The sequence below is a fragment of the Cynocephalus volans genome, chromosome 13 (genome assembly GCF_027409185.1).
Source record: "Cynocephalus volans isolate mCynVol1 chromosome 13, mCynVol1.pri, whole genome shotgun sequence".
Lineage (NCBI taxonomy): Eukaryota > Metazoa > Chordata > Mammalia > Dermoptera > Cynocephalidae > Cynocephalus > Cynocephalus volans.
The window spans coordinates 27713008-27785096 of NC_084472.1; the positions used below are offsets into that span (position 1 = coordinate 27713008).

Genomic DNA, 72089 nt, shown 5'->3' on the forward strand with positions numbered 1-72089 from the left:
AAGGCGAACTGATCTTGGCTATCAGCTGAGATTGGATTGGAGAAAAAAGCATTTGCAAGGTCCAATACATAACAATAAGTCCCCAGCTGAGTTTGCCAGCTGATCCATCAAGTCATGAACTGAAGGCCCAGCTGCATGCAAAGGAGGCACTACTTTGTTTAGTTCTCAATAATCTACAGTCATTCTCCAGGTACCATCAGGCTTTTTCACTGGCCATACCAGAGCATTAAATGGGCTCTGAGCAGGATGAATAATGCCAACTTTCTCTAATTCCAGTATAGTAGCACTTATCCAGTATAGTAGCACTTATCTCTACATGTCCTCCTGGTAGACAATACTGCTTTACATTAACTACATGTCTTGGCTTGGGAAACACCTGTGGGTCATGTTTAGCATATCCTCATAACACAGGCTTTACTGTCCGTATTCACAGCCAAAACTCTCCAACTGTTGTTTGCGGGTGCAAACCATAAAGTACATCCATACCCAAGATGTATTCAGCTACTGGGGATATATAAACAGTATACAAACGAGGGGGCAATCATCCTATGCCCAATGGCAGTGACACAGCTTTAACTTCAGTAGTGTGTCCTCCATAGCCATCTACACAAACTATGGCCCCTGGAAACTTATATGGATTGCCATATATCAGGCTACATTCTGCACCTGTATCCACCAATGCCAAAACACGCTGCATATTTGTCCTCGACCAATATATTGCCAATTTAACATGAGGCCTTTGGTCCTCTCCTGCCCCCAAAAGACAAGTACCTTGGCCTGCTCCGTAATCAAAACTGAACAGTTCATCTGCCTCCTCGGGAGCAACCAAAAAGTCCTTTAAATCCACTGAGCATACATTGCTACCTGTTTCCGGACATTTGGTGAAACGCTGTTCAGGGTGCAATTGCTGCCACAAGGCAAACAGAACTGCATTTGGCTGCTGGTCAGTTTTCTTTTTATCAACCCCTGCTGCAAGCAAGTCAAGCCACATCTGCTTACGGCTAGTCTTGCTTGGTCCCTTTGGGATAAAATCCCACGTATTTCTTGGGGGTTTGGTCTCAGCCACCTTTCGGACCCCTTTTGCTTGTCTGCTATCCTCTACTTCACCCAAGCTGGCTATCACGGTTGTTACCTCATATATAGGACGACCAATGCATGGGGCCAGTATGGCCATCCATGACCCAAAGGGCGTTGACAGGGCATTTTGCAGCACTATGTCTCTCATGCTGCCTGTAAAGTTTTCATCATCTGGGCCACAAGTCTTCACATTAAACATCAACTGCCGCATCCCTAGCTCTTGGATGATTTGGATCAGCTCAGCATACATTTGCTATTTACTGACAATCTTGGGCAGTTCTCCAGCATTTGCCCACATGGTTCGGGCAGCTGCATTCACCCAGTCCATCAAGGAATGATTACCTCATCTGGGTGCATATCTGCAGCTATTTTGCAGCCATTGTTTCAGGGACGGGTGTATAGTGATGGAAGCCAATTTCTCCACCTCCTCACCAGAGCTCATTACACTATCCACCTCTAGGTCCCATAACTGCAACAGCAAAGCAGCCAAGGTCTTCCCATGTTTCTGCCTTAACCGTCTCCCCAAGTCAACCAGTTCAACCTGGGTGTACAGGACATAGGTAGTGAACTGGGTCAACTGTAGATTGCCCACCAGTTGTCCGTCTGGTCCCATAGGGTATTCGTGCCTCAGTTTCATGTGTACAACAAGTCGTGCCTGGAGATGCATGGTTTCCCCCAACTCACCATTGGGTTGGTCGTCTTCCCTGGTGTGAGGGGCAGGAGTGGCCAGTCGCCGCACGTCATCCTCCAGGACATTTATCTGTGCTTCCAACGACTCTGCTTTCTGCCTTGAATCTGCCAGTAGCTACACATCATCTGCCAACAACTCTGCTTTCTACTTCAGCTCTCAATCAGTTTGCAGCAGAGTGAGCAAAAGCCAGGCTCCAATCAGCAGAAAAGCGGCCACCAGGCACCACACACTCAAAGACAGCCACATTTCTTCCCCCTCCCAAGGGGTTTTCTGTCACAGTACCTGGTCTATGCTGCCTTGCAATACAGTGTGCAGCAACCAGGTCCTGGTCAACAGAAAGGTGGCCATTGGGCACAGCATATTCACAAATAGCCACATTTCCTCCTTCTTCCAAGGGCTTTCGGCTCCTGTATCTGCTCAGAGTCCTGTCGCAGGTACACCAAATGTGGCATAATGCTGCCCAACTATACTGATTTGTCTGGCGTAATCCTTCCAACTACACCAATTTGTCTCACTACGACAAGGGCTACTGTCTGGAATCCTCGCAGTGCCAATTGTCTAGCTTTTAGTCCTGTTCATGATGCCAGTTGTAAAGCTAGGCGACCACACTAGTTGTCACTGCTCATTTACCTGCCAGTAATCCTGCACCAACTGGGCCGATGGTTGAGCTAGGGCTGAGTCTGGAGCCCACAGACCCCTCAAGCCCATTCACAGATTGGTTCACAAACCCTTCACATGCCAGGCTGGGTCACCAGACCCCTCCACGCCAGGCTGGGTCACCAGACCCCTTCACGCAGGTCTATAAGCTAGGCAACCAGCCACACAGTCCTTGGAAGCCGCAGGTCTGGAAAAAAATGGCTGTGCAGGGTGGGCGCCTGAGGCAGTCAAAACCAACCAAAGTGGTGCTGCCTTGCAGGCGCACGTACTCCACCCGCACACACTGTTTACGGAACCACCCTGAACTGGCTCTGAGGCGAGGGGAGCCTGACCAAATAGTTCCATATTCCCAACAGGTATCTTTGGAAAACTTTTTTTTTTTTTAAATATAATAAATGACCAAATGTTTTTTGTCTTGGTTTGGTTTTGCAGCTGGCCAGTGCAGGGATCTGAACCCTTGAGGATCTGAACTCTTTACCTTGGTGTTACCAAAACTGCACTCTAATCAACTGAGCTAACCAGCCAGCCTCCTAAAGTGACTGAATTATGATGGTGAGACCCATGATACCAAATTTTTGCCCATCTCTACCCCCTTCCCAACATGATCCCCAAAATGGATCATGTGCCCCTTATGTTGAGGTGACCACCTAATTGCTCTCTGGCCTCCTTAAAAGACAGAAAGAAAATGATACTTTTGCTACTGATTTAGCCATATGAAACTCATCTTATCACCCTTTTCAGGGTCTGAAACTGCTGTCTCAAAGTACCATCTCATTGTGCTTTGTATCAGTCAGTGCTGAAGAAATCTTGAAGAGCTTATGCACAAAACTTTTAAATTTTTATATTATTTTGAAACTTTGCTTCTTTGGGGTTGGAGTATACTGGCCACATATCTGGCTGAGAGCTCTCTACAATCTGTGAGCTGGCAGTGTGCTGATCTTTTAAAGTTTCCTTCCCTGCCCATTCTTCATTTTTTGGTGAGGTTTCTGTGAGGTCTGTTAGGAGTACATCCTGCAGCTTACTGTCTTAAAATATGTGATCTCTTTGGGGCCGATGGGAGAAAGAAAAACCAATAGTGCAACTGTTTTATACTGAATATTGACAACTGCCTTTTTGAAATAAAGAACCAGTCCCTCCAAAAAAAAAAAAGTTTTGAACTAATGCATTTAAGTGCCCTAAGAAAAGTACATTTAGGGCCGAGCCCGTGGCGCACTCAGGAGAGTGCGGCGCTGGGAGCGCGGCGACGCTCCCGCCACGGGTTCGGATCCTATATAGGAATGGCTGGTGCACTCACTGGCTGAGTGCCGGTCACGAAAAAGACAAAAAAAAAAAAAAAAAAAAAAGTACATTTACCATAATATTCAACTAATTTAGGGGGAAAAAGTTGTAAGTTAAATCTTTCACTTTCTATCAATACTTCATTTTAAAGCAGTGCTTAGTGCTTCACTGGTAATGGCCACATTTGTTTTGTGCACAGAGATTTATGAAATAGATTTACTGTCATATCAGCATAAAGTCAGGAAGCAGAGTTAGCTGTGAAATATCTGATTCTCAAGAAGTCTGTTCAACTCAGAGTCACGTTCTTGAATTTTTAAAGTGGAACTAATTCAAGAATGACATTTTATGGCATTGAATGGTGCATTTATTGACACCTTCTCTCAAAGCCTTGGGATAAATATCATAGAAAAAATACTACCTTGAAACTAACTTTGACAGCCTCCGGAGGAGGTTGAATAATCCAACAGAAATAAAATTTGCATTAGGTATTTCCCATTCTGGAAGCTACCGTTATTTTTATTACTAAACACAAACCAAAGTCTTGATAATGAGGCAAAAATACTTGTCTATAGAACTCAACTGCAAGAGCACCAGTTTTAGAGATGACTAATACATAGTTTTTCAGGATGGTTTGTAAAAGTGTTTTGATAAAGGCTGCCTTCTTTAATTAGTTTTCCCTGTGTGATAGGGAATGGGCATTATCACCAAGGTGTGCTAGCACCCATGTTTACCTCAAGAGAAAGGAGTGGAAATTAAGTCATACTTCCCTCTGGATTCACCTATGTCACAAGTTTATTGGGAATCGCTTTTGGTACTGAGCACTGTTCTAGGCACTGGAAGCAGAGTGGTAAGCTAAGCAGAAACTCTTCCTACATGCTTAGTCTTCAACTGACTTGACCACTATCACTTAAATAATACGATGAGAAAAGTCACTCAGCAGTTAAACCCTAACAAACAGAGGAGGATGTGTTTCTCTCAGCTCAAAGCGGGAGTGGTCCTTGGGGGCTGGAGAAGAAAGGGACGAATGAGGAGATGGCAATTGTACTGGACCTTTAAAATGGACAGGATTGGAATAGGGGAGAGGAGGGTGGGAGATACTGTGGGGGGTAGAAGAAAGCACTTTTGACCACAGAAGGAACTCTGCTATTTTAGCCAAATTTCTCTTTGTCGTCTCCAACCAACCCTTTATACTTACACAGGTTTTTCCACTACTTCAACATCAGTAGTTAACCTTTCTTAGAAGTTTCCTAGTCTAGCGCTGAGTGGCATCTTTGCAAGCGCATGCTCAGTTTCTGCTTTTCAAGAAGAGTTCAATTTAACATTTCACCTTGCAATGGTAATGTTATAATTTTAACTATCATTTATGGAACCTTTAACTGCTAGGCACTGCAGAAATGTTTTACATAGATTTTCTGATTTGATTCTCACAACATCCCTATGTGTTGGGCGCTATTAACCCCGTTTGCTAGATCTGAGGTGCAGAGGCTTGCCCAGGCCACGGAACGAGTTACTCCTGAACAGGACTTCTGATCGCTAATGGTGCTCCATCAGATCAGAGAATTTGCAAACCCCAGAGTTTCTCCCAGCCGAGTGCGGCCATCGAGAACTGTCCATTTTGACCTCAGATGATTCTTGTTTCTCTCCGAGCCGGATAAGCTGCAAACTTGTTGGAAGCAAAGAAGGGCCAAGGGGAAGAAGTGAGAAGCCTTTGCAGAGACAGCCACCTGAGTCCTGCTCCAGACCTCCGCTCCGGGAACGCGCGCCCACGCACCGCGGCCGTGGCTGCTGTGAGGACGCGGGTCCCCGCGTCACCAGTCTTTCTTCTCTGCCACACCTGCGCTCCCGGCCCAACGCACATTCGCAAAGAGCGGAACCTTGCGGCGGCGGTGGTCGGCGGGGACCCACGGCAGCCAGCCCGGATCGCGGCACTCCCGCAGTCTCTGCGCCATAGAGCGAGGTTCGCCCTTGGGCCGGGGCCGGCGGCTCGCGTGCGGAGCCCGAGCCCGAGCCCCGCCAGGTGGCCGGGAGGCTCTCTCCTCCAAGCCATTCTCCTGGGAGAGGAATCGGGAAGGAGAGAACTGCGGGGCGGGGCCTGCCACACGAAGTCCCCGACCCGGGGACGTCACGGGCCAGGTGCGTGTGCGACGGGCGCGGAAGTCCGCCGTGCGCCTCCCCTCTGCGCGCAATTCCCCACCTCCCAGCGAGGTGCCCGGGCGGGCCTCCGGCTCCATTTTCCGGCGGCGGCCACACCCGGAGCCGCGCCTGGGGGCCGGGCAGGAGCCAAGCGCGCGCTCGCGGGGACGCGGGGAGCCGGCGGCGCGGAGCGGTGCGAGCGGCCGGAGGCGAGGGCGCGATGGCGCGGAGCCCAGGACGCCCGTGCGCGCTGCTGCTGCTGCTCCTGGTAAGTGCCCGGCGCGGAGACGCGGGGCCCGCGGCACGGGAGGGCACCGGCGGGCGCCAGGCTCGCGCCCCGACCTGCCCGCTGCGCCCCGTGAGCTCCCCGCCCGCCTGGCGCTCCTTCCTGCTGCCCCGAGGTGGGAAAGGGCTGGGCAGGCTGCGGCGAGCTCGGACCTGGGGCCTCGGAAAAACGGCTGGGCTGGGGCGCGGGAGGGGGGTTGGAACCTGTCGAAAGTTCTCTTTCGCTTCCCGCGACACCCAGGCCCTGGCGTCCTCTTCTGGCTGTGATCTGTGGGTGGAGCGTACCCGGGGCGGGAGCACCTTTCCCGGGGATCGGGGGCTTTGTTTGGAATCTTCTGGGACGGGAAACATGGAGGCAGCAGGGAGCAACAGCCGCCTTCCTCCAGGGTCCTTGAAGTTCCCTGCGATTCCCCGGGTTCTCTAGCCGCCGATCCACGTCAGGGAACTGGGGGAACCAGGAAGACACCTGCATTCTCAGAGTGCAAAAAGGCTCAAAATCGTTTTTTCAAAAATGTACTTTACAAAGCTTAGTTTTTTGTTAAATTTGCTTAGCTATTAAGAAAATCACTCACGTAAAGATAGTTTTAACTTAAAGTTCACAAAGCCGATGTTTTAACACAGCTTTTTAGTACTAAGGAGAATACGCGTATGTAACAGTTTTAAGACTTTTATTTAAAAGGCTACAGGAAACCGCGGGTAGAGCCACCGTCAAATGGGGTCTTCAAGGCTACCCTCTAAAGAAAAGGGCTTCAACCGCGGGGAGACGCGTTCAGTCCCTAGAGCTCAGTTTCTTAGGCTTGGTTGCTGTCTATGCTCAAAGTGGCTTTTGAAGTGTTGTTTTTCTGTTTGTTTGTTTGTTAAAGGGATTGCACATATTAAGAAATGTATCTGGTTTATGCTGCAAGTATAGGTGTGGGCTCACCACAGAAACTTCACAAATACATCTCCAGGAAGATTAGATACCAAATCATACTCAGTTTTCTTGTATAATGATTACAGTTTAAAATGGAAGTACATTCACTATATTAAAAGTTATAACTTCCAAAATATGAACTTCCCCCTATCCCGGAGTTGTGGGGGAGGGAGAATGTGTGTGTGTATATGTGAATATGGATATAAAGATTAGAAACATATAAAGATATGTATAGATATATAGATATAGATAAAGCAAAACAGAGGAAAACATGACTGAACAAACCTACAGATGTCAGTGAACTCTCACAAGGGGATGATAATTAGGATTTCCAGACCTCTGGCACACGCACACGCAATTCATTTTATTTGTCCATTTCATTTTGCCTGTGTCATTGAGGTAATTTTCAACAAAAGTTTGTTTTTTTAATAAAACTTTTCTAAGATAATTTTGGACTTTGTTTTTGGCCTCAGGAACAGCAGAGCAACTCATCTCGATGCTTCCTGGCCAAAGAGAATGATACCAAGCTAACAGCACCCGGCTCACTTTGAGGGCTAAATATTAAATTCCTTCCATATAAGAAAAGAAATTGGGCCGGCCCCGTGGGTTCGGATCCTGTATAGGAATGGCCCTATGGCTTAGCGCTGTGCGGGCGACACCACACCAAGGGTTGCGATCCCCTTACCGGTCACAAAAAAAGAGAGAAATTACCTTTAATCTTCAAATGGTATCGCAAACAGGTCAATTCATACACTCACAGAGAAATATGTAAATAACTTAGGCATATTTTTCACTTTAGCAATTCGGTGTTTTTACTTTATTGGGCAATAAAAGTGACTATAGCCAACTGAACAGGAGTAGAATTCTTGGACTATTCTATGTATTTTCTATAATACTTTCATGATGCAAATTTGGGCATGTTTATTTTTGGTCAAAGAAGAATGGGCAGTTCAGCATTTTGCACCTAATGTACTTGAAGTTGAAGTGTAGTCTTTTAGTAAAAAATAGAAAGCAAGTCATCGGACAGAAGTAGTTCCTGAGGAAACAGGTCCTTCATAGGAAGGTACATAAATTGTAGTCTGTTGGGCCAGAGTTCACTTGTAAGCAACAGAATTTACTCTAGCTAGTTAAAGGAAAAAGAGATTTATTTCAGGGCATTCTGTAGACCATGTAAGTGTAGGAAGGATTGAAGAAACAAGCCAGCTTGAGCTGTCAGCAAGAATTTAAAGGCCACAGGGCAGAACCCAACCCCTTAGCGAGCTGCTGCCTCTCCTGTGATCAGGAACCAGGAACCACACTGCCACTCCCACAGTCTGGAAACTACTGTGATCAGGATGCTACTTTTGCTCCCAGCTCCAGATCCGTGCCCCACGTGCTAGGATGCATAGCAAAATGGATTCCTATACCTCGCCTCTAGGTGCCCACAAATCTAGTGATTGGACACTAGAGTCATAATAAGACTGCTGCAGAAAACCCACCTATATCCACATCTGTACTTACAGCAAAAACAACAGACACGTATCTTCTATTCTGCTTCTTTCTTTCAGATCTCATGTAAAATACTCATTGAACCCAAATCACATTCAGAACCAAACTTGCAAGGGAGTCTATGATATGTGGTCCTTAGCCTTCCTCCACAGTCCAGTGAGGCACACCAGAGTGTTACCCACACAGATATCTCTCTCAGTCACTTAGGCCAGTTCTATCAAAATGGAAAAAGACAATTTCCTGAATAAAATCAGAGAATCTTTTCTCTTCAAGGGTTCTTTATCTGAGATCCATCAACTCTCAAATGGTCCGTGGAATTCAGGGGGTGCCTAGCGATGGCAGGGAGGTAATTACATATATATTTTCACTAACCTCTAACTGAAATTTAGCATTTATTTAAATTATAAGTGTAAGAAAGACACTGCAATAGTCTTGGCGGTAACTGACTTTGTAAAATACAATTCACAATTTTTTAAATTAATTTATTTTAATTGACACATTGTAATTGTACGTACTTATGGGGTAAAATCTGGTATTTCGAAAAACCCTTCAGTTCCACACTTTTATTTTCTTTTGCTGGCCAGCACAGGGATTGAGCCCATGTCCTTCGTGTTATCACCACTATGTTCCAACCAACTGAGCTGACTGGCCAGCTCCACAAATATTTTCACATCACATTACAGTTACCTCAAAATACCATTTATTCTGAACATCAGTAATAGACTTTCTAGTAGATCTATTATTTAATGTGTTAATAAAGTGCATGATATTACTGCATCACAAACTGGTATTGTTTAAAACAATTCTGATGATTATTTCAGTATAATTGGATTCACTCATAATCCAATGTATTTTATTTTGTAAATTTAAAAACATTATTCTGAGAAGAGGTTCACAGTCTTCGCCAGACTGCTAAGGAGGTTCGTGAGGTGGGATTTTCTGATGGTCGCCTCAATTTTGCCTTTGACTAATTAAGCTTGCCCTTTAAAATCAAACTACATTTTAAGGGTTCAGTGACAGCAAATCGTAGTGTGAGCAGGTATATTTAGTAGTATACTAGTTTGCTAGGGCTGCTGTACAAAGTACAAAAAACTGGGTGGCTTAAAAAATTTTTATTGCCTCGCAGTTCTAGAGGCTGGAAGTCCAAAATCAGGGTGTCAGCAGGGCCATGCTACCTGGAAAGCTATAGGTTTCAACCTACAGAGGTAAGAAAGCTCCTTGAGTCTTCCTCGCATTTGGTGGCTTTTCAGCAGTCTTTGGCATTCCTTCTCTTGGACTCCAATCCTCAACCTTCACATGGTGCTCTCTTTTGTCTCTTCATATTGTTTTTCCTCTGTGCATGTCTGTGTTTGTGTCCAAATTTCTCTTCTAAGAACGCCTGTCGTATTGGATAAGGGCCCAGCCTAATGACCTCAACTTGGTTAAATCTGCAAAGACCCTATTCCCAAATAAGGTAGTTAACATATCTTCTTTGGGAACAGAGTTTAACCCATAGCAAGTAGGTTCAACTGTCTATAAGTTATTGATAACATCAGAGTCATGCTTAATGTTCTAATATGCAACCCATAAGAATATTCAATTATTATATCCAGAGATTTTTGGAACATATGATTTGTTTTTTGCTTTTGTTTCTAAAAATGAGAAGGTAGTGGGAAAATGGTAACCCTTAACAGATGTTTTCCTTAATTATAAACTTAAGGTGAAATACTTTGCAAAAAAGACGTGAGCGTTCATTGGTCTAAATTCTCCCTGATTATTAAAAATACCTGTTGAGCTAAATTAAAATTGCCAAGGCTGAGGTCCAGAAGTAGATATTGAAAGAAACTTCCCAGTATCAGACAGGTGTAAAAGTGAGAATTACTGGTCAAAATTTTGCAAAATAGTTTATTCATGAATAAAGTATACAAATATTTATATGGGAAAAGATTGCACATTGGATAGAGATTGGTAGTTTTGAAAACTGACAAATTGTGGTAATCAGAAACCTTAGTTGAAATCATAACTGAGCTTTAGGTCTTTTTAAGCATTTCTTAAGCACAGCTTTTTTTTTTCTGTCTTTCAATGTGCCACAAATTTCAACAGCTTTGATAACACTTTTCAAACACATAGTTCCTATAGGATGAAGGGTTGTCCTCTCAGTTTAGTTTATCTTAATGTATCAGAAGTATATCATATATGATATACACTTTTTTATTTCAAATTATTAACAAAATTTATTGAGCTTTCATCATATGCAAAGGTTGGTAATTAAGGTGAGGGAAGCTCGAACACCAGCTTTATACTGTAGTCTAATGATTAGATGAGAAATGCCCACAAGAAAAGACACTAACCACATTTGACCACTACTTAGTGCATCCCTGCTTTACACAAGGCAATGTGCTAGACACTGGGGGACTGTGAAAAAGCCAGGCATGGTCTGCCCTCTTGGTCCTTACGGTCTAGTAAGTGGTAATATATAGCAAGCAAATGGCTAACTTCCAAAAGAGTAGTGATAAGATAATGATAAACACACAGCACCGTGGAGCCTACTGAAGGAGCAACCAGCCCAGCACTGGGCGTCCCAGGAAAGACCTGAGAATAATTATAAATTAGTGAAATGACATCAAGAGAAGGAAGAAGAATGTTCTAAGTAGAGAAAGCTGAAAACAAGAGTACATAGTTGTTTGGAGGAACTAAAAAAACTTCATTGTTGCTTGAACTTAGAACAAGAGGCAGGAGAATGTGTGGTAAGATGAGTCTTCGACCTTCAAGCTAGCAGAAGCCAAAAAAGGCTCCTTGCCAAGTGAGTGTTTTCAGGGAGGCGTTCAGATCACTAAGTGAATGAAAAGGTGGTTTTTGGTTGAGATGGCCAGGAAAGGGTCAAGAAAGAAGAGATAGGGTTTGACTGACTAGGCACAGTTTTGCCTGGTTAAAAAAAAGAAAAAGAAAAAGGAAGGAGTCATTGAGGATTTTGTGTGCTGTGATTAACGACAGGCAGAAAAACCCAGAGACCATGTGTACACTGGAGGGAGGTACAGCCTGGCAGGAGCAGAAGGACAGTTTGGGAGCAAAGTGGGAGGCATTTTGCTTGTCACAGTGCCTGAGGATGCATTTAGTTCCCAACTCCAGGGATATTTAATCTCCTACAATCTGCAGAACCTTCAAGAAGAATTGGCCACTTGTATAGAATTTTCTTATCCAAAATGCTAGTAGCATCCACATTGAGAAACAGTGATAGAGATTCATCTTATCTGGATCCTCTTTTTAAAATGCAAATGTCTCTCAGGTTGATTAAGCTCTGATATATTCATCCACTCAACACATATTATTGAGCACCTACCCTGTTCACTGAGCACCTACCCAGCCAAACACTGTTCTAGGTCCTACATCAAAATCACACCTTAATGTGAATTGTTTTCATCGGTCAAGCAGTTGCGGCCTGGCTGATTGGAGGGCAGACCTGGATGGAGATGAACAGAGATGAGACAGTTCAAAGTTCTCCTGTTCAAAAATACCTCCATCCTACTGCCCTTTCAAGTTCACTACAATACAAATTTTTTTAAAAATTGAAATTAATTGTCATGGCCACTGCCTCATCTTAAGTGATTCCACTCTCCTTAGATCTCAAAAGTGCTAACTGAGAAATTGGGCAAGGGCTCTAGCTCAGTCATCGTCTTCTTCTACCACGATTAATCATCTCTTCCAGATACCTCCTTCGTTTACGTCCACTTCCTCAGTATTCCAGGGTTTCGGGTTTCTTTCACCTCTAGGAACCCACAGTGTATCTCAGCCGTTTTCTGACCGATAACAATGGAGGGATATTGCAGTACAGTCATCCCCTGAAGAAATATCAGATAGGTGTGGGAGGCGGGGAAGGGAGAGAGTGATAATGGCAGCAGCTAAGAGGGTGCTGCCCTTAGGACAGTGCATGGAAAAGTTGAGAAGCTCCCAGTGGCCTGGTTATGCACCCCCTGCATGCCATTGAGCTGCACTGCCCTGCTGTTGATTGTTTAGCATCTCTCCTTCCTACTCAAAGGATTTCCCAGGATGTGAGCTTAACATTTCTGCAGCCTGTTCTCTGGAAATTGCATCCTTCTAGCCACTCAGACCTATAACTTCAGCACCCTCTGACTCCTTCCCCCATCGTCTACCCGCAGGGCATTGCCAAGGACAAGTTTTGACCTGTGGAGACTCCTACCTCCATCCATCTATCAAGTTGCCATTACCCAGTTTGCTGGTCTCATTATGTCTTCCCTGGCTTATTATTTTATGACTTTAATCTGCTAACTGTGTCCTGCCTTTTATATCGCACAGTACTGCCAGAATATCTTTCAGAGGCACTAGTGTCATAGTATCCCTAACCAGAAACTGGCAATGACTCTCCACTCCTTATAAGATCAGTGAAGATCTTTAGCACACTTGTCCTTATTTTCTGCTTGACACTGTCACATAGTCTAGGTGCCAAACTGCACTACTTCTCTTTCTTTATTCTCCATGTTCTGGTGTATGCTGTCTCAGATCTGTGCATGTTCCTTCCTTCTGTTATCTGCACAGATTCTGTCCCGTCTTCAAGGCCAAGCCCATTGCCAGCCACCTCCTTCCCTAAACCTCTCCTGATTTCCCCAGCAGGAAGTAATTTCTGCCTTTTCTGAGCTCCCAGAAGTAGTTTTGTGGCTGTTGTGTACCCAGTTTAGGTTCCCCACTCATATTGTAGTAATTTGTGTACGCTTTATTTCTCCTACTAAACTCTAAGCTTCTTCAGAACAGGATCTTTTATGTTATTTATCTATAAACTAGCTAAATGTCTTGGACACAGAAGTATTCTTTAAAAACAAAAGAGCTTCTGTGTTTGGAAAATCTGTAATAATCATCTGAATTCCATTTGTGTAGGAGAAATATTTAATGCCCAGAGAGGTTAAACAGTAAATTTTCGTTTAACTTTAATACATTCAGCAATCATTAATTATGCTTCTACTGAATGCCCAATAGTCTTCTAGGTTCACATGAACTGTCCACCCCAATCATGGAGCTTACAGTGAGGAAATGAGGGACGTAGGGGAAAGAACTTGACACTTTGAACATCCATTGTGTGCTAGTCACTGGATTGAGTGAATATTAATAATGGACAAAGCTGGATAAGAACTCAAGGTCACCTGATACCAGATTCCTGTCTTGTCAATCCAGAGGCATCTCTGTGATTTCCCCTTACAGCAGTTTTCTACAGTTAGTTATCAATAAGGCCTGAACTTTTGGAACTAGATAATTCGGTTTCATTGCAAGTTAGAATCATTCTAGAAAACAAAAAAAAAAGAAATGTAAATTAAGATTTCCCTAATTTCACAAATATAGCCCTGCAAAAGTATCCCTGCAACTTTATGAAGTCCCTGATTTTCACTTTTTTCAATCTCGCCAATTCATTTATTTGAGGCCAATTGAAAATGCCTGTTTTCCACTTTGGACCTTGAAGTCGAATGTTGGTCAATTTTTGGTGGTTCCTGCAGTTTGCCTTTCTGACAGACCAGTGCCATCTGCTGGCGAGAAGGGACAATCTGAAGGGTTTGGTTTTCTCAAACTGAAAAAAAAAAGTTTTCATTTTATTTTATAGTGCAATTTTCAGGAATACATTGCAACAAAGAAGTGGAAATAGCCCACAGTTTTTGCCTATCAAGCTACATGAAATGTATTATATAGATTTACTCATATTTTGCCTGATTCCAAAAGCATTTGTGACAATTACAGAAAACACATACCAATAAAATGGTAACATTTCAAAAATGGTAACTTCTGAGGATCAGTGAAACAAACTACAAGAAGGATAAACCAGGGAAAACATTACTTAATGTAATCCTATTGTAGTTGATTAGTACTTGTAAAGTGAAAAATCTTTTTGTGATAAGAATAACTCACAGTTACTGAATTTCCTGATTTAGAATACATCTTTTCACACATTTCTCTGTAACTAAGGGCTCATTACCCAGTTTACAAATTATCCAGGCTCTCTGTTTCCCTTTCGCCTGCTAGTCTGTGCTTTTACACAATGGTTTTCAAAAGTGTAATCCTAGGACCAGCAGCATCAGCGTGTTTGAAATACAAATACTTGGACCCCACCCCAGACCTACTGAATCAGAAACTCGATGGTGGAGTCCAGCAATCTGTGTTTTATGATTCTGATGCAACTCAAATTTGAGGACCACTGTTCATATCTTATTAGGAAATAATTCGGAGTAGAAAAGCAGATTAAATATTAAAAAGCCTACTTTTAGCTATTTGTTAGCGACTCTGATTTTTGTTAATAGTTTAGGGGCCATGGAATTTGACACTGAATAAAATAGTGTTGACTTTTATGAGCCTTCAGTTTATTTGTCGATACCAAGGAAAAAAGAGGAGCTGTCCGTGATTACACAAACCTTTACTTGAAATAAGAATTCACAACATGTTTTAACAAATGAAGTTTAGCACAACATTGCTAAATCCAATTTTAAAAATCTTTGAGTTGGGTTGGCTGGTTAGCTCAGTTGGTTAGAGCAGTGTTGTAATACCACGGTCATGGGTTTGGATCCCCATACCAGCCAGCCACAAAAAAAGAAAAAATCTTCGAGTCAGTAAAATGATTCCAAAGAAAATGTCTTCCTCTTTGAAGCTAACTTCAGTATGACTCACCTAAAATTATATTTTTACATCGAGATTAGCCTGAACATCTAAAGAACAGGCGAAAGATTACGAAGATCATGCTTTATTACAGTCAGATGTAAAGTATTTACTATCCAAAGTTCAAACTCAGATTCAAAAATTAAAAAGTAAAGTTCAAAATATTGCTTTTCTTGATTTTTTTTTTTTAATTAGCAACTGTGAAAAATATAATTATATATTTAAATCAGCTGTTGAGTGAGGCTATCATACGAATATATAAATCTCTGGGTCATTTATAAGTCGTATTTTTAAGTTGATATTTTCTAAATAAGTTATGGTGTTGAGCCATTAAATAAGAAATTTTATAAAGACTACCTTCCCTCCACCCCCCCAAAAAAGAAGATTAAGAGGAAGAAAGTATGGTAGGTGAAATTCTAAAATAAATCTAGCCTACACCAGATTTATCAGAGCAACTCACCAAAATCATTGGCCTGCCCTGACTGTACTGGGTCAGTTAAACCCTTCTTTTTTTTTTTTTTTTTTTTTTTTGTCTTTTTTTGTGTGTGTGTGTGACTGGTAAGGGGATCACAACCCTTGGCTTGGTGTCGCCCGCACCTTCACTCAGCCAGTGAGCCCACCAGCCATTCCTATATAGGATCCAACCCCCTGCGGAAGCGCCGCTGCGCTCCCAGTGCCGCACTCTCCCGAGTGAGCCACGGGGTCGGTCCCAGTTAAACCCTTCTTAACGTGTAAGATTCTTTGACTACAAAGATCCTGCCAGAACCTTCTTTCTGGCTATACAGACTACTAAAGACCAGGCCTCCAGCTCTGCCAGTACAAACAGAAAAATCATGATGTGTGATCAGAAAAAATAAACAAATGGCCTCCGTCGCTTTTATTTTATCTCATTTTATTTCCTTTAGATTACTTCAGCCAAAGCTGAAAATGCTTTAAGAATAGATTGGGGATAAGTTGAGGACCTTCAGGGCAGTTTATGATTTGGCCTCCTCTATAGCAGAAGGGAGAAACAAAGAATTTAAAAATATTCTGCCAGGTCAGAAGGGTAGGTAAGAAAGGGATATACACAGGTGCGATATAATGATGTAGTGGACGTGAGGTGGACATGAGTTTACACAACAGCCGACACACACTAGATCATCTCTTTGAGTCCCGAAGATCATCCGTTGACCACACTACTCACCTCTATGAAGTTTTTTCTGGCTAAATGGACATAAGAAGCCACTATAACGCCTCGAAGTTGAAGCAGTATTTTAAACTACTTTGTATCCTCTACATCCCATCTGTAGTAAGATATCTGTTAGTCTGAGTATAGACATTTAAGGGGTCACCTCCCCACAGAATCATAGAATCACAGAAAACTTCAAGATCATCTTCCTTAGGGGAAGACTTCTGATAGAGAACCTGTGAGCCAGGAGCAGCTGTCATCCAGTGACTCAGGAGTCCTCCTGGAGTCTTGTCCAACTTGTCAAGTGACTTCAGAACAGGAAGTCTTTTCTAAAGGTGCTGACCTTGAGAACAAAGAAGACATTGATTGTATTTTGCAGTGATGTTGGACCTTCCCTTATGCCTCTGCCAAAAAAAATCTTTTTCTTGCTAGTTACCAGGGAGTCCAGTTTTTACAAGATGCACAGGATCCAACAACAGAAATAATATAATAATAATGATGTTTAGTAAATTGGAAAAGCTTTTGAAGGATTTTTCTGGTTCCTCTAAAAACACTGCTTCTTTGGATTACAGGGACTAGAGGCTTACTTTTCCTTTTCAGTCTTAAAGGCATATTGCACATGACATTTTTCTGTCACCACGTTCCTTGTGAGAAAAGAAGTCACAGATTTCATGTTCAAAAGAAACCATAATGGTTATCACGTCTAGCCATTCCTCTAATGCTTGAAACCCTTTTACAGCATACCCACAGGAGGTCACTCAAACTTACAGGTGGAGATGTTCAGAAGAAAGTGCAGAGAGTGGGAGGGGAGGACTGAGGGCATAGTGTCAGTGTATCCCATTCACATTGCCTGCAACATGCTAACATTTGGGAAATGTACATAATCTCCATGGTCCTCTGGAGAGGACCAACTTGTACAACCATCAGACCCTAGTTATTACAGCAGCTTCCAGTAGAGAAATGTGGCCAAGGTTTCTCAACCTCTGCACTTGGCCATTTGGAGCCAGACAATGCCTAGTTGTAGGGGCTGTCCTGTGCATTGTAGGGTATCCATCAACATCTCTGCTCTCCACCTATTAAATGCCAGAAGCATTCATCTCTCCCCCATCCAACCCTGTTTTGACAACCAAAAATGTCTCCAGATGTTACCGAATATCCCCAGTGGTGGGAGGAGTGGGGCAGGGCAAAACCATCCCCAGTGGAGAACCACAAGTCTAAATTAAGAATGTGTTCTGTGAGACACAGAGTCCAAGGAAACAGATCCAAATTACATTACTTTAGAGAAGACTACTTAAGATCTTAACTGTTTCTCCATCAAATAATCAAACAGTTCCTCGGGTGACAAAATGTTGGCGCAACTCTCTTGGTTTTTTTGTACAATGTGTGTGGAACAAATATTTTAATCCATCATGTTTTATTAAGTGTCTGTGAAAACAGGTTACAACAATAGTTGCTATAAAACTGTAGACAGCATAACTGTATTACCCAGATTCTAAGACACCCTCAACTGCAAGGTGCACATCAGTTTCTTTAGTGTAACATACATAGAGAAAAGTGCACATATCACAAGTGCACTGAACCTTCACAAACCGAAAACACCGTGTCACCAGCGGCAAGGTCAAGAAACAGATGGCCCCCTTGTGCTTCCGCCAGTCCCTACCCACCCCTGTAGGTGGCCATTGTCCTGACATTAGGAACGTAGAATAGCTTTGCCTGTTTTACCCTGGCTCCTTAGATACACACCAATTTACTAACAGCTTGTTGAGAGAGAAGAAAGAAATGTTACATTAAAGATGTCCAAAGCTTCTTACGTTCATCCTAGTTCCTTAACTGAGCCCACTGATCATTCCCAAAGTTTTCTCTCCAGCCAGAACGTCTTCTATGAGCTCCAGTAAAAGCTCTGCTATCCACTAGGCCGTTCACGCAGAACACATAAAACTGCTCCTGCCTCGCATCTTCCTCCTCCCTCGACGCCACCCCACTTACTGCTCCCTATTCTCTCTCATGTCACGAAACAGCCCCCGCTCACCCAGGTACTCCGGTCAGAATTCTAAGGGTCATGTTGACAGCTCTTCCTTCATTCCGTCCATCCACAGGTTCTGTTGCCTCTGCCTTCAGAATATACACCAAAGGTACCCACTTCCCATCCTCTTTACTGCAGCCTCCAGGGCTCAAGCTAGTGTAATCCACTGCCTGGACCGCTGCAGTGACTACTGCCTGGTCTCCATATGTATTTGTTCTTGTCCCTTATTGGCCAGTCTCCATACAGCAGCCACAAGGAGTTTTTTCAAACATCAATTGGTTTGTATCATTTCCATGCTTAAAAGCCTCCAGTGGCTTCCTCTTACACTTGAAATGAAGTCCGAAGTCTCCTTCATGACCAGGAACTGGCCTACCCCTCTGACATCATCATCTTCACCCGTTCACCCTCTCTAGCAGCACCAACCCCGATCACACCAACATCACTCCCTGATGGAGTTTGGATGTGTTGTCCCCTCCAAAACTCATGTGGAAATTTGATCTCCAATGTGGCAGTGTTGGAAACTGACTGAGTCACGGGGGCATGGGGGAGGATCCCTCACGGATGGATTAATGCTCTGCCCGGGGGGGAGGGGGGGGGGGATTAATGAGTGAGTTCTTGCTCGATTAGTTCCTGCGAGAGCTCATTGCTTAAAAAGACCCTGGCACCTTCTCCCTCTCTCTTGCTTTCTCTCATTTGCTTCTTCTCGCCATGTGATCTGCTTGTACCTGCCGGCTTTCTGCCACTTTTCCGCCATAAGTAGAAGCAGCCTGAGGCCTGTGCCAGATGCAGCTGTCCCAGAATCGTAAGCCAAATAAACCTCTTTTCCTTATAAATTACCCAGTCTCAGGTATTTCTGTCATAGCAACACAAAATGGACTAAAAGACTCCCACCGCGTGGCCTGGATGTTCCCTTTGCGGGCTTTGCCTGCCTTGTGTCCTGACTCCATTCTGGTCTCTGTGCACATGCAACCCCTGCTGAGAGTCCTCCTGCATGCCCAGATCACTCTCTACCATCCCATCCCATCCCTGCTTTAGTCTTTTTTATAGCTCGTATCACAACCTACTTTTGTCCATCTCCCCAACATGGAAGAATCTAACAGGAGGGTAAGAACATTCTGTTACTGACTATATTATAGGAGCTCAGAAAATTGAGGGTTTGAATAAATACTCATTTCAGGAATTTCAAGATGAGGAACGTGCAAGAATTAGACTTGAGGAAATGCCATCAGAAGCTGTACTTATTGAATGCCAGTCACTACAATAGTATTTCATGTATTATTTTTTTAATTTGCACAACCTTGGACAATGGGTATATTAGTTAGGTTGCCTTCAGACGAAAGTAACAAAACCCAACTACAAGTTTAAACAAAACAAAGATTTAGCATCTCATAAGAAAAGATCCAGAGATAGAGTGGCTTCAGGTTGGACCAATTATGTAACTTTTTTTGGTTTCAGTTTGGCTTCTCTACTATTTTAACTTTCCCCTCATGGTTTCAAGGTGACTATAACCTTTCCAAATGTCACATCTTTGCTAACAATCTCCAGAAGCACTTTAAAAAGTGGAGCTGTGCTTATCCTTTTCTTATCTGTGAGGAGAAATCTTGTCCAAGATCTCCTGATACCTCATTGGCCAAAATTCCCTTACACTTTTATGCCTAAACCAGCCACCATCAAAGTGACTGAGAATATCATGTGAAAGAGACTGAAATGTTAGGTAAAGCCCTGTTTTCCATGGGGTACCACCTAAGCCTTCATGAATTCATGTGACCAGAGATGCAGATGGGAAAAGGCACACAAGACTGAGAAAGCCCAAATCAAAGACGGATTCCAATGAATCAGTGTATAAGTAGAAGGTAGTAAAGTGAGGATGATAAATTTAGAGTTACTTCAGTTTGGAATTATATAGTAAGAGAGGGATATAGAGCAGTAGATTAAATGTTAGCAGAAGCAAGGGAGAGGTCTGTTTGTTTTAGGATAAGGAAGACCTAAATGTGTGTGGTTAGCCAATGGGAAGGAAATAAACATATTTGATTAGTCAGTGGAGAGGGAATATCAAGGGTGAGTGTAAAGATCAAGGTTGTTGAAAAGATAACTGGGGAGGAACAAGAAGAAGTGTTGAAAGCAGCACAGATGGTGGTTAACCTTGGAAAGGAGTCAGGTACCTCTTCCCTGGGGAGAGAAGGGAAGGAGAGATGGCTGAAGATACAGTCTCCAGCAAATAAAATGTGGGGTCATCTCACAAGAGTGAGTGGGTACAGAGGTGAATGGGTCACCTCCTGAAACCTGGAGTGCCTGTTTTAGGAATACAGTAAGAGTGAGACAAAAACAAGGTGACTTTAATTTATAGTCCGAGCACACTTTTGAGGATAAACGGGATGCTAAGGGATGGGATGCCTGTACAACAGGTGTCAACCTGTAATTTGCGCAGCAAATGTAAACATATGGTCACCCTAGAAAGGAGCCACCACTCCTGTGGAAGGAGTAGTTATTATAGGGCATGAATGGGTGAGGGATCCATTCAGCCATTGTGGCCTTCTCCAGCAATATTGCCAATAAAGGGTCAGAATCAATAATAGGTTTACAGAGTTGGGGGGAAGGTGAGGCAGAAATATAAGAGGGTCGAGAAAATGAAGGCTCCCTGGCTATCAATGACAACATCTTTAGAATGTCTGGCAATAGTCCACTGGCACTTTCTGGTAGAATTATCTTCAAGTTTAAATCTAAATAGTCACATTTGACTACCATATTACTAAGTGCTGGTTTAGTTAAGCCAAGAGAAAAGTGAAGCTAATAGGAGATTAGTGAACTATGAACTAAAGAAAGTGCAGCAAAATTCAAGAGCAGGAGAAGTTGTTGGGCAGATTTTAGAATAAACATAACTATTTGGAAAGTACAGTGCAGTGATGAAGTCCAAAGTGTGGCAGTGCCTGTGAAGAATCAAAGAGAAGAGTTGGTGGAACTGAGAAGTCACAATATGTGCAGTCGTGTGTGTGTGTGTGTGTGTGTGTGTGTGTGTGTGTGTGTGTGTGTGTGTGTGTGTGTGTGTGTGTGTCCCCCCCCACAGGGATGATGGAGTTTGTTAGCTGGGGAGGCACCTCACATACTAATGGCCTTGAGGAAAGGTAAGTGGGTCCTGAGAACATGAAATGAAAACCATAGGGTGGGGAGGAAAGGATCAGTGAATGGCTAAGATTCAGGAGGCAGATTATTTTTTCTGTTTTTTAAGATAGTTTTTTAGTGTAGATGAAGGACAGTGTAGATTCCTCCCTCTGTTCCTGGTCATTGGGGGAAAGCAAAGTGGAAACTTAAAATTCGTTTCCTTTTGACAAAGGTAGTAGTGGTGCTTTGACTATTTTTTTTTTTTTAATGTGTCTAAAATCCAAGGTGGTAGGTTATTCCCTAATAATGTTTTTAAACTGAAATGAGTGATATATTAAATCAAATAAATAATTTTATTTTACAGATCTGCTTTAACCTTGGAAATGGACTTCACTTAGAGGTAAGAAGCAAGGGAATTATTTCTGTCTTTTAAACTCAGAGGCTTAATTTCATGGCAGACAGTTTGGCTGTGCTTTACCAGATTAAAAATGCACGTTGCCTTAGACTGTGTTGTTCCCATTCCAACAAGGGCAGAGGAACATGTATCCAGGGATGTTCAAAGCAGCATGTTTTGACAATCTAAATATCTACCAGTAGGGGAATGATAAAATAACTTATGGTACAGGGAAGATTGCCCACGATGAGGTGATGAATGAAAAATCAAGGAGCAGAAAGAGTTGTCATAGTCCATTTAGTGTTGCTGTTAACAGAATACCTGAGGCTGGGTAATTTATTAAAAAAAAAAAAAAAAAAAAGAGGTGTATGGGCCGAGCCCGTGGCACACTCGGGAGAATGCGGTGCTGGGAGTGCGGCGACGCTCCCGCCACAGTTCGGATCCTATATGGGAATGGCCGGTGCACTCACTGGCTGAGTGCCGGTCACGAAAAAGACAAAAAAAAAAAGAGGTGTATTTGGCTTACAATTCTGTTAACTAGAAAGTCTAAGATCAGGCAGCCCATCTGGTGAGGGTCTCATCCTGCTTCAGCTCGTGGTGGAGAACTAAAGGGGAATGGATACCTGCAAAGAGACCATACAGGAAAAGGAACAACCCACTCGGACTCTGGCCATAACTAATCCAGTCCCATGAGAGCAAGAACTCACTCCTACAAGAGAGATGCCATTAATTTATTCACAAGAGATCTGCCCCCATGATCCAAACATCTCCCATGAGGCCCCTCCTCCCAACAGTGCCACATTGGGAATCCAGTTTCAACACGAGTTTTGCTAGGAACAGACCACATCTAAACCATAGCAGCAGCTGGCTGGTTAGCTCACTTCGGAGAGCATTGTGCTGCTAACAAGGTCAAGGGTTCAGATCCCTGTACTGACCAGCTGCCAAAAAGAAACAAAACGAAAAACGAGCAAAAAAATAAACTATAGCAGATATATAGTATAAGTCCATTTATAGTTATAAATGGACTATAGTCCTGCATAGTCAAAAGAAAACGTCGTAAAAGATTATCATCAAGCATTAACAGTGAACAAGCTGTGAAGTATGAATGGAAAAGTAGAAGGAAGTTTTATATTTTTACATCATAAATTTTAATGTTATCATTTGTAAAGTTTTCTTATATGATTTAAATTTTTGTAAGTTATAGAAAGTTTTTTTTAAATAAAAACAAAAAAGAATGACCTAGTAATAGCCAGTGTAAATATTTTAAAATTTAAAAAAAGTTTTACATAGAGCAACAAAATTAGTAAAATGATAAAATAAATCTAGTATAATAATCATTTCTGATCTTAAGATACTAAGTCAGCTGTAGTGAAATTTTTCTTGGATAAAATATGTATTTTCCTATAAAATCCAACTGAAAATTTATAGAATAGTTATCAATCAAAGATTCTGAAAACAAGAGATAGGAAATTTAATCCTTGATCCAATCCTGAAAACAAATTCATTAATTGGCAGTTGCAGTAGTGTTAGTCAAATTTATATCAACAGGTTACTAAGATGTAGTCTTAAGACATTTATTAATTTATTTTTAAACCATAAACCACCACAGAAAAGGGAAACTTTATTTTCAGTTAGTAAGAAAAAAGTTTCGACATAGTCTACTTTTAATTTGCCAGATTGTAAGACCGTTAAATTACTGTCTAGCCTTTTGAATTCCTCACTCTGGGAAGTGTCTTCTCTTATTGTTAAAAACAAAACCCTACTGGGCTGCCAGTTTGAAGACAATCTCTTGAATGCCTATAAAGTTCGCTAGAATGTATGCATTTCCTCTTTGAAAATGAAACCTGTTAAGGGCTGGCCGAGTAGCTCAGTTGTTTAGAGCACCGTCTTGTAACGCCAAGGTCAAGGGTTCAGATCCCTGGACTAGCCAGCTGCCAAAAAAAAAAAAAATGAAGCCTGTTAAAAAATACAAATCATTACTTAATTGCACCTTTCTTTAAAGTTTAGTAATTATAGAATACCATACTAATGTTATGTGATATGTAATAATTTTTGGCAATATTTTACTCTCGTAGGTCTTAAACACAAGAAATGAAAATAAGCTGCTTCCTAAACGTACCCACTTAGTGCGACAAAAGCGGGCCTGGATCACTGCCCCCGTGGCTCTTCGAGAAGGAGAGGATCTGTCCAAAAAGAATCCAATTGCCAAGGTACCTTCTAAGAGAAATGTGAAATATATGTTTATGATTAAAATATGATGTGAGAGCAAGAAACCATCACCGTAATTATCTTTTGGGAGTGAGATTAGAGGAGAATGAGGGAGACACTCACAGTACATTTTGTTCTTTATTTACTTTGTATGTCTGTACCATTTGCATTTTCCAGTCTTGGTTGTATACACACTGAAATATATATAGCAGCAAGGATTATTCAGACTGTGAAATTTAAAATATATATATGCTGTGAAGACTTTTATGTTCATTTTAAATTTTAAGGAAAATTGTATAATGTACTTACTGAATATTTTAATATTCACAATGTATTTTAGCAGAAAGTGCCAACTTTAGGATCCTCTTTTCCATTCTGGAAGATGCAACATCATTGGCAAAAATATATATGACTTTGCGTTTTATTAAACGAGGAGTTAAAAGATCTGGCATTAGTTTAATCTTTGTTTAACACAGAGTGTTAACAATACTCAAAAGAGGATGTTATTATAAAAAGTAGTTTTCAAAATGAAAACTAATTTCGAATAGGTAGGGTCACCACACATCCTTGTTTGCCTGGGACAGCTCTGGTTTATGCTTATTATTGTCCTGGCTTAGTGTTTAATAGCTCCCTTTTTACCCTCAGAGTGTCTAATTTTTTGATAAATTATGTAGCAGTCCTGCTCATATGTATCTCAAACCTGAACCTTTGGTTTTTCTCCTTAAAGTTGCTTTCCATAAGTTCTACCCATTTCTGTAAATGGCACTGTAATTCTCTCCAGTTTTTCAAGCCAAAAGTGTAGCAAGTACTATCAGTTCTACTCCCAACATATATTTCAAGCCTGCTGACTTCTCTTCTATCCACTGTCATTCCCCTAGTCCATGTCATGGTCATCTCTGGCTTGCGTCACCATAGGAGCCCTGCACCTTGTCTGCCTGCTTTCACTCTTGCCAGCCCCTCCCCAACACACAGAGTCCATTCTCCAGAGAATAGCCAGAGCAAACTTATGAAAAGACACAGCAAAGCATGTTCACCCCCTAGTGAGAGACCCTTTCAGTAGCTTCCAGTGCCAGTAGAGGAAATAACCTCCCTACCCTGGTCTGCAAGAACCCGTGTGATTTGTTGGCCTTGGCCTCCCCTCTGACCTTGGCTCCTATCACTTCCCATGCCCTTCCCTGTTCCATCCCTTAAACTGATGACAAGCTCATTCCGGCCTCCCACCCTTTGCCTGGAATCCTCTCCCCGCACACATTTGCAGTGTGTCACATCATAAGCCTCTGATCCAGTGTCACCTCCATCTCCCTGCCTCACCCCCCTTTCTACCCTCTTATCCTGTCTCAGTTTGGTTTACAGCATGTTCCGTTGTTTGACATTATGACCTACATGGCTTGCTTTTTGTCTGTCTCTCTCAGTAGAGTGTAAGCTTCAGGAGGGCAGGGCTTGGTCCATAGGGCTCACAGCCCATGTCCTGTGCCCTCCTGAACAATGCCAATGGCAGAAGGGGAACACTGCACATTTGTGTGAATGAATACATGTTCATGTCCAAGTTTTACCTTCATCTTTCCAACCTCATAAAATCATATGAGAAAAGTCCTGTAAGAGAAATTACAGCTACAGAAAAGAAGACGACAGTTTCTTTTTTCTAGCAACACATTGTTCTCATAAAAACCTTCTAAAACCCAGACTTTTTAAGTATGGCTTTACATAATAGTATGTATACAAGCAACAGAGATTTTTGCTTTGTATTGGGTTGCTTTTTTGAGATATGTGAGTCATTCATACAATCTTTCAATAGGTTTTTCTAAAGTGCATTGATTTAGAGACGTTTAATCTAAGTGTTAGCTATTCTTCCCTAATTTCAATTATACATGTTGCTAAGAGTAAAATTTACATAAAAAAGGAAAAGATCTTCTTAAATTTTTCCAACTTTCCAAATTCCCTACATAGAGGTGGTACTGTCAACAGTTTAGTGTCTTCCAGGCTTTATGAAATGCATATGCACAGTTATGCTTACATACTCATACTTGCACGCATAGGTATATACTGGACCAACAGTTTTGTTCACACACAATTTTTGTTTTATTTCTAACGTAAGGATTATATAATACATATCATCAGTACATAAAGATCTAGAGTATTCTTTATAAATACTACAATGTATATATATATAAATATATATCATGTGCATATATACATAAGTGTATGTGTAGATGCACACACTTGACAAAAAAAAGAAGCACAGAGACGTACAGACAGACACTCAGTGAAAAGTAATCATGTGACTGCTCCAGATTTACCATGCCACTCCAGGAGCAGAGCTGGTAAAGCAGGAGGTTGGAGGCCCACCTGCTGTTTTCTTGGTTTTTCTCAGCAGCAACTCCAGACCCAGTGCATGTTGGGAAACCTATGAGAAGTCTGTGTAACTAATCCTGAAGTTTCAGGTCAAAAAACTGGCCAGGCAGGTAGGTGGGGATGGTTTCAGTGATGCCTGAAGGAAGAAATTGAGCAACCAGTCAGGGGCCACAGAGAAACATTTTCTGGTAAAGAATTAGCGACATGAATAAAATTGCTTATAGAGGAGATAAAGATGGAAACTACAGAAAACCAGCAGCTTGAGAACATTATTAATTTGCTGAAGCATTCCAAGGAGGGAAGGCACTTGACTGTTTTAATCCTTCTGTGTATTTTTTTTTTTTTTTTTTTTTTTTTTTTTAAATTTTATTTTGTCGATATACATTGTAGCTGATTAATGCTCCCCATCACCAAAACCTCCCTCCCTTCTCCCTCCCCCCTCCCCCCCAACAATGTCCTTTCTGTTTGCTTGTTGTATCAACTTCAAATAATTGTTGTTGTTATATCTTCTTCCCCCCCCCCCCGGTTTGTGTGTGTATGTGTGTGTGTGTGAATTTATATATTAATTTTTAGCTCCCTCCAATAAGTGAGAACATGTGGTATTTCTCTTTCTGTGCCTGACTTGTTTCACTTAATATAATTCTCTCAAGGTCCATCCATGTTGTTGCAAATGGCAGTATTTCATTCGTTTTTATAGCTGAGTAGTATTCCATTGTGTAGATGTACCACATTTTCCGTATCCACTCATCTGATGATGGGCATTTGGGCTGGTTCCAACTCTTGGCTATTGTAAAGAGTGCTGCGATGAACATTGGGGAACAGGTATACCTTCGACTTGATGATTTCCATTCCTCTGGGTATATTCCCAGCAGTGGGATGGCTGGGTCGTATGGTAGATCTATTTGCAATTGTTTAAGGAACCTCCATACCATTTTCCATAGAGGCTGCACCATTTTGCAGTCCCACCAACAATGTATGAGAGTTCCTTTTTCTCCGCAGCCTCGCCAGCATTTATCGTTCATAGTCTTTTGGATTTTAGCCATCCTAACTGGGGTTAGATGGTATCTCAATGTGGTTTTTATTTGCATTTCCCGGATGCTGAGTGATGTTGAGCATCTTTTCATATGTCTGTTGGCCATTTGGATATCTTCCTTAGAGAAATGCCTACTTAGCTCTTTTGCCCATTTTTTAATTGGGTTGCTTGTTTTCTTCTTGTAAAGTTGTTTGAGTTCCTTATATATTCTGGATATTAATCCTTTGTCAGATGTATATTTTGCAAATATTTTCTCCCACTCTGTTGGTTGTCTTTTAACTCTTTTAATTGTTTCTTTTGCTGTGCAGAAGCTTTTTAGTTTGATATAATTCCATTTGTTTATTTTTCCTTTGGTTGCCCGTGCTTTTGGGGTCGTATTCATGAAGTCTGTGCCCAGTCCTATTTCCTGAAGTGTTTCCCCTATGTTTTCTTTAAGAAGTTTTATTGTCTCAGGGTGTATATTTAAATCCTTAATCCATTTTGAGTTGATTTTAGTATACGGTGAGAGGTATGGATCTAGTTTCATTCTCCTGCATATCGATATCCAGTTTTCCCAGCACCACTTGCTGAAGAGGCAGTCCCTTCCCCAGTGAATAGGCTTGGTGCCTTTGTCAAAGATCAGATGGCAGTAAGTGTGTGGGTTGATTTCTGGATTCTCTATTCTATTCCATTGGTCAGTGTGTCTGTTTTTATGCCAGTACCATACCGTTTTGGTTATTATAGCTTTGTAGTATAGCTTAAAGTCAGGTAGTGTTATGCCTCCAGCTTTATTTTTTTTGCTGAGCATTGCTTTGGCTATCCGTGGTCTTTTATTGTTCCATATAAATGTCTGAATAGTTTTTTCCATTTCTGAGAAAAATGTCTTTGGAATTTTGATGGGGATTGCATTGAATTTGTATATCACTTTGGGTAGTATGGACATTTTCACTATGTTGATTCTTCCAATCCAAGAGCATGGAATATCTTTCCATCTTCTTGTATCCTCTCTAATTTCTCTCAGCAGTGGTTTGTAGTTCTCATTATAGAGATTTTTCACCTCCTTGGTTAACTCAATTCCTAAGTATTTTATTTTTTTGGTGGCTATTGTAAATGGGCAGGCTTTCTTGATTTCTCCTTCTGCATGTTCACTATTGGAGAAAAGAAATGCTACTGATTTTTGTGTGTTGATTTTGTATCCTGCTACTGTGCTGAAATCATTTATCAATTCCAACAGTTTTTTTGTAGAGGTTTTAGGCTGTTTGATATATAGGATCATGTCATCTGCAAACAGGGACAGTTTGACTTCATCTTTTCCAATCTGGATGCCCTTTATTTCCTTCTCTTCTCTGATTGCTCTGGCTAGTACTTCCAACACTATGTTGAATAGGAGTGGTGAGAGTGGGCATCCTTGTCTAGTGCCTGTTCTTAAAGGAAAAGCTTTCAGCTTTTCCCCATTCAGGATGATATTGGCAGTGGGTTTGGCATATATGGCTTTAATTATGTTGAGATACTTTCCCTCTATACCTAACTTATAGAGGGTCTTTGTCATGAATGAGTGCTGAACTTTATCAAATGCTTTTTCAGCGTCTATAGAGATGATCATATGGTCCTTGTGTTTGAGTTTATTAATATGGTGTATCACATTTATTGATTTGCGTATGTTGAACCAACCTTGCATCCCTGGGATGAATCCCACTTGATCGTGATGAATAATTTTTCGTATGTGTTGCTGTATTCTGTTTGCTAGTATTTTAGTGAGGATTTTTGCATCTATATTCATCAAGGATATCGGCCTGTAGTTTTCTTTTTTGGTTATATCTTTACCTGGTTTTGGTATCAGGATGATGTTTGCTTCATAGAATGAGTTTGGGAGATTTGCGTCCGTTTCAATCTTTTGGAAGAGTTTGTAAAGAATCGGTGTCAATTCCTCTTTGAATGTTTGGTAAAATTCTGCTGTGAATCCATCTGATCCTGGGCTTTTCTTTGTTGGGAGCCTTCTGATAACAGCTTCAATCTCCTTTATTGTTATTGGTCTGTTCAAATTTTCTACGTCTTCACGGTTCAGTTTTGGGAGCTTGTGTGTGTCCAGAAATTTATCCATTTCCTCCAGATTTTCAAATTTGTTGGCGTATAGTTGTTTATAGTAGTCTCGAATGATTCCTTGTATTTCAGATGAATCAGTTGTAATATCGCCTTTTTCATTTCTAATTTTTGTTATTTGAGTCTTCTCTCTTCTTTTTTTTTGTTAGCCATGCTAATGGTTTGTCAATTTTATTTATCTTTTCAAAAAACCAACTTTTTGATTCGTTGATCTTTTGAATTGTTTTTTGGTTTTCAATTTCATTCAGTTCTGCTCTGATCTTAATGATTTCTTTCCGTCTGCTAACTTTAGGATTGGATTGTTCTTGTTTTTCTAGTTCTTTAAGGTGAAGTGTTAGGTTGTTCACTTGCCATCTTTCCATTCTTCTGAAGTGAGCATTTAATGCAATAAATTTTCCCCTCAATACTGCTTTTGCAGTATCCCACAGGTTTTGGTATGATGTATCATTGTTTTCATTAGTTTCAATAAACTTTTTGATTTCCTGCTTGATTTCTTCTTGGACCCATATGTCATTAAGTAGAATGCTGTTTAATTTCCATGTGTTTGTATAGTTTCCAGAGTTTTGTTTGTTATTAATTTCTAGTTTTAATCCATTGTGGTCTGAGAAGATACATGGGATAATTGCAATTTTTTTGAATTTATTGAGACTTGATTTGTGACCTAATATGTGATCTATCCTGGAGAATGATCCATGTGCTGATGAGAAGAATGAATATTCTGAGGTTGTTGGGTGGAATGTTCTGTAGATATCTGCCAATTCCAATTGGTCTAGAGTCTTGTTTAGATCTTGTGTTTCTCTACTGATTCTTTGCCTAGATGATCTGTCTAATATTGACAGTGGAGTGTTCAGGTCCCCTGCTATTATGGTATTAGTGTCTATTTCCTTCTTTAGGTCTAATAGAGTTTGTTTTATAAATCTGGCTGCTCCAACATTGGGTGCGTACATATTTATGATTGTTATGTCTTCTTGATGGATCAGTCCTTTTATCATTAAGTAGTGTCCCTCATTGTCTCTTTTTATGGTTTTTAGTTTAAAGTCTATTTTGTCAGATATAAGAATAGCCACTCCAGCTCGTTTTTCTTTTCTGTTTGCATGGTAAATCTTTTTCCATCCTTTCACTCTTAGTCTGTGTGAATCTTTATGGGTGAGGTGGGTCTCTTGTAGGCAGCATATAGTTGGGTCCTGCTTTTTGATCCAGTCAGCCAGTCTGTGTCTTTTAATTGGGGAATTTAAGCCTTTAACATTAAGAGTTGTTATTGAAAGGTGTTGATTTATTCCTAGCATTTTATTGGTTGTTTGGTTGTCTTAGGTGTCTTTTGTTCCTTGCTTTCTGATTTACTGTTTGGTTTCTTTGTTTGTTGGTTCCTTAGGTTGTAGATAGTGTTTTTGTTAGCTTGTTTTCTCTTCATGAATGCCATTTTTATTGTACTAGCGGGTTTAGATTTTTCTTGGGTTTTTATGGCAGTGGTAGTTATTTTTCAGGAACCAAACCCAGTACTCCCTTCAGGATTTCTTGTAAGGGTGGTCTTGTGGTAGTGAACTCCCGCAGTTTTTGTTTGTCTGAGAAATATACTATTTGCCCCTCATTTCGGAAGGATAGCCTTGCAGGGTAGAGTATTCTTGGCTGGCAATCTTTGTCTTTTAGTATTTTGAAAATATCATCCCATTCCTTTCTAGCTTTTAGGGTTTGTGATGAAAAGTCTGATGTTAACCTGATTGGGGCTCCCTTATAGGTGATTTGACGCTTCTCTCTTGCAGCTTTTAAGATTCTCTCTTTGTCTCTGAGTTTTGCCAATTTGACTATGACATGTCTTGGAGAAGGCCTTTTTGGGTTGAATACGTTTGGAGATCGTTGAGCTTCCTGGATCTGAAGATCAGTGATTTTTCCTATACCTGGGAAGTTTTCTGCCACTATTTTGTTGAATATGTTTTCAATGGAATCTCCATTTTCCTCCCCTTCTGGAATACCCATGACTCGGATATTTGAGCGCTTGAGGTTGTCTGATATCTCTCTCAGATTTTCTTCCATGTCCTTGATTCTTTTCTCTTTCTTTTTGTCTGCTTGTGTTATTTCAAACAGCCCATCTTCAAGTTCAGAGGTTCTCTCTTCAACTTCGACAAGCCTGCTGGTTAAACTCTCCGTTGTGTTTTTTATTTCGCTGAATAATTTCTTCAGTTCAGCAAGTTCTGCTACATTTTTTTTCAGGAAATTGATTTCCTTGTATATTTCCTCTTTCAGATCCTGTATACTTTTCCTCATTTCATCATGATGTCTAGCTGAGTTTTCTTGTATCTCATTCAGTTTCCTTAGAATTATCACTCGAAATTCCTTGTCAGTTATTTCAAGGGCTTCTTGTTCTATAGGATCTAGAGTATGAGATTTATTAACTTTTGGTGGTGTACTTTCTTGATTTTTTGTATTTCTGGTGTCTTTTTTTTGGTGTTTATTCATTGTGGCAGGGGGTTTCACAGTCCACCGGTTTGAGACTAATGACTAACTAGGATGTTGCTGTGGTTGCCAATTTCGTATGGGTATGGCTCCCTCCGTGACTGCTCAGTTGGCCTCTAGTGCCTTGTGAGTGTGGTTGCCTCGGGTCTTGGGCTTCTCCGGGGAGCCACCTTTCTGGTCAGCTTGGACTCTGCTGGGCTGGTGGATCACGTACCACAGGGTGTGTGATCTCTGTTGAGCTTTCACTTTCTGTACAGGACTTCTCCCCGTTCCGTGTGCTCTGGCCCAGGCTGTTAGATCGTGCAGTGGCGACCCCACCGGGTGTGTGGTTCCTGTCGAGTCTCCGCCTCCCTGGCCGCACGTCTCCCCCCTCTGTGCACACTGTGCTGGGCTGGGGCGTGTGTTCTGCACCCCTCGTCTATCAGCTGGGCCTTCAAGACCCTGCTCAGCATCGCCTCGCCCAGGAAGTCCACCAGGTTTCTGCTAGGCACAGACGACCGGTCTCTCTGGGTGCCTTTGTAGCACTGTGTAGATCTTTCTCGGGTCTTGTTCACCTTTGTATCCCCCCGGTATAAACCGAGTCTAGTGCCCGCCTGCAGCCTGCTCTCCGGCAGGTTCAAGCGGACCTGGGAACTCTCCTACCACACTATTCCCAACCAGAAATTCGTTAGGCTTTTTTCCAAACTGGTGGTCGCAGAGATGGTATCTGCCTCCCAGTAACAGGAAGTTTACCGGGGCGGAGTCCAGGGTGTGGTGGAGTGACAGTCGGCCCGCCCGTACTTCCTAGCCCTCGCAAAACTGGTCGGGACGCCCCACACCCACAGCCCTGCCAGAGAACCGCGGAGGGAGTGGGAGAGGAGGTCGGCCCGCAGGGCCCGGAAAGCCCCGCGCCAGGCCAAGCAAATGGGCTCAGTGATGGCCGAGCAGGGCGGAGCTGCCCGCACCTGGGAAAATGGAGGCAGCACCGGGGCAATGAGTGGCCTGGTGGTGCAGGCGGAAGCCGCGTGGGCATCCACCCCCCCGAACAGAGCTGTGCCAGGGATCACTCACAGTGCTGTGCCAGGTCGGGCGCTCGCTCTGTCTCTGGTTTGTTGCCTTCCGTGTTCTCGGCGCTGCCGCCTCGGGCTGTTCAGTCGCGGCGCCGCTCGGGCGCTCCCAGGAATCTTCTTTAATGCCGGCCTGAAACCTCGAATCCTGAATAGGGCAGCTGGCCGCCTTCTTCAGCGCGGCCCCGGTCTCCGGGATCCTGGCTGCATCCACAGCAGCCCTGGCGCCGTGTTCCCTGTTTCAAGACTCACTTTTGCAGCTAAGAATCAGTTCTTTTCCTGCTCCACACTTCAAAGCTGTTGCCTGTAAATGAGGCAGCCTCTCCTGCCGGGGGCAAAGTGGCGTTGAGCCCCCACGACCGGCCAGCAGCAGCAGTCCTCCCTTAAGAGATGGCCAGAGGAAGGTCCACAAGTTTCCCGGCTGCCTGAGGCCCAGTGGCCACCTTTTCCACCTCAGCTACTCCGCGCCAGCCGCCGCAGCCGCCGCCATCTTGAAACCCTAATCCTAATCCTTCTGTGTAAAGATGCCTTATTCATACTTTCTAGATGTTTGGATAGATTATGAAGGTGATTTTGACTCAGCAGTTTTTATGTTATGTGCTAGATTTAAAATCTTCTCTCTTCTCCACTGAGATGTACCCCAACTATTTCTTATTTCACAACAATCCTAAGAGATAAGCAGTATGAACTCCATTTTACAGATAAGAAAACTGAGGCACATGGCGGTTAAGGAACTATCTCAGTATCATGCAGCTAGTTTGTGGCTGAGACAGGATTAGAACCCAAGTTCTCTGACACCAGCACGTGTGCTGTGAGCCCTTGTGCTATGCCACCTCCCTCCTGTCAGCATTGTCACAACTTCAGAGGGAAATTGTCCATTGAAAATATTTACATGTAAATTATAGCGATTAACTTGAGACCTTCCTCTCTTATCTTTACATTAGATACATTCTGATATTGCAGAAGAAAGAGGACTAAAAATTACATATAAATACACTGGAAAAGGGATCACAGAGCCACCTTTTGGTGTATTTGTCTTTAATAAAGACACTGGAGAGTTGAACATTACCAGCATTCTCGATCGAGAAGAAACACCATTTTTTCTGGTAAGAACAATTTTACATTTATTTGTAGTTTTTCTTTGGTAATAGTTATTTATTATTTTTTGCTACTATGGTAGTTCAATTACTTTAGCTAAAATTTAAACTTATTTATTATTTATGTCATAATTTCAGCTAACAGGTTATGCTTTCGATGAAAGAGGAAACAACCTGGAGAAACCATTAGAACTACGCATTAAAGTTCTTGATATCAACGACAATGAGCCAGTGTTTACACAGGACGTGTTTGTTGGGTCTATTGAAGAGTTGAGTGCAGCACGTAAGAGTCCTATCATTTTTTATGAATGAACACAAAAGTCATTTTATCCCCATTGTGTAAATAAACAGTAAATCCCACGTCTTAATGGAAGTTGAGTATTACCCACAGGGCAAATAATGATAAACCTGTTGCTCTAGGTTCAGAACTGCTTTTCTTATGATAAGTGCAAAGGGCCATACATGCCATATTTTTTACCTTCAGAACATATATGATAGATTGATGTGACAGGTAGGGTCTCCATAGCCATTGTATTAATCTGTTTCTGTTGCTTATAACAAAATACCTGGAACGGGGTAATTTGTAAGAAAACAAAATGTATTGCTTGCAGTTTCAGAGGCTGGGCAGTCCAAAGTCCAGGTAACACATCTTGTGAGAGCCTTGTCCTGGTGGCAACTACAAAGACTCAGGGTTTCACATGGCAAATATGACGGAGCAGAGAGAAAGAGAGCTCCTCATGTACTGTCCTTTTAAAGCCCTCAGAACCATACCCATGATCACCATTAAACCATTCACTACAGCATGGTCCTCACAATCCATTTACCTCTTCAAGACCCTACCTTTCAATCACCATAATAGGATTTCGCACCCTCAACAGTTATAGTGGGGACCAAGCTTCAGTGACTTTGGGGGGCCATTCAGTCTGCTGCAGCCATACGATGCCATAGGCCAAACCCTATGTGGCTGTGTTTCAGTTAAACTTTATTTACAAAAACAGGTGGCTGGTTGGCTCTGGGCCAGTTGCTGTAGTTTGCTGCTATGACATTTTTACTGTAAGGCTTATTGACAACATTATTTAATACAGTGCATTATAGGAGGATTCACAGGAGAGATTTCTCTTGGATCACAATATAAAGAATAGTTGTGCTTCTCCTAATTTGTTTGAATCTCAATAAATATTAGGATCATGTGTCTGCCCGTGCTTCGTTCTTTGTATTGGCTACTAGTACTATTATAAACAAATCTGTGGCCCTCCTAAATCATTTTTTCAGGACTTCAGCCTAATCTCAGCCGTTGCCCTCATCTTGTTTTTCCTGTTTCTGTACTTCATTCAGGCTAATTTTTTCAGTTAAATTTTTTTTATTGTGGTCAGTTCTACGTGATTTTAATAAGTACCTGAAATTCTTTTTGGAACAAGCTGAAATTATAAGTAAAATAATAGCGTATGTAAGTGTGCTTAAAGTTGAGTTTCATCTTGGACACCTTTATTTCCAATGCCAGATACACTTGTGATGAAAATTACTGCAACAGATGCAGATGAGCCCAATACTATGAATTCTAAAATTTCCTATAGAATCGTATCTCAGGAGCCTGCTTATCCTCCAGTGTTCTACCTTAATAAAGATACCGGAGAGATTTACACAACCAGTATTACCTTGGACAGAGAGGTAAACTAATATTTTATGTTGGCCACCGTTTAAACTCTCCACTCTCCTTTCCAGTTTTCTCCTCTTTCTTTATTTTTATTTTCTTTCTTATTTTGTTCTATATTCCTTATTCATAGGATGGTTCTTGCTGTGCTGTCCAGTATGGTAGCCATTGGTTATATGTGGCTATTGGGCACTTGAAATGTGATGAGTCCAAATGGGGATGTGCTGTCTGCCTATTGAGATATGTAAACTATAAACCAGATTTGGAAGACTTAGTATGAAGAAAAGAATGTAAAATATCACTTTAAGATTTTACATGTTGAAATGATAATATTTCAGGTGTCATGGGTTCAATAAAATGTACCTGTTATAAAAATTATTATCACCTATTTTTTTTTACTTTTTAAAATGTGGCTATTGGAAAATTTAAAATTACATGAGGACAGCACCATTCTAGGGCCTCTCCAGTCAAGGCAACGTTCTTCAGTTGGTGGTTCTCTGATGAAATGTCAGGATCTCCTGCATTGCTAATGCATATGGGGGGTGGGGGTGGGGTGGGGGAGGGCTGTTGAGACAGGCGTCCTAGTTAGGGTAGTAAAAATTCTTATAAAAGAGAGAATTATTGTAAATCCCAAGTTGGAGGAAAATTAAGGTAGGTTTTCTAGAAAAGTTGTTCTCGCAAATATCTCACTTTTTTATTTCTAACTCTAAGGGAAAATTTCAAATAAAAAGGGGGATAGATTAGAAAAGAGGTACACATGAATATTTTGACGTGGAACACTGTATCATCATCAAATATAAATCATCATCCAAGTGTACTGTGTTTAATATTACTTGGAAAAATCATTTAACTCTGCTCAGATGGGAAGAATTTTGCCCAGCATTACTGCTGGGGTCTTTGTAAAATTAAACAATATGATTATTCCTAAAATTCTACTCTGTACCTTTTCACATATAATTAGAATGGAAAAGTGTTACTTTTAATTAGTAGTGTGATTTTTTAAAAAGCTTTTGTCTGGAGTATGGGACGGTTAGCCAATAATGACTGTCATTTATTCGGCGCTTACCATGTGCAAGGTGCTATTTTAAGCCCGACGTGGATTAATCCACTTAAACCACATAGAAACCCTGTGAGGCAGATCCAGTTGTTATTTCCATATTACACATAAGGAAACCAAGGGTCAAAGGGATTTTATGTTTAAGTGCAATATGGCCAGTCAGTGACAAAGCCAGAATGGGAACCCAGGCAGCTGGCTCCAGAGTCCTGGTCACCCTGCTGTTCAGTGAGTGGTTCTGCCCCACGCAGGACCCCCGTTCATCAGCACCAACTGCCCATCCCCTTCTTAGACTCCAGCCACAGTGAATGGAGTCATGTGAAGGGGACCACATGACAGGGAAGGATTCACTTTTGAGTGACATCTGAGATGTCATTCTCTAGAACACAAACTCTAAGAATGATATCTGGAGATGTCTGGACAAAGTTTACCAAGTTACACCTTCACTGGTGAGTTTTCCTGAGTCCAGGTTTTCCTAGCTTAACTTTTAGCTGAGAATGAAGTACAGGGCAGAAAGAACCAATTCCTACAGTCCCGCCATCACTTCCAGCATAGGATAAACTACATTTTGAACAGTGCTCCTTCGTGTAGACTATTTTAAGGAGAGAATCATCTCCTAATAATATTACCAATGACACATTTAAGAATTTAACTATCAACAACTCTCCTGGGCTTTTTTTTCCTACAAAAGCTCTGATTGCAAATAAATAGCATCTTCATGCAAATAAGAGAAGCTCGTGAAACTTATTTATGAATAAGATATACTGTGGTTCATTTCCCAATGATAAAGTGAACTAAAACCAGAAAGACGGATCGGGAGTGATTCATTTTCACCCAGATGGATATTTTTCTTTGCTCTGCAGGAATATAACAGCTATACTTTGACGGTAGAAGCAAGAGATGGCAATGGACAAATCACAGATAAACCAGTAAAACAAGCTCAAGTTCAGATTAGTATTTTGGATGTCAATGACAATATACCTGTAGTGGAAAATGAATCGGTAAGTATTATTTTTATAATAGATGTATCTATTAATTCATATTTTAGTCCCAACTAAAGATATATCATTTGTGTTACATTAAAATAAAAATTATGTGTTCATGTTTTGCAGTATGAAGGAACTGTTGAAGAAAATCAAGCCAATGTAGAAGTTATGCGCATACAAGTAACTGACGCAGATGAAATAGGTTCTGATAACTGGCTAGCAAATTTTACATTTGCATCAGGAAATGAAGGGGGTTATTTCCGCATAGAAACCGATCCCCAAACTAATGAAGGGATTTTGACCCTTATTAAGGTAAGTACTGAGTGTTCAAAACTGAGATGGGACAAGTTGGTGCTGGAGGGGAATCTGAGATATTTTGAGCCCCAAATACGTACAGGTGCTTTTACACTCAATTAACTGGCACACCACAGTTGTTTGAGGTAGGAGCCATCTCTGTTTGTGCAAGTTCTATGGTTGGTAAGTGGTCACACTACAGTTCAAATTCAGATCAGGAGACTCTAATCCTAGCTGGACAGCACGATACCAGTGTGGTTATTGCTCAGCACACTTCTGGTCTTTTTGCAGCCCATTCTCACACCACGAATATCTCCTTACTTACTACTTCTTATTGTATCTACTCTTAATGGTAAGGCCACACCTCACTGATAACATCAAAAACAGAAGCTGTGATAAATGGATACTTAAGTGTGCCTAAGAGTCACCTAGTAAAGCTACAAGCCAGAAATTCAGATTCCTGGGCCCCATCATCAAAAAGTCTGATTGGGTGGGGCTCAGAAAGTTGCCTTTATATACAAAAATCCACTTATGGACTCTAATATAAGTAGTATGAGAGTCACATTTTGAAACAAAAGTGTTTAATCGTTTGTGCCTACTTGAATCAATGAATGAAAAATTGAATTAAATAGTCTTATTAAGCATATGGGTCATATACGTTTGGATCTCACAATCTCTGTGGAACTCTTAAAACAAAAATTACAAGGTGGAATTGTATGTAACAAAATAAAGTAAAAGATAATATCGATATATTTTTAAATGGTTTATGTTAGAATTGCCTTTCAGATTTTAAAATAAAATGCAAAGCTACAGCTTTCAAAATACTATTTCCTTAAGTCACACACAGACAAAAATTGATTCTAGAAGTTTCCAAATTTTTACAAAAACTTAATATGTGACAAACGAGGTAAAATCTAAAAGTGGTAAGAGGAATAATGGTGATAGAAATGAATAACAGAATAGAATATAATTAACTTGAGGTTTTATGGTAATAATTGTAGGCATCACTTATCCATAGGCTACTTTATGCATTTAAACTACCCTTTTAAAAGCAGAGGAAAATTGAATAACATTCTCTCATGTTTAAAGGGAAGACAAAATTTATGATTATTGGAAAAATGAATAATGTCATCAGAGATAAATTTATCTGCTTATATAGAAATAAGCATAATTTTTAGTCGTCACTTATAGTGTAACCATGCCAGATGCTTGAGATAAAAAAGCCAATAACACACATAAGAAACAGTTACATGGTGATAATTGACAGAGGTGCTAGAATAGAGCTATTTGCACTGTACTGTGATAGCACAAAAAAGGGATATAGTTATTTCTACCAAGAGAGGTGTGAATGAAAAATAGTAAAATTAGAATTATAGTGAAAGCAATAGATAGAGAAAATTTACCAATTTGCTGTCTCAGTTACATAAAAAATTGCTTCCAAATTATAAGAACAGTAATCAGATTCCATTGAAAGGAAGTTAGACAAAGAAAATATGCAAACAGCAAATATGCACATGAAAAGGTGCCCAACATCATTAGTCATTAGGGAACATAGGAATTAAAATCACAGGAGTAATTACCACTACATACCTACTAGAATGGCTAAAATCAACGTCTTAGTGCATTTGCACTGTTATAACAAAATACCACAAACTGGTAGCTTATAAACAAATTTATTTCTCACAGGTCTGGAGGTAGGAAGTCCAAGATCATTGTCTTGGCAGATTCATTGTCTAATGAGGGCCTGCTTTCTGGCTCATACACAGTGCCTTCTTTCTGTGTCCTCAGTGGTAGAACAGGTCAACAAGCTTCCTGAGACCTCTTTAGTAAAGGCACTAGTCCCATCCACGAAGGCTTCTAAGGCCTCCCAAAGGCCCTAGACCTTAACATAAGTACCTTGGGTGTTATGACTTTGCCATATGAATGTTATAGAGAAACACACATTCAGATCATAGCAACCAAAAAAGACTGACAACACCAAGTATTGGCAAGAATATAGAGAAACTAGAAGCTTTATACATATAGCTGGTGGAAATGTAAAATGATATAGTCGGTTTGGCAGTTTTTTAAAAAAAAATTAAACATAAAGTAGTTAGCCTGTTAGCCAACAATTTTATTACTAGGTCCCCACCCAAGAAAAATAAAAACATGAAAACATGTCTATACAAAGGCTTGCTTGCATGCAAGTCTTCATAGTACTATTATTCATAATAGTCAGAAGCTGGTAACAATCCAAGTGTCCATCAGTTGGTGAATAGGTAAATAAAATGAGGTATATTCATACAATGGTACTGAGCAATGAAAAGGAGTGAAATACAGATATATGCTACAACATTGATGAACTACAAAAACATTATGCTGTATCTAAGAAGCCGGATACAAATTACTACGTATTATATGATTCCATTTATGTGAAATTTCTAGAAAAGGCAAAACAATGGAGATAGAAAGCAGATCAGGGTGTGCTTGGGGCTGGGAGTGTGAGTGGGGATTGACTGCAGATAGACATAAAGGAACTTGGGGTGATGGAAGTGTTCTAGAACTAGACTGTAGTGCAAATACTAAAAATCACCATGCTGTACACTTAAAATGGGTGAATTTTATTGTGTGTAAACTATACTTCAATGAAGCTGTCAAAAAAAAGGAGATGAAGAGATATTTTAAAATGTGGAAATATGGATAGTGAATCATCATAATAGAAAAATCTACACCTTTGCTAACTAACAAATTTAAAATCTTTAGTGCTATTATAAAAAAATAGGAAAAATGGAAATGATAGGATATGTTGACAGAGTTGTAAAAAATGGAGATAGATACCCTCATATATTGCTCATGATGCTGAAAACTTTTTCATTCTCTGTGGAGCATTATGGCTATTTATGACAAACACTATACAACAACTTTTAAGACTCCAGTAATTACCTTTTTTTTTTTTTTTTGCATTGTCTTAGCCTTTGAATACTAATGACACCTGGCTGGAAGATTTTCTTATCCAGCATACACCATGTCATCAAAATAAGCATGAGCCACTTAAAAGAGCTTTCACAAAGATTTTACAAACCCAAAAATGTATTTTCTCTAGTCATTTTCTGTTGTGTCATTGTTCCAACACCATAGTGATCCATATTTTAAAAGGGGCAGAAGTTATCCATCCAGAACCTACAGAGAGGAAAATGAAATTCAGAATTAAATCATCCAAAAAACAAGTGAACAGCTTTGTTACAATTCATATAAACATATGTAATCTATTTAATTTTATACTGAAGAAATAAGCAAAAATGGTCACTGAGTCTTATGACCAGGGACACTAGAAATAATAAACATCAGGACCTAAATGAATTTTGACTAGGTAATTCTTTTAGTAATTGGATATAGGTCAACAGAGGAAAAATAATTAGCATAAAAATATTCAGAGCAGTATTAGTTATATTTAAAAATTGCAAATAGCCCAAATGCCTAAGACTAGGATGGCCAAGTAAGCTAACTATATCTACACAGTAGAATACTGCTGAAATGTTATAAAAAGAAAATGGAAAAAATGTGTATACAGTGAAAACCTGATTTTATCAAATGGACATTATAAATATCACAAAGAACTATTTGAAGGAAGGCTAATCTATTATGGAATTAATAACAAACCGGATCTTAATAGATCTGCTAAAAAGAGAGAGTAGGTTCTTTGTTTAAACAGATTTGGAAATCACTGGGTTTTTTCTTTACTCTAGAACTTCTCAGTTTTTTAACATGCAGTCTAAATCTATATTGGGGGACAGGTTGGCAGTGCTTTCACTACTTAGGTAACCCTTTTCACCAAATAAATTGGGAATACTTAGTGGACATCCTGAACATTTTTGAATATCCATATTGAGCAGGAATTTTTAATTATTTCATGTCAGTATAGGAGTTGGAATACTCAGTGCTGCTATTTCTCATGTATAAAAATATGTGGGTGTGTGTTATGTTAATATGTGATTAAGTTGTTTTCTCTTTTAAAAGAATTCCCTTTGATTTTTGCCTTTCTAGGAAGTAGATTACGAAGAAATGAAGAATCTTGACTTCAGTATCCTTGTCACTAATAAAGCAGCTTTTCACAAGTCAATTAGAAATAAATATAAGCCTACAGCCATTCCCATCAAAATAAAGGTGAAAGATGTGAAAGAAGGCATTTATTTTAAAAGCAACACAATCTCAGTTCGCGCTAGCGAGGGCATGAGTAGATCCAGCCAAAACAATGTAATTGCAAAATTTCAAGCTTTTGATGAAGACACTGGACAACCAGCCCACGTCAAGTAAGAGATCTGAATGTATTTCCTCATTTAAAATTACTTGAAATGACTATTTTCCAAAATCGTAATGAAATTTGAATACTTCATTCCTTCACACCCCAGCATTATAGTTCCCCACAGGTCGGTGGGGATTCAATTTCCTGAAATTGTGCCTGTAACTGAGAGACAAGAAGGAATTTTGACCAGAATCCCTTTTTCTCAACCACGTGTGTGTGAGGTTGGGGCTGGGTTCCTCACCACGGAAACAGCGCTGGCTAGAGAATGCTGAAAAGCAACAAAGGAAAGGTTCAGAAAAAACTTGCTAAAATCTGTCTAAATCTTTTAAAAAACTTCCTTAAAATTTCCCAGAATACTGGAGGGTAAGAAAGTAGCAGATAAAATTTACCACAAGTTCTACTTTGCACAAGTTTGATTAAGAGAAATAGTTGTGTATAAATTTTAATATGCATAAATCAATATTTGCACATAAATCTTGGGAATTGATCTTCATTTACACCTATTTGTTTCAGGGCTCGATCAACCTTTTATATTGTTTGTCTTGATTGTGATAGCCTTAGAATGCATTTATTGAGAACCTACTAGATGCTGCTATTGTGCTGAAAGGAACTGGATTGTGTTCACTCTAGTGATATCTTAGATTTGCATGATACTCTAAATTTTCAAAGTCAATTTACATCTTAGATCTCAGAGCCATGCCATGGAAAGACTCCTCTCTATGGAGCTATTATTTGTGGAGCTCTACTTACAGTTATTCTGGTTAAATTTAAAGAACCCCCACCTGCTGCCCCAGACACACAGCTTTTATGACTTCCTGCTCAGTGCCAGAACTGCTTGGTTGCTTCAATGTTCTTACATCTTTTAGTCTTATTTGTGCTTCTATAACATAAATACCTTAGAGTGGGTAACTTATAAACAACAGAGATGTATTGCTTTCAGTTCTAGAAGCTGGGAAGTTCAAGATCAAAGCACTAGCTAGCAGATTTGGTGTCCGGAAAGGTTTGCTGTCTGCTTCCAAGAAAGGTAGAGCACTGTGTCATCACATGGCCAAAGGGGCAAGGGAACTCGCTGGAGCCTCTTTTATAAGGGCACTAATTCCATTCATGACGGTGGTGGCCTCATGACTTAACTTCTTCCCAAAGGCCCCACCTCTTTATACTGTCACACTGGATATGAGGTTCTAACATATGAATTTTGAGGAGACACCAAGATTCAGACCATAGCAATCCCTGCATGCCGGTGCCTATATTTAGATGCACAGTGGGCTGTAGCAAGATGGGAATGTGGAGGAAGCTCTTCAATAACCTCTTTCCTTTTAGTGAATCTCATTCTAATGGAATCCATCAGCCAATAGGATTAAATAACCTTTTTCTAAAATAATATCAACAAACAGCTTCTGCTGTGTTTTCTGCAGTATCTTAGTGGCCCTGTCTTGCCCATCCTCCCTGCAGGAGCCAGCCCTGCTTCTCTTGAGTTGTGTGTCTAGTTTTACTTTTCACAGCTCTGTACCTAACAAGGCAGTCCCTGACTGAATCCCTAAAATTGAGGATGAATGTTCTATACGATAATTTCTCACTGCTGTCTGCTTAGAAGCTTTTATGTTCTAATTCATTATATATCAGTAATATGTGCTGTCTATTGAAACTTCTGTTTCCCACCATATGATTTACTTTTCGCTGCTATTTTTCTAGGGGCTATGGAATATATCAAAAGACTATATGTTCTGCCTGGAAGAATAATGAACCATGCCTCTTTATTTCTCAAAAGTGTTTTTATTTTATTCTTTGGCATATGGTTACCAGAACTTTAGGATGAAAAAGATCTTAAAGACCAATTCAGTCCTATTATTTTACAGATAAGGAATAGGAGACCCAGCTAAGTTAAATTATTTTTCAGTGTTCACCTAATTAGTGTTTGTTATTTTGAAAATGTTGATAAGGACAACAGAAGAATCATTCCCTTCACTTTGTCATAACTTACTGTTTTACTGATTATTCATATGTATTAATAGTTTACAGATGTTTGCTATAATATGTGAGCTGGCATCCTACTTTGAATGGTGTCTAATTTTCACAACAGAGAAGAACAGCTAGAAAGTTCCTTAAATAAGGTCACACAAAACATTTCATTGTGAAGTATAATCCTTATTACGAAGTCTCTGTGTTTATTATGATTGTGGGAAACCATTGATAGCATAGAGTGCAAGCTTTAAAATTCCAGACATGAAATTCAGAAATACTTGTGAAAATTTAAATATATTATCATTTACCAGTAGAAATATTAAGAGGCAGAAAATTTAGTTCAAGTGTAAAATTGGAATTTTTTTAAAAGCACTATAAATAAATATTGCTATAAATAAGCCCCCTTATTCCTGTGTGCCTAACAGCCACTTAATAGAAAATAAATTATCAATTTTATTGAGCCAAGATATATATATATGTTATATATATATATATGTTATATATATATATATGTTATATATATATATATATATTTGTATTCTTATACATTAAATTCAATGGAAATAATTACATACATTTCTGAAAACATCATGTGACTATTCTCCTTGCTTTAAGGGAGGAAACACTAATCAGTTCATCAGCATTATTTTCACTTTGAATCAGTTCTACCTGAAAAAAAGTTATTGCTCTTTAACAATCAACAATATCCCAAAATATTTAGATACTTCCATTTAAGGCAATCATTGATTTTTTAAAGTTGATATTTTCAAATATTGATAATACCCCAATAAACAATAGAATGTAAGATTACTTTTCTCCACCAGTTCTTGTTGGGTGACTAAGTTATTTCCCAAAGGTTTACCCCAAATTTAAGGGTGACTAGATCAAAATCTGTCAGATAGACTGCAGAGTGATTTACAGACGTCCTGGGTTGGTAGGCTAAGGACGATCACCCTTGATTATATGCCTTGGGTATGTTACAGGAATAAAGGAGGTTCTATGTAAGTATGAAATGCAGTAAAGGGAGCAGCTTTTAGGATGGTTTTAAGAAATTTAAAACATTCGAAAGAAATGCCTATATCAAGAAAAAATATAACGAGGCAAAAATTTAGCTTGAGAGAGTTCTAGGTTTTAGAGACTCCCAATTTATCCAGAATTCAAAATTAATTTGGTGTTTGTTTTATAACAGATACACAAAATTAGAAGATGCAGATAACTGGGTCTCTGTGGATTCTGTTACATCTGAAATTAAATTTGTAAAAATTCCTGATTTTGAATCCAGTTATGTCCAGAATGGTACATACACTGTAAAGATGTTGGCTATATCAGAAGGTAAGTTATTAAGTAGATGTTTGTCTTGGTTATATGTATTTAGATTTTGTCTTCCAGAATCAGAAACCTTTGCTTTGATCATGTATAAAAACCTAATCTTTCCAATGGGCAAACCTTCACATTTCTACTTACTTGGTAGATTGGAAGACATTACTTGGTCTGAATAAGAAACACATCTAGGATAGGAAATGTCTTAAGTAGTACTTTCTCCTGACCAGATTGGCAAAAAGAATTCAAAGTGTGTCTGTTGTCAGCAATACAATCAGAATGTACATAGTTTTTCTTCCTTATTTTTAAGATGATCCTGGAAAGACCATCACTGGCACCGTCGTTATCACAGTTGAAGACATCAATGACAATTGTCCCACACTGGTGAACCCAGTGCAGAATATCTGTGATGACGTGCAGTATGTGAACGTTACTGCAAAGGACCTGGACGGATACCCAAACAGTGGGCCCTTCAGTTTCTCTGTCATTGACGAACCACCCGGGATGGCAGAACAATGGAAAATAATACACCGAGAAAGTAAGCAAAGTCATTGGAGCACATTAAAATCTAAATATTAAGCCTGATTGATATCTAAAATCTTTATAATATCGGTCATGTTTCTTCTCCTAAATTAAATTTCCTTTTAAAGGAGTTTATAAAATGAGGGTCTGAATTTACTGGCATAATATCTTAGTCTCTTTAATAAGCCTGTGGAGGGAAGAAAAATAATCGAAAATATCTTGAAGGTAGCTGAGTATTTTCCAGATAGCTCTTGAAGTAGTTTTGTCTCATAAGGTGAGGAATACCAAGCCTGTGTAAGCGTGACAATCACAGTAGGCACCTTCTAAAAATCTTGAAGGGTGGTAACAATAATTCCATTTAAGATAACATTTATTGAGCACTTACTATGTCCCAGGCACTCTGCTGGCCCTTTCTATGCATTATTATATTTAATTCTTACTTCATAACATTATTCCCTGGTTACAGCTCAGGAAACCTTGGCTTAACTCAAATTAACTAACTTGTTCAAAGTCACAGAGGCAGTACATGATGGAGACAGCATGACAAAGGTCTGTCTAACTCTCCGTCATGCCAGTGGACATGCCCGTATCTTGCACATTTCCCACTAGTTGATGTGAGCTTTTGGGTGTCCTTCAGTGTGGTTTTGAATGCAGAGAACTCTATCCAGAAGACTATTTTGTTTTAAACAATTAGTGTTCATTCCGAAAAGTTTCAAATGCAGTGCCCAAGTTTTTCTCAATTTGCAGGTTTATTATGTTATTTTAAGTCTAATAAATGTTTACAGTCATTTTAAGAGGCTTTGGGTAACAGGTCCAGTTCACAAATTTAATACCTTCAACATTTCAAACTTCATTTATAAATTTGGTATATTTGTTTCCTTCTTTATGTGTTTAAATGATCTGAATTAACAAGTAATATCTCCCTGTGATCGTAATACTCTAAAATTTCAATAAATTTAACTTATAAATACATTACATTGAACCTGAACTTCTCTTCAGTATTCCAGTACTGAACAAAGTAGTGAAATTCAACCTATAATTACATTCAAATCAGTAGCACAATGACACTTTCTAAGTTAAAATTACAAAGCTGTCACACTAATAGGGCTAATGTTCCTAAAAATATTACAAGTATATAAAATAACAAGTACTAATAAATTCCTTACAATACAAAAATCTTAAAACTATGTCTGTAATTTACTTAAATATTCTTATATTTAATTCCAAATCTTCTTAGGGTTTATTCATTCATTCGAAGAAGACAGTTAAGCTCTGCCCTTCATTAATTCAAGATGCTTCTTCAGAAAGGTTGACAGTTAGTAAACTGATGAGGTTCCTTAAGATCAGGTTTTCAGCTGACATGAGCCCTGGGGCAGACATCCCGATGAGATGATTCTTGTTATGATAATTAGGTTACAGGTCTCAAAACTTGAAAAGCATCTCAATCTGTACTCACAGAAGTCTGAACCTCCCAATGAGTCTGAATGTTTGATTGGAGTTTGCCTTTCTTTGACTACGATATATAAATATGTTTTTCATTGAATGTGCTGGGATTCCAAGACTTCCTTATTTTATCTAAGCAACACATGGTGTTTGAGATATGCCAGACATTGTTCTAAGCAATTCTCTTATATGAACAACCCTAGAAGTTTTGTATTATGGTTGTCAACATTTTCCAGATGAGGAAACAAAGACACAAAGAGTTTTAAGGACTTTCCTAAGGTCACAATCTATTTTTATTTTTATTTATCTGGGAAAAATTTTAAATACAGAAAATTTTAGAGACTAGTAAGTCAGACAGCTTTATACCTACCACCAAGATTTAAAAGAATATTAACGATTTGTCATATTTGAGTCAGACCTCTTTTTTTTTTTTTTAATGATAACTGATATAATGGAAATTCCTTTGTGCCCCTCGTAAGACCCATCCTTACCTCCCCATTTACCTCCTAAGAGCTCATCATGAATTTGGTTGTATTCTTCCAGGCCATGTTTTCCTGAAATGAATGATTAGATCCTTTCCTTGCTTTCCCAGAGCTTTAGAGACAATTTTAAAAGTATATTTCTAGCCAGAGAGAGCAAATTCCATAGAATTTGGAACTTTAAGAAGCTATTTCTTACTTAAAAAAATAAATAAAAATAAAACCAAAATTATTTTTATCTATGCATTCTCCATCATGTCTTGCAAGTAAATTGCTTTTAAATAAATTTTCTATATATATATTAGAAAAGTTTTAAGCTATTTTAACTGATCATTATTTTTATTCATGTGAAAACTGGGAATTAGTTTTATTCATATGAAAGAAAAATTTTTAAATGATCATTAATCACATTCTTAGAAAATAAAATGAGGTCATTTACACAGTACTTCCTGTGTCATATTCTTACCAAAAAATGTCCAACCTGAGTTCAGTCATGAGGGAACCATCAGACAAATTCAAACTGTGGAGCCTCCTTTGAAGTAAGTGACCTTCAAAAATGTTAAGGTCTTAAAAGGCCAAAAGAGAGGGTGGGACTGTTCTAGATTAATAGAGACTAAAATAATAACCAAGTGTATTGTGCATGATCCTTGATTGGTTCCAGGATCAGAAAAAGAGAGGGAAAAAAACTGTAAAGGACATTATTACAATTGAAAAATTTGTATATGATATATATTAGATATATATAGTATATATTGTATTGATATACCAATCATAAATTTTGTAAGAGTACAAATGTCCCTTAGGCTCACAAGGTATATGCTTAAGAATGCCATGCTATCTGTAACTTACCTTGAAATAGTTCAGAAAAAGTTAGGGGAAAAAAGTGTGTGGAGAGAGAGAAAGTATTACTGTAAAATGTAAACAATTAGTGAAGGGTATATCGATATTCACTGTAATATTCTTTCAACTTTTCTGTAGGTTTGAAATTTTTCAAAATTTGAATTTATAATATGCTGGGAACAAAAAGAAGGGGACTAGATAAAAGACAATTGGCTCATTTTTGAAAATTATTAAAGCTGGGGATGGGTACCATGGGAGTTAGCCTCTTCTTGCTATTATTGTCTGTGCTTGAAAAGTGCCTTAGTAAAGTCTTTTTAAGAAGTAGTAAAATAAAGTCCGTTCAAAAGAAATTTATTTAACTTACCATTTGTTTGTCACCGTATTCTCAGCACATATAACAGTTCCTAGCGTTCGGCAGACCACACACATTTGTTAAAAGTAATCATCATAAAAGTAAGGTGTCTATATCTGATCCTTTGCTATTTAAATTGCATATTCCAGGTCTATGGGTGAATTTTAACAAGCACACAGCATTAATTTGCTGAGAAGTTAAGAATAAAGCTTTTAATGAGCTAAATATTATCAGTCGTTAAAGAACATTTCTGTGATTTAATTTTTCCCCTTCCTTGGTAATCACTTATAGTTTTGTTTTCTCCTGCCTCCTACCCTGATAGGTACCAGTGTGCTGCTGCAACAAAGTGAACAAAAGCTTGGGAGTAGTGAGGTTCAGTTCCTGATTTCTGATAATCAAGGCTTCAGCTGCCCTGAAAAGCAGATCCTTAAGCTCACGGTCTGTGAGTGTCTGGACGGCAGTGGCTGCGTGGAAGCGCTTCATGATTCTCATGTCGGCCTGGGACCCGCAGCGATTGCGCTAATGATTTTGGCCCTTCTGCTCTTGCTCCGTAGGTCTTTTAAAAGCCACTCTTTAGCTCTTGTAATTGAAGTGCACTAGTGATTTGCTGCTATGGTGGTCATTGATTTCTTTGCAGTATTCTGTAACCACACTGAAACACTTTTGAGGGTGAAGAGGGAAATGGTAATTGATGATTGATACAGTCACCAAAGCTTATTGTAGGACTCCAGAATGGTTTTCTAAAATATATCACTTTTTGATTTAAATAACTGAGGTTATGTGTGCTCTTCAACAATCTTTTGGCATGAACCTTGTTGCTGTCCCCATTGTGATAGCCCTGGGAGGGCGGGATGTTGTCTGCTTTTCACTGCTCTGTTCCTGGTGCCTGGGGCCTGGTGCCCGGAACAGTGTCTTCACCAAGTAGGCTGTTAGAAAAGATTTGTTGCATGACTTTGGATTAGGGATACAAGGTTATTTTACAAACTCAGCTTATTTCAATTGGTCCTTGCTTTGTACGTTCAACTTGTGAGAGCTCCGCCTCTCCAGGACCCCTGCTTGGCACCACAGTAGCCAGACCCTCTGAGCACTTCTGTGCCTCCATACAATGACATTTTCAACCAGTCCTGCCTTCCCTGCCTGTCCTCCAAAGACCTGAGGTTTCTTCCCATGAAAGAATAAAGAACTGCAATCTAGGGTCACATGGAATACCACGCCACTTGACCTCTGAACTTGACCTCTGAGGCAGCCTACCTCTGACACAGGAGGAGCTGTTAAAGCCATTAGTCGATGTTCTGTTGAATACACAGCACTCAGTAGTTTACAGTGTACTTTTATCCCATTATCTCCATTTTATATGTAAAAAAGCAGACACATAATGTTAAATGACTTAGCTCACCAAGTTTGTGAGTCGGTACTGGAGTTGGGACCACATCTTTTACCCAGGATTCACTGGAGCATCATGTAGCATGTGGCTCATGACACTTGACAGACACCAGATTGATATTTGTTGAATTGCCACTGGGTAACTTTAATCTTTTTATTAATCACAGTAGCTAGAGTTACTGTGCTGTTAACTATTCTACATAAAGAGGAATCTAGGGTGTAGTTGATTCATCATTGGAAGCTGCCAAATGGGAATAAAAGCGAATTTGGGTGGATTGCTTGCGGGTATGGTTAATTCTTTACTGCACTGACCAGGGGTCCACCATTGGACCTCCTTTACTTCCTCCTTAAGGTAGAATAAACTTTAAGGAGGGAGCTCGGAAGTTCTATTGAATTATAGATGAAATGTCACATATGTCCTAAGGGTTTTTAATGTAGAATCATGTTAGAAAATACAACTTAGCTAATTCAGAGGTTAATTGGGACCTCAGAGAGTCATGTCTTGTACAAAATAATACTTCAGGGTAAAGTATTATAGCAATTTCAGTTTTTTAGAATATTTGAATATATTGAAATTTTTCTGCTCTTAGGAGCTTTTAGTCTTTATACTGCATATAATTTGTTCAGACAGCAAACTTAAAAAAACAAAAAAAAAATTCGGACAGTGGTTTTAAAAAAAATTAATCCTTAAATTGGTTGTGATGATTTGTATACTGTCTAATCCAGTCCGGGTATTCTAATCAGTAACCACAGACAGACTCTTTGCTGTGAACTTGGCCTTTGAATCTGTGAGACTTGTCATCCTGCCTTCAGGCTTTGGTGTAGCTCACCCAAAATAAGCTTGGTGAAGTTGGATCAGGGTGAAGGAAAGAAAAATAGAAAAATAGGGCTGTAAATAAGTGAAGACTGAACTCTGGGAAGTGATATGCAAATTCCACAATTATGCAATATAAATTCAGACATATGTCAGGATTAACCCTCCCTGTACTCAATTTTGTTTCTGCACAGTTGTACCACTTTTACTGCTGATATGCCACTGTGGAGAGGGCGCCAAAGGCTTTACCCCCATACCTGGTACTATAGAGATGCTGCACCCTTGGAATAATGAAGGGGCACCACCTGAAGACAAGGTCAGTGCATCAGATATCAGTGTAACTTGCCTTCTTTTCTGATTTTAAAGGGGCATTGGGAAGTGTCCCTAACATTTTGGTCATGAGTGATAAAGTGGTCATTACAGATTCACACTTCCATGCCTTTGTCAAACAAAGCGTTCAAACAACAACATGTTTTACTCCACTGGAACATGTCCTGTGTTACAGAGAATGTAGAGCAAGGTCAGGGAGAGCAAGTGTGTGTGGGCATTTAGGATGGAAATTTTTGTCCTGATATTAAATGGGCAATCTTTCATGACCAGACACTGCTCCGTTTCCATTCCCCTCAATACGTAGGGTCGGCACAGGTAAATGGACAACCCCCACGATAGTTGTAAAATGTTGAAAATCCCCTTTCCTAATTATTTAATAGCCATCTCCCCTGGTCTCTCTATTGCATCTTCTCCCTGGGTCGTTCATCACCATCTGCCATTTCTAATAGGATATGATTTAGCATCATGTGTCAGAGAACTCAACAGTGGCTTAAACGTAATTGGGGGCAGTCCAAGGTCAACATGATGATTCCTCCACAACGTGGCCCCAAGCTCCTCCTTTCTCGTTGCTCCCCCATGGCTGAGTTCCATTCCCATGCTGTGTTCATGCTCCACACGATCACTACTGTCCCCATATTCCCACCAGCAGATGGGAGAAAGGTAAAGAACCGCTCCTTATGCACACTCTGGAAGTTGCACACACGCCGTTTCTGCTTGATTCACATGGACCAGAACTTAGTCAGGTGGCCATTCCTGGTAACAGTACAGGCTTGGAAATAGAGTCTTTATTTCAGGTGGCCATGTTTCCAGCTAAAAATAAAATTAAGTGTTCTGTAACCATAGAAGAAGGCATCAAACTCTAGAGGAAAGTTGCCATTGGTTCCAGTATATGAGACCATCTCGAATGTTTGGTTTTTGTTTTCTCCTTAGGTTTCATACCAGCTAAGAAATAAGAAAGTAGCATGGAGATCTTCACAAGATTCAAATAGAAGTTATTCAGCCCAAAATACTTTCCCTAATTTGCCTCTGCAGAAAAATAGCTTATCCCTTCCTAGGTCCACTTAGCTCAGACCCTTCTCCCAGCTGTACTGATCCTCCAGCCGTGTGACTCAGTTCTCCACTGTATCTGCTCTCACAGGTGGTGCCAACACTCCTGGCCATGGACCATGGGGAGAATCTAGCTGTAAGAAACGGGGTAGGAGGTGCCATAACCAAGGGAGCCGCCATGAAAGGAAGTAGCTCTGCTTCCTTTACCAGGGTACAACATGAGATGTCTGAGGCGGACACAAGATGGGAAGAACACAAAAGCCTTCTTTCTGGTGGGGCCACCCAGATGGCAGGGGCAGCAGGAGCCACCACGGTCACTGAAACCCTAAGGACCACACGAGCCACCGGGGCTTCCAGAGATATGGCCGGAGCTCGAGCAGCTGCTGCTGCAGTGAACGAAGAGTTCTTAAGAAGTTATTTCACTGATGTAAGGATTGGTTTTTACGTATGGGGGAAGAAAAAAAATTTGTATGTGAATGTGGTATCATTAGGGTAATCATTGTCTTGGATCTAAATGAGACTTTGGGTTTTGTTTCTTTCTTTCTTTGTTTTTTAGAGAATGCTTATAGGCAATTAGGAAAGAGAAATGTAACCCATTGAATTTGTGAGTGTTAGCTAAATTATGGTGTGATAACAAACAACCCTACAATTTCAGTCTCACAAAGGCTTATTTCTCACTTACATTCATATTTTTGCCAGTCAGTTCAGCTCTACCCTGTTCCATGTTGTCTTGATTCCAAGATGCATGCCGAAAGAGCAGACTGTACCTGGGAAGCTGTCATCCTTGTAGTCCTGGGAAGTGAGCAGTAGCAGAACCAGACAGTGGCTCTGAAAGGCTCCACTGTTTTATACTCACCTTTCCTGGACCATAGCAGGTCACATGACCAAGCCAGATGGCAGTGGTCAGAAAGTGCAATCCCTCTGCAGGAGCATGCTTGATAGGGATGAGTCCAGTAGGGAGGGGCAGAGATTATGTGACCTAAAAAACACAATCTAGTAAGTCCATTTAAATTTTACCTTCTATATGAGAACTCTTGTCTTTGCTATGAAGGGAGTTCACAAGAAATGTTTAGGAAAGTTGCAAGAAAGGTGATCAGTTGCAGTAAGGAAGCTCATGCCTAGAATTAGAAATTAGAAGCAGGACTGAAGATAAAAGTGTTGCAAAGAGACAAAATACATTTCAGAACAAGCATTATTCCCAGGAACAATCAGGGATATTTATTTCATAATGGAAAAAGGGTCAATTTGTTAGGTGGCCTAACACTCCTAAATATGTCAGTACCTAATAAAAGAAATTCAGATACTTGAAGCAAAAACTGATAGAACTAAAGGAAATTAGATAAATCCATAATTATAGTTGGAAGGCTCAATCTTTTCTGTCAGTAATTGAAAGAACAAGTAGACAAAATCAGTAAAGATATAGAAGACATAGTACTGTCTACTGAATGGATCCAATTGGCATTGACAGAACACGATGCAATAAAAGCAGAATACACGTTCTTTTCGATATAGGCTATATTCTGAGACATAAAATATATTTAAATAAATTTAAAAGAAGTGCAGTCATACAATTACTTTGACAACAAAAAATTAAACTAGAAATAAAAAACAGATATCTAAAATATAGTATACCCAAATATTTGTAAATTACACATTTCTAAACAACCCATGGGTAAAATATAAGTAAATAAAATAACAGGAGCAATTGGAAAACATTTTGAACTGACTGACAATCAGACCACTCTTCATCAAAATTTATAAAGTTGTAGCAAAAATGGTTTTATTAGAAGATGGGTCTCAAATTAATGAACTTAGCTTCCATCCTAAAAAGTTATTGAAAGAAGAGCAAATTAAACCCAACGCAAGTGAACTAAGGTAATAATGAATTTTAGCAAAGAAATCAATGAAATACTAAAACCAAAAATAGGGGGGAAAAAGCACTGAAACCGAAAGCTGATCATGTAAACAGATCAGGAAAACTGGAAACCTCTTCACAAGATTAATTAGGACATAAAGGAAGTAGACACAAGTCATCAATATCAGAAATGAAATAAAGAACATTACTACAGATCTTACAGACATAGTAAGGATAATTGGGGGGAGGAGCAGGACTGGGTGACTTTCTTGAGCACAAGGCTCCCGTGTCCCCATGGGGATGGGCAGAGTTGGAGTGTTAGGCAGCTGAGGGGCACTTGAGAGGATTGAGGGAGGGGTTTCCATTGAGGAAGGCAGTTTATTTCTGTCCCTTCTCTTCTAAATTTGCAAATTACTAGAGTGCTTTCCCACTTTCTGCTCCTTTCCACTCTTCCTTCTTTAATACTATGCTCTACCCACCCCCGAGTATTAGCTTAACGGGGATATGGTCAGTGTCAAGGAAAACCACTTGTCCCATTTCTGTCCCACTGCCAAGCTCAATTCTTGTGCCCCATTTGCTTTATTTTGATATATTTCCTTCTCTCTAATTTGCTCAAGTGAGTCCTGGTTACATGTGTATGTACTAACTTTTTATTTAGAAATAATTTCAAAGTTTTCAGAAATTTTACAACAGTAGTATAAACTTGGAACTCCTGTATACTCTTTACCCAGATCACCTAATTATTAACATTTTGCCACATTTGCTATTTGCTTTTCCATCCTGTCTCTCTGCCTCTTTCTCTCTGTTGCATACACACACATACACGCACTTCCTCTTTCATTACCACAGTACAGTTAACAAATTGAGAAACTTAGCATTAACACAGTCCATATTTTAAGTTAGCCAGTTATCACCATCATGTCTTTTATAGCAATTGTTTTTCTGTCCAGGATCCTGTATTTCATTTAGTTTTCATGACCCTTTAGTCTCCTTTAATTTAAAACAATCCCCTTTGCCTTTCTTTGTTTTTCATGATATTATTATTTATGAAGAATAGAGGCCAGTCGTGTTGTGGGTTATCTCTCAATTTGTGTTTCTCTGATGTTTCCTGGTAATCAGATTCAGGTTGTGAATTTTGAACAGGAATACAGAGTTTTTAAATAAATTTGTGGTGCTAATTATTTGTCTCTTTCTATTTCCATTGTAGAAAGCAGCTTCTTACGCGGAAGATGATGACATTCACACAACCAAAGATTGCCTTCTGGTTTATTCTCAAGAAGAAACGAATTCTCTGCATGGTTCTATCGGCTGTTGCAGTTTTATTGAAGGAGATCTAGATGACCGCTTCTTGGATGATTTAGGACTTAAGTTTAAGACACTCGCTGAAGTTTGCTTGGGTCAAAAAATAGATACCAGTATGGAAATTGAGCAGAGGCAAAAACCTGTCGCAGAAACAAGTAGGAACACAGCTTCACATTCACTCTATGAGCAAACTGTGGTTAATTCAGACAATACCTACTCATCTGGCAGTAGCTTTCAAGTTCAAAAACCCTTGCATGAAGCAAATGCAGAGACAGTAACTCAGGAAATAGTCACTGAAAGATCTGTATCTTCTAGGCAGGGTCAAAAGGTAGCTACATCTCTTCCTAACCCATTGGCTTCTGGTAATATTGTAGTGACAGAAACCTCCTATGCCACAGGCTCCACTCTGCCACCAAGCACTGTAATCCTGGATCCTAAACAGCCGCAGAGCCTTATCGTGACAGAGAGAGTATATGCACCGGCTTCTACCTTGGTAGATCCACATTATGCTACTCAAGGTAATGTCATGGTTACTGAAAGAGTAATACAGCCTAATGGGGGTATATCAAATCCTCTGGAAGGCACTCAGCATCTGCAAGATGCACATTATGTTATGGTGCAGGAAAGAGAGAGCTTCCTTGCCCCCAGCTCCAATATGCAGCCCACTGTGGCTCTGCCCAGTGCAGCAGTAGGACAGAATGTGACAGTAACCGAAAGAGTGCTAACACCTATGTCCACTCTGCAATCCAGTTACCAAATTCCCACTGAAACCTCTATGAAGGCTACAAAAACCATGGTTTCTGGAGCTGCAGTCTCTGGCCCTCTGCCAAATGTAGGTTTAGAGGAATTTGGTCCTTCTAATGCTACCATAACTACATCTTCTACCAGAATCACCAAGCATAGCACCATGCAGCATTCTTCCTCCTAAACAGCAGTCAGCCACAAACTGACCCAGAGTCTACAGCAGTGACTGACTGCATGCTTTCAACATACCTGCTTTTCATGAGCCTTACAGGCATGCATACAGATGTGCATATTAATCTTATAATTCTCAGTCACTGATAAGCCACGCTGTCTCTGCTTCTGGGAGTGTATTTCACAAATGCTCCATGATTTACTGAGGACACAGAGTGATGATGCTGTTTCTTAAGTGCCTTTTAGTGAGTTATGCAAACAATATCTACAAAAGATAGAGAGTAAATCTGGCTTTTCAGAATTTACCAAATTAACATAGAGTATCCAGTTCATCAGCCATCCAGTAGCGCAAACCAGGGAACTGATTGGGTCTCTTTGCAAACCATATTAACATTCAACATTGGTGTTCTGTATTCCATACTGTACTGTACCTAGCAGATTATCAACAACTCATTTTCCAAAGATACATGCACAGTATGGGCAATCAGTTTTGTTGTTTGTTTTCCTTAAGACTGGATCCCTTTTAATCTGTAAGATGGAATAAATTTTGGAAGATTGACAGGGTAAGAAGACATATTGTATGTTTCTGTGCACATGACTGTGTGTGTGTGTGTCTGGTGGGGGGGTGTGTGCGCATGCACATCCACTTGCTTGTTGCATGGTCTTAAAAATAGCGTTATACCTTCTTGTCTCTCAACAGTCATGAAAATCTTGAATACTTCAAATTTAATTGAATAATCCAGGACAAAATTTATAAATATAAAATAATTTTACTTTTTGTAGTATTAATATGCTTATTTAAAAAAAAACAAAAACTCAGGGTACATTTCTAAACAGCTGCAACTTAGTGCAGGTAAATTAGCCAGCTGTAGTCCTTACTGTTTGAGGAGCCATACCTATTTTACTGCTGTATATCCTCAATGCCTTTAATGGGTGCCATATAAATATTTGTGGAATTAAACTGAATTTTACAAACCATTCTTTTAACTACAGTTGCCAAAAATATCAAAAGACCCTATATTTCTGTAATTATGAGTTTGAAATGATCTTTTTCTGATGTCTCAAAGTCATTGGCTGGTCATGATTTAGTATATGAGCAGTAAATATCATATTATAAAAACCTCAAATAATAGTCCTGATTTCGCACAACATCCTTGCCTTTCTTTTTTACAAGTTATTTGGGTTGTTTGGCTTCTAAAGAGATGTATTTTATTACTCCTAGAAACACTCATATTTCAAAACACAAGGGTTTCAGAAAGTTCGAGGAAAGATACATATTTTTTAATTCCATTTTTCGTGAACTTTTTGAAGTACCCTTATATATGTGCATATCAGTAATAATTTATAGAAATATTTCCTGCACAAAATTTTCATAATTTTTAAAGACTAATTTCTTAACTTTTAAGATATTTTGCTAGGGAAATGAAACTTTAAAAATTTACTTTTGTAGACATTTTTTAAAATATTGTTGACATGAATTGTTATGCAAAGGATTTTATACAGTTTGCTCCTGCTGACAGTATATAGATAGATAAAGGCAAATATTTTTAGACATTATAAGTCCATGGCTAAGGTGGAGGTCATTCTATGATCTAGAATTTTTTTACTCTCTACTTAGTAATTGCCTTATTGGTTTTTTTTTTTTAGACTTAGTTGTATTTTTCCAAATATGCAACAGGAGTATCACTACTGTGTGAAAATGTAAACATGATCTTCATACTCACAACAAACAAAACTTGGTCTTAAGCTTCCAATCCTTGGGCATGCTTAAAAACTTAATGTCTCTTGTATATAGCATAATCACATTTCATTTTCTAAATGGTTTTCTTTGTTCTTGAAAAGGTGATTTGCATTATTTTTTACATTTTGTTTTTTGGAAGATTATATTTGTATGTGTATCATCATAAAATATTTAAATAAAAAGACTACCCTTTTCCCCATATCTTTTTATTGCTATATCATATTTTGCAAGCAATCTAGCTGAGTTTCGGAGGAGAGAGTACCCTAAAGGCAGGTGCTTATTGGACTTCGTTATTTAATTAGATCTGCTTCTAGCCACCAGACCAGCCTCTTTGGAAGAGCATTGGTCGTCTTCCTATGTATGGTAGAATACTAGACAGCCCAGTTAAATTTGAATTTTAGATAAACAATGAGTAGTTTTTTAGTGTATGTCCCATAGTAAAAAAAAAAAAATCTGTTGTTTATCTGATATTCAAATCTAACTGGGTACCCTGTATTTTTATTTGCCAACTCTGGCAACCTTGTTCCTAAGGAACTGAAATGTCGTTCTCTGCCCAGAAAGTAACACCAGAGGAACCTGTTGTATTTGGCTGGAGGAGGCTGGCACATCTGACCCAAAGAGATGAAATCATTTCTACCAGTGTTTGAGAGGCTGTTTTAATTGCTTGTCATAGTTTACAAGGGAAAAGATCAGAATTGCTGCTATAGGGGAAGAAAGGAATCTTTTCCTTCTACCCTTCTAGGTTCTCAGCTTGGGGCTTTGTAACAGAACAGACAAAGGAGAAAAGCATACAGAAGTCTATTAACATGTATATCTCATATGTACATGGAAGAAAATCAGGGATGAGTAACTCAAAGAGGTGGTTAGAACTTGGGTTTTTATATGGTTAAAAGAAAAACTTAAATTTAACCAAGTTTAATTGAGCAAAGACAATTCACAAGATTGGACCAGAAGAGGTTTGGGAGCAAGGAGCTGCAATCATGGCAGGTGGTATTTATAGACAGAAAATGGAAGTGAGGTATACAAACAGCTTGATTGGTTACAGCTTGGTATTGCCTTGTGATTGGCTCAGGCTCAGGTGCCGGGATTGGCTGAGACTCAGCTGTTTGTTACAATGTATACTCCTAAATTAGGCTTTCAGTTTGTTTACTTACCAAGCTAGGTTGTAGTCTGTCCTTATTCAGGGACTCAAGGTACTGGGAGGCAGCCTCAGGCCAAATTTAGTTTAACAATATACCAACCTGGGCTAAATCAAGGGAAAGGGGGGTTGGAGCTTCTGAGATAGGGAGGCAAGCTATAGGAAGGCAAAGTATGGAAAAGTACGGTAAACAAGGGTAAGGTTTGTTATGCAGATTTAAGTGGGCGTCTTCTCCATTGACAATCTCTTGTGATTTATAGTCATCCTTCTGGTACAGAAAGGGAAACACCCTTACAAATGGACATATCCTTTATGAGTGTAAGTGTAAATCTCCCTTGCAAAAGGAAAATTTAGGTTCTGTCTTCCTGTGTCTGCTGTTTCTTAAAATATTTAGCTCAAAATAATCCTGCTAAAAAGGCATATTTGGTGGTGGCGTATTCTGGTCTACACTGCCAATGCTACAATGTCACATTAGTGAAGATTTCTCAATACTGGCACATCAAGACATCCTAAAGCAGTAATACTATATTATATTTTTGTGACCCTAGGGTTCCCACGCCTATTGGCACATGGAAGCAACTTTTACTTGATTTCTGCAAACTATATTCTGACCACTGGTAAGAGAAACTGAGGGGTTCCGCTGGCTAAGTCTGGGTTCTTGATGTCTCCAACAAAGAATTGGATGAAACATGCCAGACAGAGGTGAAAAACAAAGAGCAGCTTTATTTAGCAGAGAGAGAATACACTCCAGAGAGGACAGAGCAGGTTCAAGCAAGAGAGCGTGGCTCAAGAGCGCCCAACACTTACATTCCCGGGGATTGAAGTCCTCCCAGCTGGATTCGTGTCATTTGGTCATTGATTGAGCCCTGAGTGTAGTCTGCATTGATTGACACCCTAGCTGATGGGAGCTCATTGGTCCAACCGAATGGTGCCCAACATGGGGGTGGAGCTCCCTGTCTTTTTCTCCTGTGGCTGTTTTTGCACAGGTGTGTGCCTACGTCTGGTATTTCCCGTTGCAAATAACCAGGTTTCCTCTTCCCACTCTTACCTTTTCCTAACTTCCTGCTACACCACGACTACATCAAAATGTATACAATAAGAAAGACCTTGCTGATCAAGCGTCACCTAGAAATGAAGCGTTTCAGATAACTTTCATAGTATTAAATCTTAATTCTTTAACACATCAAAATTTCTTAGTTTCACTATTTTAGTGTATTTCAGATCTTCTATATCTTTACTGATTTTTTGGTCTACTTTTTCTATGAATTGCAAGAGGCGTGTTAAAATCTACTGGTTGTGGCTTTGCTTATTTCCCCCTTTAATTATTCCTGCTTTTGCTTCCTATATTTTGAAACTTTTTACCTGTGTTACTGGGTACAAACATATTTAGGGTTGTGGTATGTTCCTGAAGAGTGGACCTTTTTAGCATTACAGAATGTTTTTTCTCTATCTCTGGTTACATTTTTTGTCTTGAAAACTACTTTGCCTAACATTAATACAGCCACACCACCTTTCTTATGCTTGGAGTTTCCATAGTACTTGTGTACTTTTTTGATCCTTTTACTTTCCACTTGTCTATGCCTTTATATTTTTGGTGCATTTCTAATAAACAGCATATAGGTAGATCTTGCTTTCTTATCCATTTTAACAATTTCTGGCTTTTAATGGAAGGTTCCACAGCAATTATTCATATGGATAAGTTCAAGCCTTCCATCTTGGCGTTTGTTTTCTCTGTGGCCTATCTGGTTTTTCATTTCTCTGCTCCTTCTTTCCTGGCTTCTTTTGAGTAATGCATGTTTTAAGGTTCCACCACAGTTCCTCTAGTGACCTTTTAACTATACCTTCTTGTGTTTATTTTTTTGTTGGTTGCTCTTGTTGAGGAAATATAATTAAAAACAAAACCTCCTGCCAATCTAAAAAATCCTTTCCATAAAGGTAGAAGAGAAAAAAAAAAGTTTTATTATTGAGTAAGCATTAAGCCAAAATGTGATGTGCATCATAGGCAACCCATAAAGAAATTACAAAGACAGAAAAAATTCTCAACTTTTTATATAACCAGGCAGAACATATGTGTTCACAAGACAGATGATAACTTGTCCTCACGTAAGAAGACTGGACAGCGCCATTTGTCATACATAGTTCTCTCAAGTTCACCTGATAATTGAGGTGGCCCTTGTGTTTACTTAATTGCTGTTGTCCAAAAAAATAATAAAACTTCTTAGATCTCTATGCAGGCAGCTAGTTTCAAAGTGAACGCCCTAAGGAGAAGGCAGAGAAAGTCTCTTTCCTTTTTTGTACCAGAGAAAACTCAATTTTTTCTTCTTTAGATTTGTACTTACCCCTACACTCTAGGGCTATGCTCTATGTGACAAGTGGCTATTGAATGGACAGCACAAATATAAAGTATTTCTATCATTGTGGAAAAGTTTTTTGGGCTTCATAGCTCCAGAAATTCCAATAGGCATTGATTTATCACAGTCTATCTTCAAATATCCTACTACTTCACAAACAATGTACATGAACCTTGTACATGTACATTCATTTTACAGATCCTGCTTTCCAACATTGCCTCCATCCCCTGCACCTTCCATCATAACCACCACCCCCCACCACGTGCTGTAATGCATTATTGGCATGAATATTCTGAAGCCTGTGTCAAGTCCATCAGTGGGTGGGAAAGAACTCATTTTTCTGCATAATAGAAAACCCCCACCAACCTATGAACCAAGTTGGGTAAATGAGCAGAAAGTTTGGTGTTACAATCCCTCTTGAGTTGGACCCTTCTGAAGTAATCTTAAGTTTTGTTATTGCTAGCCCCACCAAGGACCACTTCTGCCATTGCCCAAGTTTGGATGAGCTCACTCTCAAAGAAAAATCTTTGGGTTGGGGAGAGAAAAACAGACCTTAAGATACCACAGTGAAACAAGTTGGGAAACATACAAAAATACAGAGCAAGCATCATAAATACTTCTAAATATACCCCTGCTAGATGACTCCCGAGTTGGCTTAGCAGCAAATTAAGTGCACATTCACCTAACAGTAATTCACATGTTTTTCCACTTGGAGATCACGGAATAACGGAAGCACAGTTACCTAAACCCATGCACGTTCGAACACCATTGCCTCAGTGCCAGTAGAGTAAATATGAGTGTTATATGCTTCATGGCCACAAGATGGCACTACGCATGCAGTAAAAGAGGCAAAATCAATCAGTTCCAAAGCTAGGGGGAAAAAATAAGCAATTTAATAAGTTCATGAGCAATGCAAACCCACAAAAGCCAATACCGTCTTTCACTAACTGTGCGCCTCCCAGACAAAGTGTCATATGCTTCAGGATTGCCTAGGAAACGAGGCCCAGATTATAGAAGTCTAATAAAACCTGTGCCACTACTTTTGTGGTGAAACACAAAATGTCTTTCTGAAGATCAGTCAGAACCTTTGGTTCTGTTAAAAAGGCTGCGCTTTGGAGGAAATGACACTGACTGATAGAATTACAAATAATGCACTCAGTATGATGCGGGCTAATCTTCAGAATAGAATTGACTTTTTCTGCAAAACTAGACTCAACTAAACATTTTTTGAATTCTCACTTTGTGCAAAGCAGTGTTTAGTGGCTTTAAGTTTAGTCACAGATGAGTGAGATCCAGCCCTAGCCCTCCATGGGCTCCCAATATAGTGGAGGAAGTAGTTACACATAGTTTATTCTGAAAACCAAAACTGCCTGTAATAAACAAGGCATCAAAGATAGAAAATGCCAAGGCTAATTAGAGAGATTAATTCCTCTGTGTCATTCCCAACCCTTCTAAGTTAAAAGGGAGAGAGAATATCTAGGAGGTCTTCTTAGACAGACGGGCTTTTAATGAAAATTGGAGATTAAGTAAACAGAGGGATTAGCTAGATAAGAGGCTCATGTCACCCAGGTGAGTGTGGCTAATGTGTGGGGAATCACAGGCAGTGGATGCAGCAGAAGGAATGGATGAAGAGGCAGGTACAGGACACCCTATGGAAGACTTGGAATAGCAAGCTAAGGCTGTGGGGCTAGACTCTGCAACAGACAGCCACAGAGACTTTCTGAAGAGGACAAACTTATAATCGGGTTTTAGAAAGAATACTCAGCCTTTAGTGGAGGATGAGCTGGAGGTGGGAGATTCTGGAGGAAGTGGGGGGGGGGGTGAATGTTAAATATGAACATCTTTTTTCTCTTTTTTTATTATAAAAATCTATTGACATATGTTTGTTCCCATGACAATTTGGTGTTATTTTGGTCTCCTTCATAAAATTGTGAGCTCTCTGATCCAAAACCATTGTCTTGATTTATTCTTGTATCCTCAGTACATCAATACAATGCTTTATATATGGCAGGTGCACAATTTTTTTGTTGTAGTTGAAAGGTCCTTAAATTAAACTGAATAGTACTGAAATTAATTGAATGGCACACCTTGTGTCAATAGATATTTTCCCCCAACATTCTATTGGGAAACTTTTCTCACACACGGCAAATTTGAAAGAATTTTTGGTGAAAACTCATCTTCACATCACCAAGACTCCATCAACATTTTAATCTTTTTGTTTTATCACATATATATCCATCTATCCATTTCTCTATCCATCCATCAGTTCATCTTATTTCTCTTGATGAATTTCAGATTAAATTATAGCCATAAGTACACACCCCCTAAATATATCTGTATGCCTGTCATTAATTACAGTCCAAGATTTTTTTCTTCTAAGGTAAAATTACATACCATGAAATACATCAATTTTAAGTGTATATTTGCTAAGTTTGGCAAATACATACACCTGTGTAACCCAGACCCCTTTCAAAATGTAGAAGTTACCATTACCCCAGAAAACAATAATGCTTCTTCTTGCTCAGGCCCCAGCCCCACCCACAGAGGCAACAACTTTACTTTTGTTAACTTTTGCCTTTCTTAGAACGTGGAGTCATATAACCTGTACACTTTGGAATAGGGCTTCTTTCATGCAGCATAATGTTTTTGAGATTTACTTATGTTCTGTGTATCAGTAATACCTTTCTTTCTGTGGGTGGTAGCATTCTGTTGTATAATCATGCCAAAGTTGCTTCTCTATTCTCATTTTGATGGACACCTGAGCTGTTTCCAGTTTTATCTTATGAAGAATAAAGCTACTGCCTGCCATCTTCACTCATTTCTGGTGTCAGGGAATGGGCCCCTTTTTACGCCTGTCCTACAAAAAGAACACTGTGAAGCAAACCACAAACCTAAGGAAGAAGTTCTAGAGTGACATCACCAAGATGGCAGAATAGATGATCCCAGCGTTGCTCCCCTGCCCCCACAATAGATCAATTTACAACTATTAAAACACAAAAACTGCCATCCTGTAATAACTGGAACTTGGGGGAAGAGGCAGAGAGCTGCTGAGGACATGAAGGAAAGCTGGGGCAAGTGGGAGGAGGGACCACCCTGACCAGCCCCAGCCCCAGCCATTCCCCAGGCGAACGTGGCACACTGCGTGGAGCAGCTACCTGCAGATGGCAAAGCCACAGCAGTGCCCTTTACATGAAGCTCCTTGAAGTCTGCAGGGGAGAAGGACACCATGACTGCTGGCAAACAAAAACAAAAACACCACTTCAGAGTGCACCATCTTATAACCCAGGCCAGCAAAGCTGCTCACAAGGTTCCTCTGCACCCACATAGGAGAAAGAGGCTGTGGCTGAGAGGAGGAAAGATTTATCCAGAGGTCAGGGCATCACAAAGTGGAGACCAGTCAGTGTGATAGAAGCGCAGGGGGCACAGTTTGCAGGAAAGACTCAGCCTCAGGCCAGAATTTTCACACAGACAAGTTGCATCTGTGGTGACCCCATATGATCTGAAAGTGACGAAAAAGCTAACAATTAAAATCTGGTCTACACAAAATTTTTCCCCAGCCTGAGAAATAGCAGTAAGGCAGCAATCTAGCTCAGGTACAGAGTACAAGTCCCAGTCCCCACAGGAAGTTTCCCTCAGTCCAGGAATTATCCACAGGACAGAAAATTAGTTCCAGGGCAATGCTTCAGTGGTCGTGGTTGATATTAATCATTCACAGAAGAAAAAAAATCCACAGACCAGAGACAAACTTCTGGTATTGAGTAGAAAAGGTCTAACACCACCAAAGAGCACCTATAAAACCTGAAACAGGTAGCCGTCTCCTCAAATGCCCAGGCATCAACATAAAGACACAAAGATAAAGAACAGAGAAATATGACACTACCAAAGAAAACCACCAAAGTGCCAGCAATGGACCAAGAAGAAGAGTGGATTTATGAAATGTCTCACAGAGAATGCAGAATAATCCTCAAATATATTCAGGTAGTCACAAGAAAACTATGGACCAAAAATTAAATGATATTTGGAAAACAATCCAGGAGCAAAATAAGAAACTTGACAAAGAAATATAATCAATTTTTTAAAAACCATACAGAAATTCGAGAAATAAAAACAACATTATCTGAACTAAAATGTTCAGTACTTTGAAATAAAATAAAAGCTCTGACAGCAGATTAATCAAACAGATGAAAGAATCAGTAAGCTCAAAGACAGAACATACAAAATTATCTAATCAGGGGAACAAAAAGAAAATAAGAAAAAATTAAACAGAATTGCAGCAATTATAGGCTTTCTTCAAGCAAAATAACCACTGCATAATATAGATATACCCAAAGGAGAGGAAAAAGGAAGAGACTTAGAAAGCATATTTATGAAAATAATGGCTGAAAATTTCCCAGGTATAAAGAAAGATAACAGCATCCAGGTATAGGAAGCTCAGAGGTCACCAAATTCAATCCAAAGAGAAACACCCCACAGCACATGATAATCAAATTATCAAAAAAAACATAGACAAAGAAGGAATACTGAAAGCAGCAAGACAAAAGAAATACATAACATTCAATGGAGCCCCAATAAGGGTCTTGGTGGATTTCCCAATAGAAACTCTATAGTCCAGGAGAGAGTGAGATGATATATTCAAAGTGCTGAAGGAAAAAGACTGTCAACCAAGAATTCTATAAGCAACAAAACTAACCTTCAGAGATGAAGGAGAAATGAAGTTTTTCCCAGAAAACAAAAGCTCAGAAAATTCATCGAAACTAGAACTGCCTTACAGAAATGTTAAAGAGAGATCTTCAGTCTGAAAGAAGATGACACTAAAATGTAACAAGAAAACATTTGAAGGTACAAAACTCACTAGTAAAGTAAATACAGAGACATTCTCAGAATATACCAATGTTATAAGGATGATGAATAAACCACTTATATCCTTACTATGAAGACTAAAAGACAAACCCAGCAACATAATAACAAATTCAACAACCATATAAGATAGGCAATATTAAAAGATGTAACCTAAAACAACAAAATGTCAAAAAGTGTGTGTTGGGGGAATAATATCAAAGCATAGAGGTGGCTTTGGTTTTTTTCTTTTTTCTTAGCAATCAAAGCTAAGTTGTTATTAGTTTAAAATAATTTAATAACACATTTTTTTGTAAGCCTTATGATAACCATACCAAAAACCTATAATAGACATACCAAAAAGTAATAGCAAGAAATCAAAATATACTACCAGAGAAAACCAATTAATTACAAAGGAAGACAGTAAGACAAGAAAAAAGGAAACAAGGATCAATAAAACAACCAGAAAAAAAGTAAAAAATGACAGTAACAAGTCCCTAGATAGCTCTAATAACTCTAAACATAAATGGATTAAATTCCCCAATTAAAAGATACAGAGTGGTTGAATGGGATATAAAATGAAAACCAACAGTATGCTGCCTACAAGAAACTCACTTCACCCATAAGGACACACATTGACTGAAAGTGAAGGGATGGAGAAAGATATTTCATGCAAATGGAAACCAAAAAAGAGCAGGAGTACTTATACCAGATAAAATAGACTTCAAACCAAGGAAAGTAAAATAAGATAAAGAAGGTCAATACATAATTACAAAGGGATCAACTCAACAAGAGGATATAAGAGTTCTAAATATATGGGCACCCAACTCTGGCACAACCAGATACATAAAGCAAATACTACTAGCCCTATTGAGAGAAATAGACTCAAACACAATAATAATTGGGGAGTTTAATATTCCTCTTTCAGCAAAGGACAGATCATCCAGACAGAAAATTAGCCAAGAAACATCAGAGTTAATCTCCACTCTAGACTGATGAGATCTAACAGACATTTATAGAACATTTCATCCAACAGCTGCAGAATAAACATTTTTCTCAGCAGCCCATGGAACATTCTCTAGAATAGACCACACATTAGATCACAAAACAAGTCTCAACGAATTTTTAAAAAATTGACATCATATCTACTATTGTTTGACCACATTAGAATAAAACTAGAAATCAATAACAGAAGGAACATTGGAAACTGTACAAACACATGGAAATTAAACAACATGCTCCTAAGCAATGAATGGGTCAAAGAATAAACCAAAAAGGAAATTTAAAAGTTCCTGGGGACAAATGAAAATGAAAGCACAACATGCCAGAATCTATGTGATGCAGCAAAAGCACTTCTCGAGGGAAGTTTACAGAAATAAATTCCTACATCAAAAAAGAGGAAAGACTTCGAATAAAAAATCTAATTTACACCTCAAGGAACTAGAAAAACAAGAACAAACCAAACCCAAAATTAGTAGAAGGAGAGAAATAACAAAGATCAGAGCAAATATAAATGAATTAGAAATTTTTAAAAAATATTTTAAAAAATCAGTAAAACGAAGAGTTTGTTTCTCAAGAAGATAAACAAAATCAATGCACCTTTAACTGGACTAACAAAGAAAAAAAGAGAAAACTCAAATAAATAAAATCAAAAATGAAAAAGGGGATTTCTGATACCACAGAAATACAAAGGATCACAAGAGACTATTATGAACAACTGAATGTGAATGAACTGGAAAACCTAGAAGAAATGGATAAATTCCTGAACACATACAACTTACATGATTGAATCATGAAGAATTAGAAAATCTAAACAGACTAATAATGAGTAATAAGACTGAAGCAGTAATAAAAAGTCTACCAACAAGGAAAACTCAAGGACCAGATGGCTTCACTGACAAGTTCTACCAAACATTTAAAGAATAACTAATACCAGTTCTTCCCAAACTCTTCCAAAAAATTGAAGAGGAGGGAATACTCCCAAATTCATTCTATGAGGCCAGCATTACCCTCATACCAAAACCAGAAGGAAAAAAAAAAAAACTACAGACCAAAACCTCTAATGAACATAGATGTGAAAATCCTCAACAAAATGCTAGTGAACCAAATCTCACAACACATTAAAAAGATCATTCACCGTGACCAAGTGGAATTCATTCCAGGGATACAAAGATGTGAACAAATGCAAATCAATAAACATGATACATCACATCAACAGAATGAAGGGGAAAAAAAACCAATGATCATTTCAATATGTACAGAAAAAACATTCGATGAAATCTAACAGCACTTCATGACAAAAGCATTCAATTTTTGTGAAACAAATTAGCAATAGGAGGAACATACCTCACACAATAAAGGCCATATATGACAAACCCACAGCTAATATCTTACTAAACTGACAAAAATTGAAGGCTTTTCCTCTAAGATCTGGAACAAGACAAGGATGCCCACTTTCCCCACTCTTCTCAACATAGTACTGGAAGTTCTAGCCAGCACAATAAGGCAAGAGAAAGCAACAAAGGGCATGCAAATTGGAAAGGAGTAAGTCAAACTATCCCTATTTGCAGATGACATGACCTTATACACAGAAAACCCTAAAGATGCCATGATAAAATTACTGGAACTAATAAGTAAATTCAATAAAGTGACAGAATACAAAATCAATACACAAAAATCAATAGTGTTCTTATACTCCCATAACAAATATCTGAAGATGAAATCATGAAAGTAATCCCATTTGCAATAGCTATCAAAAAAAATGAAAAACCTGGGGGTGAATTCAACCAAGGAGGTGAAAGACCTCTGCAATGAAAACTAAAACGTTGGTGAAAGAAATTGAAGAATACACAAATAAATAGAAAGATATCCCATGTTCATGGGCTGGAAAAATTAACAACATCAAAATGTTCATATTGCCCAAAGCAATCTACACATTCAACATAATCCCTATCAAAATACCAATGACATTCTCTATGAAAACAGAAAGTTAAAATTTAAAATTTGTATTGAACTACAAAAGATACCATACAGCCAAAGCAATCTCAAACCAAAAGAACAAAATTGGAAGCATCCTACTTCCTGACTTCAGAATACACTATAAAACTATAGTAACCAAAACAGCATAGTACAGACATAAAAATAGACATACAGACCAGTGGAACAGAATAGACAGCCCAGAAATAAACCCACACATTTATAGCCAAAAGATTTTTGACACTGGTGCCAAAAATATACCATGGGGTAAGGATAGTCTCTTCAATAAATGGTGCTGTGAAAACAGGATATCCATATGCAGAAGACTGAAACTAGACCCCTATTTCTCACCATATACAAAAATCAACTCAATTTGGATTAAAGACCTAAATTTAAGAACCAAAACTATAAAACTACTAGAGGAAACACTACATAAAATGGGAGTGGGCAGTGATTTTTTGAACAAGACTACAAAGGCACAGACAACTAAAGCAAAAATAGGCAAATGGGACTACATCAAACTAAAAAGCTTCAGTATAGCAAAAGACACAATCAACTAAGTGAAGAGGCAACCTATGGAATAGGAGAAAGTGCTTGCATACTGCGCTTCAGACAATGGGCTAATATCCAGAATATACGAGGAACTCAAACAACTCAAGAGCAAAAAAACCAAATAACTCAATTAAAAAACGGACAAAGGACCTGAACAGACATTTCTCAAAAGAAGACATACGAATGGCCAAAAGACACATGAAAAAAATGCTTAACATCACTAATCATCAGGGAAATACAAATTAAAACCACAGTGAGATATCATTTCACTCCAGTTAGAATGGCTATAACCAAAAAGACAAAAAAATAACAAATGCTGGCAAGGATGCAGAGAAAAGGGAACTCTCCTACATTGTTGGTGGGAATGTAAATTAGGACAGCTGTTGTGAAAAACAGTATGGAGATTCCTCAGAGAATTAAAAATTGAACTACCTTATGACCCAGTGATCACACTACTGGGTATACACCCAGAAGTTGTTAAATCAATATATGGAAGATACACCTGCACTCCCATGTTCATTTCAACAGTATTTACAATAACCAAGAGATGGAATCAACCTAAATGCCCATCAATGGATGAATGGATAAAGAAAAACTGTGGTGTGTATACACAATGGAATACTATTAGCTATTTTTTTAAAAAATGAAATCTGGTCATTTGCAGCAACATGGATAAAACTGAAGACCATTAGGTTAAGTGAAGTAAGTCAGGCACAGAAAGACAAATACCACAAGATCTTGCTCATATATGGAATCTAAAAAAACAAAAACAAAAAAAAAGTGGTTGTCATAGAAGCAGAGTGTGGAACAATGATTATCAGAGGCCGGGGCAGGGGTGAAGGAAGGGAGTGGTGAATTCATGCCCACACTATCTACAGTAAGTGAATTAATGTACCATATATGCATGTGCTGAAATGCACTGTACCCCACAAACATGTACAAATAAATGTTAAATTTTTTAAAAAGAATAAAGCTACTATGAACATTCCTGTTTAAGTCTTGGTAGCCACATGTTTTCATTTCTCTTGGAAAAATACCTCAATTGCAGGTTCATAGGGTAAGTGTGTGCTTAGACATTTTCAGAAGCTCTTTTTTACAAAATGCTGGCCAATTCTGAACATGCATTATCTTTCCCACTTTGGTAATTAAGAAAAACCCGTAAGAAAGAGCACCATTGCATCCACTGAATGCTACTGGGTCTATTGAAAGCTATTGACCTCACTCAAAATTCCAGAGTATCAGAGGGGTCTTTTCATTCCATGTGGTACATGTTCAGGCACACATTCAACAACCACTGATTGGACGAGAGAGGGGTACTTAGCCCAAGAGTAGCCATCAATGAGTTGTCTAGAAGCCCAAGAGATAGACTGGTTCAAAAATCTGCCCATAATGGGATCATGGTGAATAATCGGTCCATTTAATGCCTTTCTCTGAGAATTTGAAATGGAGACTCTGGTAAGAGGCATTCAGTTAGAAGTGAACACAAGAAAAAAAAAAGACACACAAACAAAGTGTTCTTTAGATTTTGTTGAGAGCAGCTAAGTTGGTGCTTAAAGAGATAGACA

The 72089-nt window shown here is 39.3% G+C and overlaps 1 protein-coding gene across 1 annotated transcript; it reads left to right on the plus strand.

The window, feature by feature from the left end:
• The first annotated feature begins 21761 nt into the window (after positions 1-21761).
• Positions 21762-57387, plus strand: DSG2 (desmoglein 2). The gene is made up of 14 exons (XM_063077426.1): positions 21762-21839; positions 23909-24043; positions 33947-34108; positions 34238-34382; positions 35601-35767; positions 37668-37805; positions 37917-38102; positions 42108-42373; positions 45518-45660; positions 45959-46186; positions 49607-49834; positions 51676-51797; positions 52950-53285; positions 55921-57387. Exons 1-14 carry the CDS (start codon positions 21762-21764, stop codon positions 56941-56943), a joined length of 3357 nt encoding a protein of 1118 aa, XP_062933496.1. The 3' UTR covers positions 56944-57387.
• Positions 57388-72089: the final 14702 nt, after the last annotated feature.

Coding starts and splice junctions, on each gene's coding strand:
- DSG2 (XM_063077426.1), top strand. CDS start 21,762: ATGAGTGATATATTAAATCAAATAAATAATTTTATTTTACAGATCTGC. Junction 21,840..23,908: donor GAAATGGACTTCACTTAGAG/GTAAGAAGCAAG, acceptor TTACTCTCGTAG/GTCTTAAACACAAGAAATGA. Junction 24,044..33,946: donor AAAAGAATCCAATTGCCAAG/GTACCTTCTAAG, acceptor TCTTTACATTAG/ATACATTCTGATATTGCAGA.